The following is a 72,089-nucleotide window of genomic DNA, read 5'->3' on the forward strand; positions in this document are numbered from 1 at the left end:
GCGCACACCTGTGGAGGGACATCACATAGAAGACCCTACGGATGTGAGTAATTTTACTCTTGCACACCTTTTCATTTGTCCACATCGATGCACATATGTCTGGACAATAGCCAGTGGGAGTTATCACTAATCTTAGTGGAACTCCATCCAGCTATTCGATTAACAGTGGATTTAGGTGTTTTTCATTATATGATCAATGGTCTGTCTATTCAAGTGATACTCCAAGGATTTATACAGTGATGGAATCATTTCACCAAGGCTTGCCTAAGCCACTCATCTGTGTTTGAGCACCATACAGCTTCTTTTTCCCATCCTTAACTCAACCTCTCCTCCTCTCTCCTCCCCTTCTACTCCCCCATCCTCTCCTCTCTCGCCCCTCCCCTTCTACTCCTCCCCATTCTCTCGCCTACTTCCCCCTTTCACTCCCCACTTTCCACCCCCTCTCCCCTCCTTCCCCCCACTCCACCCCCCCTCTCTCCTATACCCCCCTCCCAGGCTATTGCGACCCCCCTCCCCCAGATTCATAATTACCCCCTCAAGGTCCTTATCCCCTTCTTCCCCCAACAACCCCAGACCCATATCTCATTCTCCTATCCACAGGGAACTCCAGTGTGCTGTGAGGTGGGGTGATTAACAGAGGCGATGGATTAACTGCGGGGGGGGGGGGGCAACTCCTATTAATTTGTCCTATGTTTTAACATTTCTGTTGGCGACCCCTCCTATAAGCTATATTTGAGTGATTACACTGTTATGGTATATTTTAATAACCACAATAGGAACTTCTTTGTGAGTGCGAGATTTTTGGATCTGACTATCTTGCGGCTCATCATCATATGTATGCGTTGCCCCCAAATTTTAATTGCAACGTTAGTTATTCTTCTAAGTGAGGCTAATTTGTTTTAGAGCTTTAGGTTTGACTGCAATATAGGAACGGATCATCCTAAGGTTGGAACGCTACTGGGAAGGAAGGGCGTGAGGACATCATCCCGGGGAGATTTCCCGGGGCCCAGGACGAGAGTTTCACCCCCCTCCCACCGGCGGTCCCCCAGGTCCCCCCATTTCACACCTCATGAGCCCCCTCTATTTCCCACCTTCTACCCATGTATTTATTTCCCCTCCGTCTCACTCACTCTCCCCCCCTCCCGCCTCGTATGTATTTCTCTCCCCTGCGTCTCACTCTTACTCCCTCTTTTCCTCACTCACTCCCTCCCACCCTCTCTCCTCTCACTCACCCCTACCTACCATCAATTACCCCACTCTCACTCAATACCCCCCACAAAATACATACCAACAAACCCCACCCACTTAAATTCATATAACCCCACCCCGCCAATACATATTAAAAAGACCCCCGCCACACCAATACATTTTTAAAAGACCCCTGCCACCCCAATACATTTTAAAAAGACCCCCTAGGGCCTGTGTGACTTTGAGGGAGGGAAGACATGTGGTGGGGCCTGCAGGCTGCAGAACCACTACCCACAGCCGCCGACATTGACACGTGACTGGTCCCCTGACTCACCGGTCCCGGGACGCCAGCACCAGCTGACCCCCCTGTCAGCGGCACTGTATCCAAGTATACATTATTTGCAGTTGGGGTGTGTAACATTCTTAGTTATGTATACACAACCCGTTTTCTTCCCAATTTACTTTTGCTTTTCCATTTACCTCCAAATCACATACAGTTATTGCGAAGTTCTCCAATCATTTTCCATTTCACAAACAAATATTCATATAAAAAATAACCTCTTGAAGTACTTCTCTGGCAAGAATAATTTTTTTAATGGTTTTATAAATCAGGCATGATCAATGCAACTTTCCCTAACGTCTATTGTGCCTCACTTAGATTTGATTTCCTAAAAAGCCCAATATGTGTAATACTGTATATTCAGCTCGATTTGATTTGCTATTTTAGGTTAATGTTAAGGGTTTAGGTTTGAACGATAAACAATATCATAATTATCTTCTTCAATGATGCAAAGGAGTAGTACAATGTATTGGGAAAAGCATAGAAATAGTAGAGACTGATGTACCATTACCGAGGACCTTCTCCCTATATTATTATGAGTGTAGAGTATAACGATGCTCATATCCGATAATAAGCGGACCCGCAGAGCTGAGGTAGGGGTATATGATCACTGCCCAGAGCCAGGGGATGAGTCCTGTTAGAGTAGCCATAGTCAGGGTACAGGCAGAGGTAAAGGCAGGCGGCAAACATGCAAGGTCGGGGTCACAGGCTAGGGTCGGCAACAGTGAATACACAAGAACAGGGCATACACAAGAACAGGGCACAGAACACCATGCTCGAGCAGGGCAGGGTGTAACTGACTGCTATTTAAAGTCCTGGAACAGGTGCAGCCAATTACCAAGGTCAAGAAGAGGTTTGCCAGGAACTAAGATGGCCACAACATGTTCCAGCAAATTCCTTGACTGGAACCCTTACATATGAAAAGAAAAAACAAGCGCAAATAATATCACAACAAATCAAAGATAACACAGATGATATATTATCCTTAATGAGTGCAGCTCCTGATGTAGAATTCAAACCAATCAATCAGCAAACGAAGGAGAAACAGGTGCTCAAATCACATCAGGACATCAGGACATGGAAAAGAAAGTAGAAACACAATATAGTGCAATATTGTCTACTCCAACAAAATAGCTTCAATGCTGGAAGTTCTATAGAATTTGCACTCACATGTTTAACAACCACAATGCTTTCATTTCACGTTAAACACGTGAGTGCAAATTCTATAGAACTTCCAGCATTGAAGCTATTTTGTTGGAGTAGACAATATTACACTATTTTGTGTTTCTACTTTCTTTTCCATGTCCTGATGTGATTTGTGCACCTGTTTCTCCTTCATTTGCTGGAACCCTTACATAGAGGGATTCTTGGCTCTGAATTCTTTAATTTCTCTATTTCATCCAAATTTTGTGAAATGCCGGCAGAGCCAATACGATTTAATATTATTAGTTATTTGTAAGATTCCAACATTTCTGTGCCACAGTTAAACTGCATGTGTGAGATAAATGACAGTGGCAAACATCATGAAATTACTGTCATGACATGTAATTGAAGCAGCACTTCATATATGTGGAAACATATATTGATAATAAACCATACAGCAATGGTGACTGTGATACTGTGTATTTCTGTACACCACTGATCACACACAACACCCCTGTATGCTCATAACCCAGACCCACCACACCATACATCTTTATGTTGAACAAGAAGGTGTGAGCTGGATATACCAAAAAGATTAATTATAACATACTCACTTAAAATGCCTTATATAAATGTAACACCTACCCCCCCCCCCCACTTCCCCCAAGGGAGATTTGTATGCTACATGCTGTATCATGGTGCTGGGAAGCTCACCTATGGTCTTCCAGGAAGCCTGAGTCCCCAATTCACTTCTCAGTAGGCAGCGGTGGGCTTGCAATCGTGACCTGGATGCTTCCATTTACACCTCCTTAGAGAGTACCTCATCTTTTAAGCAGTGGGGAATATTTGTCTTGGATACAGTGACTGGCCATCACTTCTCCTTCAGCATATATCCCCATCTTTTGCTATCCCTATTGCCCCTCTCAGCAGCACCTCCAAATGTAACAACTTTCTCCCCCCCCCCAGGGAGATTTGTATGCTAAGTGTATGCTAAGTGTATGCTAAGTGCTGTATCATGGTTCTGGTTAGCTCACCTGCGGTCTTCCAATAAGCCCGAGTCTCCGCTGATGATAGTGGGAGTAGGACAGGGACAGGCTTATAGTTCTCCGGTAAAGCGTCTCCATCCTGTAGGGATCTGCTAGAAGCAGGGAATAGTCCCCCACTGGAACCACTTCTAGTAAGTCACACAGAGGTTCACCATTTATTGGCAGACCAGACCTGATTCCTTCCGTCTCTTGCAGGAAGATACTTTATACACCCGACAGTCATGGACCAATTCCCCCCACATCTTGCATGTACATCTTGACTAGACCCTCCAAGGACTTGAGGCCCCTGAGGTTTGTCACCACCCGCTTCCCCCCTGATGTTGCAAGGCAGAACAACACCTCACTCTCTGGGGAGCAGGTTACCTGTACATCTTGGAGTCCTTCTATATTTTGTTAGGAAGTATCTTATATAGGGGTTAGTAATCCTGCTTCAAAACTGGGCAGGTTTAGGTGATGGACAAACATCACACCATTGTGCATGTGACCCTGATAAAACCCCTCACCCCCCCCCCCTCCTCCCCAGGCATGATAATTCCAACGGCCACTAGCCTGTACCTGACTATGGCAACAAATTAAATGGTGTGCTAATGGACTCACATGCTGGTCCATGTGAAAGGGAATTAACCCTAACACTGCCTGCACTTACCAGGACATACAGTATGCTAGGGCCGGGAAACACATAGCTAGGGGCACTAGGCTACATAAATTATGTGAGTGCTTGAAATTTCCTAGTCCTACACATCACTGGGTAATCCAGAAGTGAGATTTTCAGGGAGGTGGATTTTCACAGTAGCGGGAACCCAGCTTTTGCCACTGGACAGCTGAGAATAAATGAAACCTATTACAATTTAATGGGGAACCAAATAAAATTAAAATACAACGAGTTGTTCCTTATCCTCATATCACACGTGCAAACATACATACAGATATTTCATGTATCTTGATGGAGTCCAGGCTTTTAAAGATGTATTTTGAGCTGCAGTGTTAATTAATCCTTCCAGAATTCCAGCCACAGCCATAAATGTCAGAAATCTGTCTCTCACAGCATGAGATGAGGGAAAGGAGTTTTGCTTTCATGTATTCTGAAAGAAAACATGGGTTTCAGGGGGAAATCACTGTTTCTCATGGCAAATATACATTTTCACATAAATATAATAAATACCTGTATTCCCAATACAGTGGATGAATCGCAGCCCTTTTAAGTGAAGTGAAGCTGCTCCAAGAAAAACTCATTGTGGGGACGTATCAAGGGACACCAATGCCCCTGTATGCTGCAAAACAAACTCTTTGGCCCCTATTCATTACATTGAGAAGAGGGTTGATGCAGTTAATGATGCAGTAATTTCTATTCAAGTGAAGTTGCCATGGACTAAATATTACCCTCTGGGTGGGGAGGAGCGTCGTTTCAGGGGCATTTTCATCTGGCGTTGTCTGCTTCCTACACGCAATGTGGTTCACTTATCAAAGTCTCCCATCTACAAAAGTGGGGCAACATGGGGCAAAAAACTAACGCACCGCATTTACCAAACAAGAACATCCAACTGGTTTCCATGTAAAAGCTTTTCATTGAGAAATCTGAGAAAAGCCTCCAGTGGGATTATTTAATTATTTACTAAAGTTCCCTGGCTGCAAAATCGGGGTGAAACCATGCAAATGAATTGCACCCCATCTAGCAAAGAAATGCGTGGGGCTGGTTTTGGTCCACTCTGGCACCTGGAAGACTTAAGAAAATGGACTCCATTACAGATGCAGCGGTCGTTATCCGAACATTTCACAGAGCCGTTTTGGGGAACTCTGCTGTATTTCACGCGGCATTCACTCGTTATTCTTACGTGAACGCCGCCAATCACACCCGTAATCTTCTGCAGTTAGAGGATTTGCGTATGGCTAAGGAGCCTCAGAAAGGACTTCTCTCCCATGTACAGTATACAGTATGAACTCGTAACGTTCATCTTCAAATTACTTACATTTTTAGATTTTAATACAACAACACCTGATAAAAACACTAGTATACAGGCTTAATGTGGGAAAGTTTAAAGAAATCATGTGGCACGACCTGGGTATACCCAGGAATACAAATCGTGACATGTTCGGATAACGGCCGCTGCATCTGTATTTGGTGCTTAATGCATAGCCTTGCTACTGTATGGGCTGATTTTCTGTGTGCCACATAGAACCAAAGGGAACTAAAGCTAGTTGTAATAGCCATGTGTTTAAGAAGTTAAATGTAAGTAATTGACAAAAATATTTTTTACATTACTTCTTAGACTGTTGATGCTTTCATGGTAACCACATGCTATGAAAGGTTTGATGGTCTTTATCAAAACACACAACCACAGAAAGCTCTTTTTGGGAACCCCTGAGCCCCCACAAAATATATATATGTATATAAGTGTCAAAAGGAGAGCTATTGAACGTGGCATATGTATACAACAAACGACAGAGAATTCTATTAATCCTAATAGAGATATATATTAGTATTTTATCTGGTAGTGTTAGGACTTGCGAACAGGTGTCTGCCATGTCGTGGCTCGCAAGCTTACAACTCTTTGGCCAAAGGGTTAAACTAAATTACCCTTTTTCAAGAGAATATATGAGTATTTTACTGTGTATTTTTGTCATATTGAATGTAGCATTGGGCTTCTCTGTCGTTTGTTGTATACATATGCCATGCTCAATAGCTCTCCTTTTTGACACTTATATATATATATATATATTGTGTGGGCTCAGGGGTTCCCAAAAAGAGCTTGCTGGAGTTTTGTGTGTTTTGTTCATTTATTTTCAGCTGTCTCAGCTGTTGGAGGTTAGTGGCTCCTCCTTCCCAGGTTTTAAGCCAGCCCCTCCTCACTTCCCAAGTGAGTAGGTCCTTTCATTCTACTGGATACAGATCCAATGGTGGTCTTTCTCCCTCCTAATAGAGGTAAATGAGAATTTTAATCCTAATAGAGATATATATTAGTTTTTTATCTGGTAGTGTTAGGACTTGTGAACAGGTGTCTGCCTTGTCGTGGCTCGCAAGCTTACAACGTTTTGGCCAAAGGGGTAAACTAAATGACCCTTTTTCAAGAGAATATACTGTATAATTATTTTACTGTGTATTTTTGTCATATTGGATGTAGCATTGGGCTTCTCTGTCGTTTGTTGATGGTCTTTATCCAATCCCTTTGCTGATAAGTGTCTGTTCCATTTGTTTATGAAAAGTAATTAGAGTAGGGAGTCAACATTGGCCAGACAACTAAAGATGGAAGAGACTACATATCTTAATGAATACCCACTATAAAATTGTCTGAATTATTTTAAAGGCTTCATTCCCCTGGATTCAATGCATTTCACATATCACTCCTATCCATATTACATAGTGGCATTATTGGCTACTTTGCTGATATAAAACTACCTTGGGAGTGTTACCAAGCTACACAAGTTCAATTAGCACAAGTAACGCTGCTAACATGGTTTAATAAATCTGGGGATTGTCTCTAATGAAATTGGAAGACTAAAAACAATATATTCAGGATGGAATATGTCATTGAACATTAAAACATGTTTTTGTTCAACTCTGCCAGTCTAGTATTTTTCAAGCACTTATTGCTAAGGGAATCTGACAGGGCACACATTTTGTAAGCACAATTACAGTATTAATGTTGCCCGCTGCCACTTTTAGCTGTTGACCTCTAATGCCAGAACCTGGAGCCCTTTAACCTCACTGCACAAATTCACTAACACAAAATGATGCGCACACAGTTCACACATTAACCCACTGATACACCTACAGACAGACTGATGCACATACTTCAACACACTGATGAACCCAGACAATAAATTGTCCACAAAGGTGCCTCAGAGTCAATGTAGTACTCACTGCAATGAGTATGTATGAAGTAGCCTGTGTATTGTAAAAAGCAACTGGCCCAGCTAAGGGCACCAAGTGTTGCAAACACTCACGGTTGGGGGGAAAATGATGTCATCATCCGGTAAACGGTATCTGAAGCGTTGCACCGCCAACCCTCTTGTGACTGAAATATCACCTGGGGTGGTCAAGCGACCAGCGGTGTTCTCCTCCTTTGCGGGTAGCTGTGGACCGATGAGCTCCGCATCTCAGCTGGGCTCCTGGTCTCTTTAGTAAGGCGCTGTCTCTGGCGTGTCTACAGCGTGTGACGGGATGATCACGTGACCGGCGGGGCCCCCCCTCTCCTGTGCGTGTGCAGTGAGTACTCGGCGTGCGATCCAGCATGCAACAGCATATGAAACCTTCCAGCAACGGCGGGAAGAAAAGCGGAGCACTGTCCGAAAAATAAAGCATGTGGAAAACGTAGGTGGTGACTACAAAATGTTTATTGAAACAGACGAGTGTGGCTGATGGATCCTCTAACGCGTTTCAGCCCTAAAGCCTTTGTCAAAGAGTGATCCATCAGCATACGGGAGACATAGATATAGGCAAAGTGAACCCAAAACACCTGTACCAATTAGGAATCAGGTGAAGTGGATCCCTGCCTGATAATCATGTGTGAACACATAAAAAAACGTTTAAAAACAATGCTCACAATACATCACAAAATCACAATACATGTAAATAAATTAATAATCATCAAGTGGTTGGAATAAACAATATAAGTTCATAAACATAACATTTGAATAAACATAACATATGAATGAACATAGATGATATCAACAGTATGAGGATCCATCAGCCACACTCATCTGTTTCAATAAACATTTTGTAGTCACCACCTACGTTTTCATCCTGCTTTATTTTTCGGACAGTGCTCCGCTTTTCTTCCCGCCGTTGCTGGAAGGTTTCATATTCAACACACTGATACACAGAAACACATACACACGCAAAGGCTATAATACATATAGTCTAAACACTGATACACTGAAGTACACAATGATATACACAAATTTGAAAAAAAAAGGTTATTACTAGGCATGGGCAGAACTGTCACAGAAACGATTTTTCCAGTTTCAATCCATACGGATTATTCCAAAACCGCCATTGGATGCAATTCGTCTCGATCGTTAAAATTCACACCTGGATTAGTCCGTGGAGAGGGAGATCTTCATCTGCCCCTTTCCCCCCACACATGGATTTAATCTGAGTGCGGATTTTTAACAATCCGACCACTAGTTATTAATCCGCCATGTGGATTGTCAGTGATAGCAAGGAAAAGGAACGAAAATGGCAGATCGCGCTTTTTTGAGATGGATCCACAGAAATACGCGGACCAAACGAACCGGATCCAAATCCACAAAACCAATTCATCTCTCATCTCTAGTTATTACTACTTTGCAAGTAAACGGTAAAAAAAAAAAAAAAAGTGGCTATCGTGGAAGGGAACACGTATGCAGATAGTTCCCTGCTTATGGGCAGAAATGGAAAAAAAATTGACAGAAACACAATCATTTTGCCAAACTAGTCTAAAGTCAGAAAAAGATGGGAATGCCCCAGCCATTGTCACTTGTTCCAGGGAAAGGGATCTGTTTGTTGGTACAGTACATTGGCAGTAATGGCACACAAATCCTATACACGCTAGAAACTGGAGCTGAAATCAATCTCCTGCCAGACAAATTGTGGCAAGTATTAAGATGCAACCCACCTATGCAGCAGCAGGCATCTGTACTGAAAGCAGACAGGGGTACATATGTAATATCTGTGTAGCGCTTCTTCCCCCCTCTGGGAGATCTTGCTAAAGCTACAGGTGTAATGGTGCTTAATACCTGTGAGGGTCCATGAGAGATGAGCGTCCGCGATGGTAAGGGGAAACAGGACAGGCTTTTGGTTGTCATCAGGCTCCTCTCATGGTGTGGTGCAACTCCTCAACCCACAGCGGGCCCAGGTGTGCTGGAGACAATCCCCACTGTGAAAGTCATACTGCATACCCCTACCCATTAGAATGTAGAGATGGTCTAGAGATGGAGATGGTCAGACAGCTTAAAAGCATCAAGACAAAGAAGACATTTGGTGGTCTAGAGATGTAGAGACTTACAGTAGGCAGGGGTGTATAAAACATGATCCTTTATTGCATCCACTGCAGGTGTTATTACAGCAACTACACCTCTGGATGGTGCATGGCCTTCTCCCAATGTAGGCCTTGCAGTCTGGTAGATCTATTCACCTCAACCTCCTAAGGGGCTGAGAGCACGTCTCACTCCCAGCTGGGAGGGACTCAGACTCCACTCCACTGCCTGTAGCACTAGGACTTACGTGACAGGGGGGCAGAAAGTATAACCTGATCCAGCCATGGCTATATCAACAATAAGAAAAGCAGAGCAAGCATGTTTTTGCCATTGTGCCAGGCAAAATAACATCAATTCTAGGGCTGCAATCAAGTCAGAAACCGGGACTCATAAATAAACTGTTTTCTCTCACACAAGACATCTCATTAGTTAGCAAATCTGTAACGACACAATTTGATGGCACCTTCAAAGGGAAAACTTCCAGATGTTTAAGAGAAGATGCACGTGCTGTAATAAGAGTAGGCCGCAAAAGGAACTGAAATGTTTAATTACTATTTATCTAATTGCATGGGTTGAGGAGCAAACAGACTGGGTGCACTCTCTTGTAATTGTGGAGAAAACAGATTGATCCCGTTTTTTGTGTTTGGACACACAATAATCTAATGTAAGCATTAAAAGAGAGCATCACCATATTCTAACAAGGCCTGACATCCTACTGTACGTGAAAAAGCAGGTTCAAAATTGTTCTCAATCCTTGATGCATTTAATGTATTCTGGGAGAAGTATATATTCCCCTGAAGAAGTAGCATTACCGCTACGAAACGCGTAGGATTATCACTTTGTATTATTTTTCTTAGTCTGTGATCCTCTTGTAGCCCACTGTGTGCTTGTATACTGAGTAAGGCACCTTGCTTACGCGACGCACCATCGAGGAGCGGTCGCGACTAGAAGTGATGTCACAGCACACTAGGTATCTACTCGGGATATATGAGAACCTGTGATACACGGAGAATCACTACATGTGGACTTCTTAACCCTGTGGTCATCACCGTGACGTGATTATCGCATCAAGGGAGAGAAAGTCTTCTAAAATTCGTAACAGATTTAAAACCTTGCCAAAAAGAAATCATCCTGATAGAAGGGACACCTGCTCCGAGACGGATTTATAGTGCCACTGACGAGAGAGGCCACCGCCACTGACGAGCTGAGACGACCCCCTGACACCACAGAGACCCGATGATCCTCTTTAATGTGCAGTTCCGTTGATTGGTAACCTCTGTGTTAATCACAGTCAATGCTTTAACCCTACTGATTTTATGTACGCAGAATACTTACCTTTTTATATAACATTTATCTTCACTAGAATGTCTAGAAACTTTAACCCAGAACAATTTCTGGATGATCTTTCAAACTGCCCTTGGTACAGAATCAGCTTGTTACCTGACCCTGATTCTGTGTTTGATTATTTCCAAACAGAGTTCTTAAAACTCTTTGACACCCATGCTCCCCTAGGCCGAATAAGAGTACGGGGGGACCACCTTCTGTGTGTTACAACCAACCTTATTGCGCTTTACCATTTTAGGGATGAATTCTGGAAACATACAAAGTAATTGGCACTACCAAGGATCTTAATAACCACAGATGCCTGCGGAATACATGCACAAGGCAAAAAAGACTAGAAAATGCCCAATATTACACGGACAATCTTTATCAAAATATATTAAATCCAGCAAACTTCTGGAAGGTCATGAACCATATATTTCAGCCTTCTACCCATCAACAACCATCTATTATCACATGCATTCAATTAGTACTTTGTGGGGCGTGCTAGTTCCTTACAGCACAATGCAACTCTAACTACATTCATGAATCCCAACCTGTGAGAACCTCTACATTTTCACCCCATCCCAACAGTGCTTATAACGTTAAAACTAAACAGCCATTGTTAGCCTGACCTACTGCATTCAAAGTTCCTACAGAACGACTCAGTGCCCCAGCCATTGTCAATCCACTTGCCTCCATAATCAACTCTATTTTGTCTTCGGGCCATATCCCACAGACCTGGAAAACTGCTAGATTTGTCCCAGCCTACAAAAGTGGGGACATAAATATTGTCTCGAACTGCAGGCCAATCTCTCTTCTCCAAATACTATCCGAAGTCATGGAAAAAATGTGTCCACTCCCAATTAAGCGATTACTATAACAAGACAAATGTAATCTGCCAAATCCAATCCAGCATTTGCCCACACCACTGGACAGTAACTACTCTCTTAAAAGTTTGCAATGAGATACAGTGTGGAACGGAACTGGGACAACTTACTGATACAATATTCCTAGATTTTGCAAAGGTTTTTGACACTGTTGATTATGTTATCCTGTTAAATAAGCTTCAGTGTTTTGGAATAGGGGAACATGCTTTAAACTGATTTCACTCCTATCTATCGGGTAGAACCCAATATGTGTCTATCTCGGATTCTAACTATAATAACCCCTTGGAAATTACCAGTGGGTTCCCGCAAGGCTCTGTTCAGGGGCCCCTACTCTTTTCAGTCTACACTCATGATCTACAGATGCAGCAGCCGTTATTCGAACACTTCACGTGGTGTATACCCATGTCATGGAGTGTGATTTATTCCAACCGTACCGCCTTTAGACACGAGTACGGCGAGTGCAGAAAATGGCATTTTAGTGTTCTAGTTTTTAAACACCTGAAATTGACGCAGTAGCACAGTACTGTACACATTACAATTCATTCATTTCATTGCATTTCATTCATTCATTTCATTCTGCACACAAAGAAACAGAATCCATGAAATTCAAACAAAGCAACCACGATAAACACGTGTGCCTGGGGCGATCGGTCGTGTTCATGCCGCGTAGAGTACAGCAGAGCACATGAAAACGGCTCCGTGATTTGTTCGAATAACGGCCACTGCATCTGTACCTACAGCTTGTAAGGCCACTTCAATGCACATATATCCTGATGACACAATCTTAAATGCACACAGCCCTAGCCTTTCTGACCTTGGACCTTCAATCTGATCTTTCAAGACTTGAATACTGGATTTCCCTAAACAAACTCTTTTTAAACACTGATAAAACTGTAACTGTTATTTGGGACAGCATTTCTAAAGCTACCAATGACAGAGCTCCAGATCAGAACAAACTCTAACCACATTCTAGACCCAGTAACTAGTTTTAAATATCTGGGCATATGACTTGACTCCTATTTAACATTTAGGTTGCATATTGATACTCTGACTTTCAAAACCTATGCCAACTAGGTGTACTTTTTTATTAACAAATTCTCCCTAAGCCCGCTGGTCAGAATGTGCATTGCACAGCAGATGCTAATGCCAATTATAGACTATGGGGACATAGTATATGGTACAGCAAACCCAAACTCACCTTAGCAAAATAGACATCCTCTACAACTCAATATGCCACTTTGTACTACAATGTAACTACAACACACACCACTGTGAAATGCCCAAAGAACTAGATTGGCTACTTCTTGAATACAGACACAATGTAAATTTTTCCTGTTGTGCCTTCAAATATTTTCTGCACAAGCTACCCGCCTATCTGAACAAACTCCTCACCACTACAACACACAGCATTTATAACCTGAGATCTGACTCCAAAAACTATTTGCGGTCCAAGGTTAAACAAAGAACCCGGCCGCTCCTCCTTCTCTTACCGTGCCCCCCACAACTGGAACAACCTACCAGAGACTCTCACATCCACCACCAGTCTCAGTTCTTTCAAGACTTCAGCTATCTCACATTTTAATAGTGTCTGTAACTGCTACATACGTCCAAAACATATATTGTCCCTAACTGTCCATGAAAAGTCTGTAAATATAACATGTAACGATATATTGTCATTATACATCTTTGACCTGGGCATACTTAAAATGGAGAGATAACTCTCAATTTATCTTTTCCTTGTGTAGCCAGGTCCCCCCCTTTTGCTCCGCGACCCCCATTACCTCCGCTGATGGTGGGGGCTGCCGGAGCCGAGTGGCAGCCCCGCCGGCGTTCCTGGAGGGTGGGGGCCGAGCAGGGAGCACTCCGGTGCTCCGGAGGTCCCCGCCGGCTCGCGCATTGGGCACCACCATTTTACTTGAAGTTGCGCATGCGCAATGGGTCGCGGCAGCCGGTGGCCACTGCGGAGGTTGGCGCATGCGCAAAGGAAGTGCGCACGGGGCGGTCACAGGGGAGAATAGCTCCCAAGAAGATACAGCCCCCAGGGTGCACAGGGGCAGAGTCAGGTGATGCCAGGTAGCCAATAGGGCTGTAGGATCTCCCTGCAGGGGAGATTGGATACATTTGGCACGCTGAGCCCACGCTAGTCGACGTCAAGAACAGCTAGGGGAAGGAGGTAGTGTGCAGGAGTCAGTGACTCTCTGCACTAGGCCAGCAGCCCCCTAGGCTCCAGATAGCCCTGAGTCACCAGTAGCTGAGTGTTATAAGGACAGGCCCCAGGTTAGCGACCCTGCCCCTTACTACATAGAGTCAGTTAGGGACACAGCGGACGCTAAACGTCCATCCAGAGGTTTGGGTTCAGACCTCCGCTGCCGCTACCCGGATGGTAGTTCCTGGATTCATCAGCCTTTGAATCCTTTGTGAAGCTCTTTGGCAGGCCTGGGCACAGGAGTGCTCGGCAGGTAACCATCAACAAGTGCACCAACGATCCTACATATATTATTAATACGGGACTAGTGGCTGCGCAGTCACACATATCCTCTCCCATTAAGGGTGCGGGACATATTGTGTGTGGGGTTATTAGACATGGGGTTGGATCACCCGGTGTAGGTGGGAGCATCCTGCGAGACGCAGTAGTCAGTGTCTCCTCTAGAGAGGGACACCTGTTGATTTATGAATACGTACATGCTATGCAGTAAAGCAAGTTCTGTTTTACATCTGTTTGCTTAATGTGATTGTTTCCTGTGAGGGCCTCCTCCCACTCCGTTGGGATCCCTCCCAGGTGGAGGCGTTGCACCACGAGATCGTATTATACTGTATGTATGTACCCAGGCTCCCCAAGCGGAGGCTTAGGCTCCTGAGAGCCCCACAGGTTACACAGCAGGTAGTAGCATCTGTATTCACAGGGAATACCCGTTACACTTGTAAAACATTTGATAAATAAATGTATGACACTGTTTTAAGAGGATGCCAATGCAGAAACTCCTGGTAGGAGTGGAAGAATTAGTGTTTACATTGATGATATCCTCATGTGGGACTCTACACTAACAGAACACAATAAGACTTGCAAAAGTTTGGCAAATACACAGAGACAAATGACATAAGCTCAACAATTCAAAGTGTCAAATTCTGAAGAAAGATATCTTATACTTGTGATAAATACTGTACTGTCAAAAACAAGGGTCAAGTCTAATCTTGCAAAAGTGCCCCGTCTATGTACTGTATATCACCAACCTGTCTGAAAATGTGCGTATGTTGCTTCTAAGAAATATAGAATAAAGCTAGACTAGCAAGGCACTGTAAGAAACAGAAAAACATCAATAACAGAAGGAAGAGGCAAACAAACACATGAAAGGATAGCACTATGATATACTGTAACAGAAAAACCTCTCAGACAAAACACGTCAAGAGCAACAGTGAACATATGGAATGATGACATTTCAGATAAGAGGGCAGAAGTTATCGCAGTTCCAAGATCTAATAGTGTAAATATTTTAAGGGACTGGCTATTTTTCACAACCCACATATGGAGTGTGTCACGACTTTCTGTAAGGCCAAAGGCGGTACAACCCCCAAGTGAAAGAGTAAATGACTTAAATGGGAACTTCCCCCTACTAATTATTTTTGCCCCAGGTTGTCTCTGCAGCTGAACCGTGTTAAATTCAGATACCTACCAGGGAAGGTGCCACCGGTACTGTGCCCTGCAGGGGAAACAAAATGGAGGTTTAAATCTCCTGGGTCACACAGGCAAACAGGAAGCCCCAACATCATTCAACACTGCTTTCAATTGGCTCATATGATGCAGGGGATTTCAACCTCTATAAAGTACTAGTGGGACCTTCTCCGGTAAGGTTCAGCTTTGGGGTCTCCCTGCTTCCTAAGACCCAAGAATGGACAGTATAAATGGTGGGGGATCCATTAAGGGATAGCCCATGTCCAAACACAAAATCCCAGATAATGAGCTGGTGCTCAAAAGCCAGGATGGGCAGCACAGGGAAGCCTGCCCATGCACGTGGAGGCTAGGCTTTCGCCATAGGTGCCCTTGGTTTCATACAAAGTAGTTTAGAAATCTCCTATTTTCCTGGACTACAGCATTACTACATATCTACAGGGCCACCAACAGCTTTCTAGAATCTCCACCTGGACCCCCTTGTCAGTGACCATGCACGTTCCCCTCTCTTTCTCTTACACTCCCCTCACTCACTTCCTTCTCCCAGTCACTCCCCTTCTCTCACTCACTCACTTTATCCTATCTCACACCCCTCCTCTTTCTGCCTTAACCCACTCACTCCCCTCTCTCACCCTTTCTCACCCCTCCCTCTCACCCATCTCTCCCACCCTCTCTCTCACCCCCTCTCCCTCACATTTCTCTCTATCACTAACCCCTTAATCTCTATCCCCTCTCTCACACCCCTTCTCTCATTCTGTCACTCAATCATCTTACTCTCTCTCCTTCTATTCTCTCTCTCGCCCCCCCCCCCCCTTTTTCAGTTTTTTTTATTGTATTTATTTTTATGTTTTTGCTTGCCCATTGACTGCCAATGTATTTATCTGTGCCCCATTAGGGTACAGATAAATGCAGTCTCAGACAGTGCATTTTTTGGCAAATGCTTCTTTTGAATTGATTGTTATTTTTTCTATTTATGTTTATTGTTTTCACTAAATTGTTGGCTTGTTTTTATTACATTTTATGATTGTTAGGGGGTTAATTAATTGTTTTGTTGGCTAGCGTTTTAATTTCTTTTCTTGTTATGTTGTTTCTTTAATTGTATTCTAGTATTTTGGGATAACATAATTTTGATTCTTTTGCTGTTTTGGTGTTAGATTCATTTTATTGATGTGTAGTTGAGGCTTTTTAGTTCTTTTGGTGTATAGGTGCATGTGTATTTCTTTAATTGTTGTGTAGGGTTGTTGTGTTTATTTTTATTTATTGGGGGTAGAGGGATTGGGTGAGGGGGGTAGTTGCCCCAAGGATGGATGTTTTGTCCTACTGGGTGGGTAGCGGTACTGGTTAACCCCTTCCTTGCCATAGTGGTTTCCATGTAGTCCTGCCCAAAGTCTGCTGCCTACACCCACAAGTCAACAAATAAACAACAAAAGTGGAGTTGAAATTTATGGACGTGTGGATGTTATGGGTATCTCGTGTAAAAGTGGATGTAAAGGTAGGCAAAGTTTTCATTCTATGACATATTTTGCTGCCATTGCATTTGAATGAATCCTTAGGTAAATCATGCCCAGCATCCATTTTAAGTCTAAAAAGACTGGTCGATGAGTTTGCTATAGTTTTAGTCCTTCTAAAGACCTGCTGGGATATAGGGTATGAAGACTGGGTCTAGAGTCAAAACTCTCCAATGTGTTTTAAATATGGTTATCTGCTCAGCTTGTGAGCAATATGATGTAATAAATGATGGGGTTTCTTGGGGTTTCTTCAATTAGGGGTTTCTTGGGGAACGCTTCAGAAGTGAAGATCTATTCATAGCCGAGACGTTTGAATCTCCACTTTTGTTGCTTATTTTTTGACGTGTGGGTAGCAGTATGTGGGCAGGACCACAAGGTGCTTAAAAATTAGAATAATGGAGCACCTTCCATTGATTATGAAAAAAAGATCAGAATCATCCTGTCCCCAAACACTTGTCCAACTGTCCTAGGGGTAGTATTGGCTACTTCAATTTTCAGGGTATTTAACATATACCTGCTGTGGCAGGATGGTCGTGGTAAGTGAGGAGACAACACGACTTTTCTGGGGAAATAGTGCTGGTGGATTTATGTGTCCAAAAAAGGTAACTAAAACAATGGGTACACTGTCCCTTTAAATTGAAACGTAAACAAAAGCCTAACCCCGGTCGGGGCACTGACTAAACAAAAGTGCAGGCTAACTACCTGGCTGGCTAGCTAACCTAGTCCAGGCCAACAAGGTTCAGCAATAGCAGTTGGCTCCTTACCTGGGAGCTTTATTCTCCCCCCCTTGGGACAGGATCAATCTGAGCAGCTTGTGTCTGTCTGTCAACACTCCTCTGTCTTCTCTCTGCACCTCAGAGAGAGAGACTGCCGCCCCAGAGGCATTTCCTCTTCCTGTTTTAAAGCAGGTGAACTAGCTTAATTTGAATCACCTGTGGACTGCTTAACAAGCTGGGTTAACCCCTCGTCTACTGGAAAGCATGCATACTGCCATCTCCTAATAACATATACTGAGTCAATGACCCTGTCACATATCCCCCTTCCCAGCGTAACGTTACCGAGTGGAGCGGCCCGTGCACCGAGACTGTGCACCCTAGAGAGTGCATCAGCATTACCGTGCAGTATGCCTAGCCGATGTTGGACCGTGAAGTTGAAAGGTTGCAACGACAAAAACCAACGGGTAACTCTCGAGTTCTTTTCTTTATTTCTATGCATCCACTGTAGGGGTGCGTGATCTGTAATGAGCGTAAAAGACCTGCCTAACAGGTAATACTTCAATGTGTCTGTTGCCCACTTTACGGCCAAACACTCTTTTTCTACTGTGGCATATCTTTGTTCGCGGGGACACAATTTGCGACTTAAATAGAGGACCGGGTGTTCCTCTTCTCCTACAAACTGGGACAGTACTTCTCCGAGACCTACTTCGAAGGCGTCCGTTTGCAGAAAAAACTCCTTAGTAAAATCCGGGGCTACCAAGACTGGGTGACTACAGAGCCTACAGAGTAGGTCTAAAAATGCGGTCCCCGCATTACTGGTCCATTTTACAACATCAGGTGCCTTTGCTTTTACTAGATCTGAAAGCTGTGCTGCCCGGGTTGCAAAATGGGGTATAAATCGCCTGTAGTAACCTACAATGCCTAGAAATGTCCTAACCTGTTTTTTTTTTTAAGGGGACGGGGCCAACTCTCAATGGCTTCAACTTTATTGAGCTGGGGTTTTACTGACCCCCTTCCCACAACATAGCCAAGATATTTTGCTTCTGCTAGACCGACTGAACATTTAGCTGGGTTGGCTGTAAGACCCGCCTCCCGAAAGGTTCTCAACACTGCCTCAACCTTTTGTATATGTGAGTCCCAATCTAGACTATGAATTACCACATCGTCTAAGTACGCTGAGGCGTAGTTCGAGTGTGGGTGTAACAATTTATTCATCAACCTTTGGAAGGTTGCAGGCGCCCCATGAAGCCCAAAGGGTAAGACAGTATACTGAAAAAGACCATCCGGTGTGGAGAAGGCCGTTTTCTCTTTTGCTGAACTTGTTAAGGGGATTTGCCAATAACCCTTTGTAAGATCTAAAGTGGTTAGAAAATGAGCCCTCGCCAACCTCTCAATTAACTCGTCTACCCGTGGCATAGGATAGGCATCAAACTTCGAGACTTCATTTACTTTTCTAATGTCATTACAGAACCGTTATGACCCATCTGGCTTAGGTACAAAGACAATAGGGCTGGACCATTGACTATGGGACTCCTCAATTATGCCTAAATCTAGCATCTTCTTTACCTCTGACTGAATAGCCCCTCTTCTGGCTTCTGGGATTCTATAGGGTCTTATCTTAATGGCTACGCCTGGCTTGGTGACGATATCATGGGAAATCACCCTAGTTTTCCCTGGTACACTGGAAAATACATCCCTGTTCCTTTTTACCAAGTCCACAGCTTCTCTGTATTGTTCAGGGGTGAGTTCTGCCGATATTCGAACAAGTGGTTCCTCCCCTTTCCCGGATTTATTAGCTACTACCGTCAGACATACCTCTCTATACTTCCAGGATTTTAATAGATTTATGTGATAGATTTGCTCTACCTTCCTCCGATCTGGCTGTCGAATTTTATAATTCACCGGGCCGACCTGTTCTAGAACCTCATATGGCCCCTGCCAATGTGATAACAGCTTGCTTTCGGCCGTGGGAACAAGGACCATTACTCGGTCCCCTGGTCGGAAGTTGCGAACCGTAGCCTGTCTGTTGTAAAGGTTCTGTTGGGCCCTCTGTGCCTCTTCTAAATGTTGTCTGACTATGGGGGTAATATGCACAATACGTTCTTTCAAATCTTCCACAAATTGGACGACATTATTCCATGGAACAGCTTGTTGCTCCCACTCTTCTTTGAGGCTATCCAGAATCCCTCTTGGGCGTCTCCCATACAGGAGTTCAAATGGGGAAAACCCTGTAGAGGCCTGTGGCACCTCTCGGATAGCAAACAAGAGATAAGGCAACAAGGTGTCCCAGTTTTTCCCATCACTAGCAACCACCTTTCTCAACATCATCTTCAGAGTTTTATTAAATCGTTCTACCAGTCCGTCCGTTTGCGGATGGTAAACAGAGGTTCTTAGGGACTGTATTTTTAGCTCTACACATAAATCTCGCATAAGTTTAGATGTAAATGGGGTACCCTGATCTGTCAGAATTTCCTTCGGTATCCCGAGTCGGGAGAATACCTGTAACAATTCCTTAGCTATAGCTTTGGAGGAAGTATTACGTAAAGGCAACGCCTCTGGATAGCGAGTGGCATAGTCTAGGATCACTAGGATGTATTGATGACCCTTGGCAGATTTCTCCAAGAGACCCACTATATCCATGGCGATCCTCTCAAATGGGATCTCAATAATAGGCATAGGGATCAATGGGGCCCTCAAACTTGGTCGGGGGGCTGTCAACTGACACTCTGGACAAGAGGCACAGAATCTCTTTACTGCATTATATATCCCTGGCCAGTAAAATCTTTTTAGCATTCTTTGCTGTGTCTTCTCTACTTTCAGATGACCCCCCAATAAGTGAGAGTGTGCTAGCTCCAGGACCTTCCTTACTAATGAACTGGGTACTAGCAATTTTTCTATCTCTTGGCCCTCCTCTTGGCTCACATGGTATAACAAGTCATTTTTAATACAAAAATAGGGATAGGATTCCTTGGTTGTCCCTTCTACCGGGACTCCATTAACTTCTACTGCCTGGCTAAACCCATTTTTCAACTGGGGATCAATAGCCTGCTCCCTACCAAAGTTAGTCAGGGAAAGTTCTAGACTTTCAAAACCTTCCTCATCTGGAGTTTGGCCGGTTACCTCCACGGGTGACTCGGACACCTGAGCATCAACAGGTCCTGTCTCGGACAACTCTTTTCCCTCTGGTCCCTCTCCGTCAGGAGTAGTGGCCAGTGCTAACTGGTGTGGGGGTGTACCTCTTTTTTTTTCCTTCCTACATTCTCGTTTCGACTTAGGAGTTTTAGACACCTCGGAGACTAATTCGGGGTCTGTAAATGGAAAAAGCTCATCTGGAGTAGGATTGTTTAAGGTGAGCTGTCCTCTGATCAGGGTGTCAAAACCCGGGAAATTACAGCCTAACACTAGGGAATGGGGTAACTTTGGTACAATTGCTGCTGTAGTTTGGATGACTTGCCCCTCGATTTTTACTTTTATCAGAGTCATGGTGTACGGAAGCGTACACCCATGCACACATAATACCCGCAACTTCTCACCCTGGTGTAACCGGAGAGGCTTAACCAACTTCCCTGATACCAAGCTAATATTACTCCCTGAGTCCACAGGGCGGAGACTGGTTTACCATTTAAAATCACAGTGGTGAGGAAGTTGTGGGTATGTTTTCCCTCGCGGGTCATACCTACCACTCCACAAAATTCAGACTTCACAGAGCCATACGCACACTCCATTGGCTCAGACAACTGTGGGCAGTGAGCCTTAATATGTCCCGTCTCCCCACACTCAAAACAAACAATTGGCCCAGTTCGTTCTTGAAACCCTTTCTGAGATTTAGAGCTTCTGTCCCTATCCGGGTTTTCTTCCACCCGCTCAAATCGTGCAAACAGTCGTGGGTCCTGGCGCCAGCGCTGGCCTCTACTGTTCGAGTTGGTCTGTGGGTTGTGGTTCGTGCGAGTGGGGCGTGACAGTTCACGGGTAGCCAGAAACTGCTCCACTGCGCCTACCATGGCATCATAAGAGAGGGGATCTCCCTGCCCCACCCACTGTTGAAGGTCCTGGGGTAATGCTCGAATGAATCGGTCCAACACCACCATCTCAAGGATCCGTGTCAGGCTATATTCCTCTTGTTTCAGCCACTTGGACGCTATGTGAATCAAATCCCATAACTGGGATCTGGGTGGCTTCTGTTCCTGGTATCTCCACGTATGGAACCTCTGCGCACAAACTGCAGGAGTCACTCCAATCCTTGCAAGGATTTCACTTTTCAGTCAGTCCTAGTCTGCTGCGGCTTCTTCGTCAAGGTCACAATATGCTTTTTGGGCTTCCCCCAGTAAAATGGGTGCGATAATCCCAGCCCACTTGGAGCGGGCCCAACTTTCCCTGGAAGCAATTCACTCAAAGGACCTGAGGTATCCCTCGACGTCATCGTGCGGCATCATTTTCTGCAGGTACACATTCGCATGGACGGGCCGCGCCGGCGCCGTACTGGACGAGTCCATTTTAATCTGGGTCAGCTGCTCAATCAGCTGTTTCTGTGTGTCTGCAATAATGTCAAGCTGGGCTGCAAGTATCCGGTTCGTCTCGCGTTGTGCAGCCGTGCTTTCCTGCTGAACAGTGGTGCTGTGCACTAAGGCCTTTACAAAGTCCTCCAAACTGATAGTTACCGCGTGGACAGGTCCCACCAGTCGCAATCGGTAGCTCCGCCCCTTTTACAGGGTGCTCGACATCCCACTTCTGACACCACGTGTGGCAGGATGGTCGTGGTAAGTGAGGAGACAACACGACTTTTCTGGGGAAATAGTGCTGGTGGATTTATTTGTCAAAAAAAGGTAACTAAAACAATGGGTACACTGTCCCTTTAAATTGAAACGTAAACAAAAGCCTAACCCCGGTCGGGGCACTGACTAAACAAAAGTGCAGGCTAACTACCTGGCTGTCTAGCTAACCTAGTCCAGCCCAACAAGGTTCAGCAATAGCAGTTGGCTCCTTACCTGGGAGCTTTATTCTTCCCCCCTTTGGACAGGATCAATATGAGCAGCTTGTGTCTGTCTGTCAACACTCCTCTGTCTTCTCTCTGCACCTCAGAGAGAGAGAGACTGCCGCCCCAGAGGCATTTCCTCTTCCTGTTTTAAAGCAGGTCAACTAGCTTAATTTGAATCACCTGTGGACTGCTTAACAAGCTGGGAAAGCATGCATACTGCTATCTCCTACTAACATATACTGAGTCAATGATCCTGTCACACCCCCTACCCCGAGGAGGTGATAGAACCAAGGCCTTAGATAGACAAGAAGACTTTTGGATCTTCACCATGAGAACTAGATCTCCCCTATGGCTTAATATTGACTGGGATCTTTGTCATTTTCTTTAGACAGATTCTCTTAGAGCCACCATATATTGGTGTATCTACAATTACATTATATTCTTCACCTCTATATTATATACATCAGAAATTCATTTTTAATTTACTCTTTGTTAAATATGTATGGAGGTTAGGGATGTATTTTAGACACACAAACAGAAAGATTACTTCGTTTTAATATGATAATTGTTTCTGTTAATGCTTTCGTGCTGAGAATAGAGAGGATATTACATTATTTGGTGTATCATCTTTCTATCCACAACTCATATCTTGTCATCATTTGTCTCTTATTAATACAAAACAGTATATATATATTACAAATAGATTTAAGTATTAAGAATCTGAATTGATAATATGTGTCTTGTTACAACTTAGAAGTTCTTAGAGGGCATGATTCTCCTTTATACTGTTCTGTAAGAAAGATGAAATTAAGGTTTTATACATGCTCCTGTCCATACACCAGATTTCAATATGGAGTTCTCCTGCATTATTAATATTTGATCTTTAATAGAGCATTTACAGTATATAGGCTTTGATTTTCCTCATATACAGTACATTATTTGAGGAACGGATTTATATATATATATATATATATATATATATATGTATGTATGTATATACAGTATATGTATATATATATTGCAACTTGGAATTCCAAAAGTAGAAAGGATATTTTCTATATAATTTCTATATAATTACCAGCTTATATATCATTCTGATGTCTTGACAGGCACCCTTGTATTAATTTTATACAGTCTTATGCATGTTTTTACATGTTTTATTTATCTTTTTTCCAATTTTTGTTAATTTGATCGTTTTTTTTTAAACCTGATTAAAGTTTATTGTGTTGAATTATGCTATCACATGATCCATTCAGTCAATGAGGATAGACGTCGCGTCAGCGCGACTCGGGGCTGAGTCCCGCTTGCCGATGATGTCACTCTCATCACTGTAATGGCGTGAATCAGTATGTATATAAATGTGTGTGATTTCTGTTGTACCTTACACCTTGATAAAGTGCTTAAGCACAAAACGCATAGGTGCGTTTCATCTTGCTTCTTCATCTTGTTTGAGCTTGCAATAAATTGATCTTTATATTAGAGTTGCCCTGTATTTTTTATCATTTATTTTTTGCCACAAATGTCACAGTCTGACTGGGGGGACTGCTACCGACGGTGACCCACACAAGGTACTGATTCTGTGAAGAAAGTCTCCATTAAGTGTGCATGGAAAAAAAATTTTTTTAAATGACCACTCAGAAAACATAAAAAGTCTACAGAGACACCTGCGAATGACCATCAGCTTTGGTTTTAGCATATACAGAGAATATTGAAAATTGCAATAGCTTCTCCCATGATCAGAATAAAGTATACACCTGAAAGTGCAAGAATGAAGGGTAAAATATTAGTTTTTTCTGCAATTAACCCATTAACGTTAGAGTTCCTTCAGGCAGCCGGGGACTGAGAGCTCAGAAAGAGCTTCACACTTTCAACACAGAGATAGAAGTCTTGCACCAGGAGTTTTGAAGTCTCAGCACAGAAGTGTGTAAATGGAAGGATGACGGAGTGTTTTTGCACCTGTAAAAAGAAAGAATGGAACTGAAAAAGGATGTTTCAAACATGACTGATCAACTCAGTGAAGGAAATGAGAGACTTCACAAAGTAAGAAAGGTGAAGAAACAAATGGAACAAGAAAAGTTGACCATGCAGTTAGCACAGGAAGAAGCAGAGGGCGCCTTGAAACAGGAAAGCAGCAAATCCCTTTGTTTCCAGTTAGAACTTTCTCAGAGCAGAGTCTGAAAGAAAGAGAAGTGTATTCAGAAATACTAAGGATGGAGAGAGATAGTCATCTGCGCAATCGCTCTGCAACTGTCATCATACATACCTACTGTACAGAGGAATGATAGCTCGTTAGCTCGTTAGCTTTATCTCCATAATAAAGCAGCCTGCCTTCTTTAATATGGAGAATGCAACGACAAATAAAGAAGTATGAACATTTGAAGCAATGTGTGATTGTGGTCCATTCAAACGTTAGGAAGTATTCACAGCAAAGATGCTACAGGAAAGTGAAGGAAGTTGCTTGTGTGAATCAGTGCAGATATATATACTAGGTCACAAGCAAGCTGTGTGTTGCTGTAAGCGCACCCACAATGCTGTCTCAGTGCTACAGTCGGCTATCCACAAAATTCAGGAAAGAAGAACCGGATTACAACTGTGAAGCGCAACACAAATCCAGTCATATTACCTTACCGACATGGGCTGAACCTGATTCCTCACAATGAAAGCAGCCGCTATAAAGATTCAGTCTTTAGCTAGAATGAGACAGGTTCGTATCTGTGATCGCACCCCTAAAGATGCAACTCTGGTTGTCCACTCGTCTTTGCAAGGGAAAAAGGCACAAGACTACAAATTTGAGAACTACAGAAAAGAGCGGCCACGGGTAAAGGTTTGGCATGAGAATAACTGCAGCAAGATTGATGTAATGGAATTAACGGATCCTGAACCAGACGCAAATGTCCTCTCTACAGATAAGGGGGTTGTGCTTTTGTGGATAAGCCCATGATGGATAAAGAAGCTGTATACCGGGGTAACATGGTACTGAAGGTGCTTCAAGACAGTGCTACTGTAGTAGAGATACTTGCCAGACATTACTTTGGGCAGTCCCACACATTGGAGAAGTGGACAGGCTGGATAAATTAAGGAATCGAGAAAGAGAGGCCCAAGACTATAAATCTACTGACTGCCAAAGAGAGATGCCACGGGGGTCAATCATAATTGTTTAAAACCCCACCAAGGTTGACCTGTTCGAGATCAATGATGCTGAATCAGACGCAGGTGGTCACCCTAGTGACAGGGAAGAAAAGATCGCAAGACGTGTGAAACTTGTTACCAAGCAAGTAAAAAATGAGTTGGTGAAATGGAAAAAATTAGCTTGAGCGAGAAGTGCTTCGCAGGGTTGAGGAAGCTAAGCACATCGTGTAAAATTGTGTTTTGTAAAAGTTATCAATGAGTGACTAAAGAGTGCTGAATTCAAGTGTCTACTTGAAGAGACACTGATTGTATGCACAGGCTAGAAGGACTTTGTCACCAATGTCCTCTTCAATCACGACCACATGCCATGGCCACAAACTGATGGAGAGGCAGAAATCTGTGCGTCATCTCCTGAGTACTAGACAACTGCCCCACAGGCGATAACCAAGATTGCTGGTAGAAGTGAGGATAGCCTTTGGAAAATATGTTACTTTAAAGAGAATACTATGGAAATCTCCAACCCCAGACTAAGTATGTGGTCTCTCTCCCTCCATCTATTCTCTCTCGACCTAGGGTATGGCTCATGAGAGTGTGGAGGGATGAGCCTCCGCTGTGGCTAGCCCTAGCTACCCACAAACTGGTAGGAGTGCAGCACGGTGGATTACCTATGAGATAGACATGGAAAACCAGTTTACACAGCCTGATACAGCACTGAGGAGGTTAATGCTAAAATTTTAAAACTGTGCAGTAGTGACCGCAGGGGATTCTCTGATCCAGGACGCTGAGTTCACCTGGACCGAACAAGAGGGACCACTCTGCAAACCAGTCAGACCCCCTGGGCCGCCGTAAGGATACATGGACCTTGGACTTCCCAATCCTTATACCAGCTGGAGGAATCCAGGAGCCCCGAAGGTAAACCTTACCCCACACTGAACTCTGCTTTTTGTTGGTAAGTTGCTTAGTCCTCCGACTCACAAATAGTGACTAAAGGTCTGATGTTAGTCGGAGCTCCATGTTTGTTTATTTTTGTTTTCTCATATGCTGAACAGATGTAATATTTTATGTTAAAGCTTTGGGCAAAATAAAAGCCTACATTTGTTTTCCAAGAGCAGTCTCCTGTTTTAACGTCTGCACATATCTCCTATACCCCTTATATTAATTAGTAGTTTCCTAATTGTGGCTACATGTGTTTCCAAGGATGTCTGTTGTTATAATAAACATGCTGTGTCCGATGCCAATTTTGTCTGTCCCACAGACACGCACAGCTTGTGGGCTTAGGGGACCCTCAAATCGGTCCTCCACCCATGGTGGAGGGGCTCATACCTCATGGGCAGGTGTCTGCACCTCTTATTTTCCTCACGCACCCTCAGGCTGGGACCAGTGATAGCTCTTCAATAATGGTTTAATGCTATTTGCTCCACAGGATAGGTGGGGGGAACGTGATGTTTGCTGGAGGGGGTGGGGGTAAGGTAGGTGGATGTTGGTGGTAGAGGTTAACCGCTTGTTTGACTTAGCCGTTAGTAAAGTATTGCATGCAATGCCTTACTACTTACTCAGGTAGGTAGTGCCATTTTAATTAAAGAGTAACCCCTTTATAGCTCTTAGTGCTCAGCTAGTCATGGAAACTCATGGCCAGCTAATCAATTGAAAAACACAGATTAGGTAGCGCTAACTTGGAAGTTAAAACAATTTATATTGTGAAACCTTAGATGGGGATAATAATCCACATGCAAGGGGCTGCCGGAAATACAATTGCTGACCCCCTGGTTAGGATGATAACAGAGAAAAAAGGATATGTATAACAAGAGGCGCCTGTTGATAAAAAAAGGATATATATCCAACCAGTTGGATAGCCAGGGATAGGCTCCAGACGTAGTGCTGTGCTTAAAATAAAAGAGAAACACAATACATAGCGTGATACTGTATGACAAAAAAAGGGGGGCTACATCAAAACACACAACATGTATTACTAATAAGTATCAGCTGAGATACAAGGTAAATACTAATATAAAAACATTTAATAAACATATAATGGTAACAGGACATATAAAAAATAAATAAATAAAAAACGTGGTAAAAGGACAATGAAATGCCGATTGGACACACTGCTGCAATGGGTGAACTGCCCACTCACCGGACGGCAGATGTAAACAGGCGGTGGATAAATCTGAGAGTATCCCCTCTCTGCTGCTCAGACAGCTGCTGCAACCGATCCGGTCCGTAGATAGAGCGTTGCACACGCCCGCCGGCGTGTGTAAGTGAAACTTCTCTCAGCTGGCGGTGCAGGACGTGCAGATAGATTCAAAACGGCCACAGCAGATTCGCTTGGTGTAAATGAATAGACGTCTGCTTGAAACAGCTGATTCGTCACCGGATCCGCTCGAGAAAGTGGGAAGCAACCTGATGCGACAGTGGAAGTCCAAAAATGCCACACTACGCGTTTCGAAAGCGTGCTGCTTTCTTCCTCAGTGTGTGTTTGGTCGTTTGTGAGTGCCATTTTTTCTACATTTTAATGTTCTCAATAAAACAGTATTATGCTATGCCTCTCTCCACTTTTATCTTTTAAGGTAACAGCAAGAAGTATATAGAGGAGTGGACGCTACGGGAACAAAAATTCAGGCAAGTGTAAAGTTCCCCAATTACACTTCTCCACAGATATTATCAGCACTGTCGAAGTGTATTATACCACTGGTTTATGGTGTGTTTTCTGTTTCTCTTTTTACATATCATGGAGGAAAAAGCAATAAGACCATGCGCTGGAGGACTTTTATATTTTCTCAAGAATAAGAATTGTCTGTGTCTGCACAAGAGAAATAAATAATATTAAATGATTTACTCTAGCTATGTAGGCTGGTTTAAAGTATAAATTATAGGTATATTGAAAACTTGCTGAGCAGAGTTTGCCATCTACTATTTTGGTGTTGAAAGCCATGGAGATAAAATCACTTAACAAAGTGCACAATGAGTTTTGAACTTGGCTATTCCACTCCAAAAATTACTACGTTTATTTTTTATGTAACCCCTTCTTCAAAATATGATGTATTTCTTTACGTGCTATTATTGCATGTAGCAAGTTTGATTGAATGATCAAAATCAACTTTGCACTCCTTCTCCATCTAAACTGGTTTGTTGATTCAAAGGAAAGAAATTCAGAATTCGGGATTTTATATCACCTATTCTTCAACATAATTGTGTCAGCAGGGCCACTGATAGGGGGGGATATCCAGGACTACTGTCCCAGGTCTGGTGACTCGCCCCCTGCCGGCGACCCTACCATATTGGACCATCCTCTCTGCCAGCCACCGCCCTGCTCTCAGCCCGGGATACCCTTCTGTGGGCCTCCGCAGTCCTTTGCAGGCCGATCCATGGACCTGTAAGTCCCTTCCATCTGCCGGATGCTACCCCTCAGGCCAAGCCCTCCCATTCGTGGTCCTCTGGCAGGCCGATCTGCAGGTCAAAGATAAGTCCATGCACCACCCTCCTCCACACCAGAGCTCCTTCCTCTCTTTAACCTCCCTGCCTCCTGGTCCATACCTCCTCCAGATCCATATTGCCCCCCCCCCCAGGCCCAAACCTTCTTTCCCCTCACCCCCAAGCCTTTAACTTCTCTCACTTTCCCCCCACCCCCATCCCAGGGCCCAAACCTTCTCTCTCTCTCCCCCCACCCACCAAACCCATACCTCCCCAGGCTTGTACCTCCTTCCCCTCCTCCCCAAGCACATACATCCTTCCCTCCCCCAGGCCCATAGCTCCTCTCTCCCCCACAGGCCCTTTACCTTCTCTCTCCCTCACCATACTTCCTCCCCCAAGGCCCATACCTTCACTCCCCCGCACACTTCCATACCAGGCCCATACCGCGCCCCCATACATTCTCCCCCATTAGCCACCACAGTGCACCATGGGCTGGACTGCTGGTGGCGGAGGGAGGGAAGGCCAGTTTTTCAAATATTTGTCATGGGACCAAATACTGTATTTCTGTTGGCTGCCCTGTGATCATTAACGGCTTTTCCACTACCGTGAATAATCTTCTCAGAGTGTATCTTGTGAATCTTGTCATCACAACTCTGTGCCCAGGACATACATGAAAACGAGAGGCAACTCTCAATGTATTGCTTCCTGGTAAAACATTTTATAAATAAACTCAGCTGCTGAAAGGATGTTCAAATTAATCTTTTACTCTTTCAGTAAAAAAGTTCTACTAAGATGTAGTTTTCAGAGGATTGATACAGTTTTTATTGGTGTGTATTTCTGTCACCGCAATGAAGAATCTTTCTCAGGGTTTCCTTGTGTGTGTGACTCTTGTGTGTACTTGGAGTTATCCATCTGTGTATATCCTTAAAGAGACAGCAGCACTTAAAAAAAATTATAATCTTTTTTTGTTTGTTTTAATATATATGCAGCCTTTGATTACCTTTATTGAAAACGAATTATCTAAGCTGTAGATCAATTAATTCTCCTGTGATCAATCAGCAAAGATCCTGTTTCTCAGGGTTCACTAAATGGCTGCCTTTCAGTTTCAATCAGTCCTTCAGTGTAACTCAGAAGCTACAATGTATCCTGATATTACAATGGTAACACTATCGATTGTTGCAGTTTGCAGCTGAAACTGCTGGGAATATTGGCAACAAATGGTCACAAACAGGAAAGTGTTGCTAATATGTACTGCTGGTGAAGTGTGCAAATACCTGCTATAGTCAAAGGATGCTCAGTACTGTATATTAAAACTCATAAAAATGGCATTAGGTGTTGAATAAAAAAATATATATAGTAAGTGTTATCTAATAATACAGGACTGATATATATATATATATATATATATATATATATATATATATATATATATATATATATATATATATATATATATATATATATACACACACCACACCCACTCACACACACACACATATATAGGACATGCTTGGATTGCTCCTTTAAGAGCAGATAATTTTTTATAGGGAGAAGCTTCACATACCTACTTGTAACTACCCAAAAGGAACTTCTGACCTCCAGAAATGTATTGAATATTATCCCCGAAACTTCTTACTGAAGCTGCTGTCGCCACTACTTCTAAGTAGTATAAATAGATTCACAATTGTGCATTCTCCATAAATAGTACAATGTAAATCCCTGACATTTTTCTTGCGGTACCTGAGTGGTTGTGACAGCTTATATTTTTAGACCATTTCAGAAAAAATACCTCTTCTACCAAACCATCTTTATTCTTTTTTTTTTGTTGTTAATACAAACTTTTTTTTCATTGAGACTTGGACAGTTTTAAGACCATTGGTACTCTCTTTGTTTTAGAGACTCGAGTACATTGTTTGTTATGAAAACACCTTTAAACCAGGTTAATTAAAGCCCTGATTCAGCTTGTGTGGTATCCATCCACAGTAAGGAGCCTGTTCAGGATCAGATGCTAAAAGCTTTAGTGGAATTATAGCCGGCCATGCTTTAATCTCCTTTGAATCAGACAGCTTGGCTCCACGACCCCTGCGCTTATTGCCTGAGCACTCATAACTCATACGCCTTTGCATTATTTTTTTTGCATTGCTTAAAAATCTGTTCTTGCTCTGTGCTGTTCACTTTCATCACATTTGTGCCTTGGTTGGTACTACTTAAGCCCTTCTGTTGAAATTAAAAGACTTTTAATGTGTCCTTCCTTTCGTTAAATATCATCTCCCGTGAGTGGAGAATATAGGGCTAAAGACATTAAAAATGGCTTTTTAAAGGTGAAATCCATTATTCTTACGTTAAAAACAGACACACAGTTCAATCAATGTTTTCTGCAGTGATGCATACTTTGTTTTTTTGTTGCATAGAACAAAATGGAGATTTATGCATATATTTGTTAGTTTTTTGGGGGGGCGGTATGACGGGAGGGGGTGACCAGGCTGCATAATAATGGTCAAGCCCACCTGGTCACCCCTGGCCCGAGTATAAGGGTCCCATACAGGTCGCTTTTGGGCCCTATAACATTGTATTATTGCATTGTCCTGTATGTATTTGCAAACTGAAATAAAAATCTTTTTTGTATTTTTCCCTTTCCAGGCATGCAATCAAGCAGGGATTGCTAGTGTATGAGTTTCAAAGGAGGGTTTGCAGAGGAACCGTTGTCAGAATGTGCCTAGTGGATCGGGACCCAAATTTACTGGGTCCCCGACAAATGTGTCCGGGAATTCTGATTCTCGGATACATGTAATGTAGGCACATTGTCCTGGCAATACTTCCCCTTGAAAACGTTAGCGCGACTCACCACTAGGGCGCCCTGCTTCAGCACAATTCAGAAAGGAGAATGAAGCAAAGGGATCACTATGCATCCCTTTAGCTGAGGGAATCCCTGGGTTAAGAGGGGTATCTCAGCTAGTGCCAAGGTGACCCACAAACAGTATATGGTTGGTGGGTGCCCAACCATACATAAGGTTGGGGAGGACTCTGAGAGTCCAAACTGAGTTACAGGGAATGTGTGTGGGGAAATACGACAGAAAGAAATAAAGAGAGAACATTTTTCCCTTTCTGTTCCCTGTACCTAGAGCAGCGGTGTGCAACCTGGGGGGCGCGTCCCCCCAGGTGGGCGGGAAAATTTGCTGGGGGAGCGTAGGCTGTTACAGAGGCCCCACGCTCTTCCCCCAGGCATTTAATTTAATGCCGGGGGAGGCGTGAGGCCTCTGTAACCTCACTTACCTACTGGCAGCCAGGTCTTCGGTAATGCGTCACCATGGCAACGCGCGTCACATGACACGATGGGATCACGTGACGGGACCCGCGACATCATTTGAAGCCGTGCCTTCAGGGGAGGGGGGCATGAATGCTGCGGCTCCCACGAAGGGGGCCGCAGCTGAAAAAGTTTGCGCAGTGCTGCCCTAGAGACCCCAAACTTTGGGAGTCTAATTCTTAGGTGGGGTTTTGTGGTGAAAAGCAAGTCATTTTGATTGCAGGAGGTCTGGGGACAGAATTATTGGAGGCCATATAATTCTCCCCGGCTTACTCGCTCTATTTTCGGGAACCCGTGGTGAGTTGCAGTGGGGCCATTCAGTGTCTCCCACACTCCTAGTTTTTGAACCACAAGATCCTCACCTAAAGTCCCACATAGCTGGAGGGTTTCCCCGAGACTCAGAGACATTAAATTGTGTTCTTACATTTGGAAACCATGTCCAAACAGGCAGCCCGTGCAAGCTCAAAGGCGCCGGTATGTCTGGTGGACATCGGAGTTCAAAGCAGCCAGAGGATGACCAGAGGTGTGAACTGCATTTGGTTAGTGGGGAAAGGGAGATCAATGGCTATCCTTTGGGATGCAACTTGTTCTGCCAAACCAAGGGACGCCTGCCCAATGGGTGGCATTGGGATAGCTGGGGGGAGATGTGGCAGGCTTGTGCATGTCCCTTGGCTATTTCAAATTTCCCGCTAACCCGGCTTTTCGAACCGGCTTGGCTCTGATTGGCTGCTTGAGAAATTTCCCACGCGCTGATTGGTTGTTGAGTTCTGCCTCTATGTTTCAGCTAGAGCAGGGAAAGCTATAAGAAGCTATGAGCCAATCAGATTGTGTGTTCCCCTTGAGTCAGAGCCGAAAGAGCGTGTGCGGGTTTTTCAAAGTTGCTTTGTTCGAAATAGCAAGGCAACCGGCTTCGTTTTGAAGCCTGAAATGTCTGCCCGCAGAGACTAAGTCCCGATTTTTGTGACCACGTTCTGAAAAACTAACGTAGCGGTCACGGCTGGGATTTCATGCCGATTTGAGTTCCAGGAGATTCAGGCTGACTCGCGGTCAGGAGGGACCATGTTCTGTAGACAAGAACGTAGCGGTGGTGTCTGGAATTTCATGCCGATTTGAGTTCCAGGAGATCCCGGGCTAAGTCCCTGTCAGGGTAAAACTCTCCCAATAGAGTGCCCTGCACATAGGAAAGTCTAGTTTTCGACCCCAGACCCCCAGTAAGTGTGTCTTTTCATCTGTTTTTTGTCTTCCACTGTGTGTATGCGGATTTAAGCCGAATAAACTACAATTTATGTCTCTACCTTGTTTTGTTCAATGAATGATCCTGGTAAAAAGGTGTAAATAGCCTGGTCTCTCGTGACAGACGGTAATAGATAGTTGCCATTATCCTAACAGGAAATTATTTTGATACTTACTTAGGGAGTTATTCATTAAACTATTATAACGCCGATGGGGACACTATTGCATTGAAACTTCCATTGAAGTCAATAGGAGTTTCCATGCGAAAGTGCCTAGTTATCACAATCACAGTTGAATGAATAACCCCATTACATGGAGTTTTTAAGAGAAATTTAAAGTAGCTGTAGTCGAGTCCCCCTACCCTGCCTCCAGAGCGAGGGAGCTGCTCGGTAGTTGGCCGAAGCTCCATGCGATCGGGAGTGTGGGGGCGCCATTTTGGTAATCACGCATGCGCAGTGCAGTGAGGCACGCATGCGCAGTGTGAGGAGTGCGGCAGCCGTTTTAGGATTGTTCCGCATATGCAGCTGCGGGACTACAAGTACTAGAATTCTTAGAGGGAGGGCCCTATAGAACTTTACTAGCCAATTGGATGCGAGCAATTGGGGGAAACAGGATATCCTCCGCATGCGGGGAGCACGCCCTTCAGTCCGGATGGAGGAGGCAAAGAAGAAGGTAGTGTCCAGGGAGCAGTGCTTCCGGACATAGGCCTTGATCTTGCCCCTAGGCCCCAGTTAGGCCCTGAACCATAGTAGAGGAGTGTTGTAGGGAAGGCCCCAGATAGGGACTCTTCCCCTTATTGTTATTCCTGCACCGGTGATTGGACGGCCACGCGGTGCCCTGCGGCCTGAGACCAGGCCTCAGGACCCTGAGACATTGTGTGAGACCCTCCGGCTGGAGCTCACACTGAGAGGAGGATCAGGATCCTTAGGAGAGAGAGTAATTGTGTTGGAGGCCCCGCTACATGGGATCCAATCCAATTCACCACACCATGCAGCACCTGGATACTGGAGTACCCAGACAGGTATCCAACGTGCACCTACATCCACAGGGGGCAGCGCTACTTCACATTTGGGTGGGATTGCTGGGACAGGACACCAGAGTTTATTGGTGCCACAGCACCCTCAGTACTTTGGGGGAACCACCACGTGTTGTGTCACTGTTTATACTGTGGGTACAGTTATTGTATGTTATCTGTGTTAGTATGTGTGCACAGTAAACGTGAGTTATGTACATTGTGTGGTATATTACTTATTATTGTGTGCTGGTTCCTGTGAGGGGTTATCCCGCCAACGCTGGGATCCCTCATAGGTGGAGGCGCTGCATTGGAAGGAGAAAGAGCTCAACCCAGGCTCCCTGAGGCGAAGGCTTAGACCTCCTGTGAGCAGACAGGTACAGCAGCACGCGTACTTGCTCGCATAGTTCTCTTAGGCATAGGGAAAGGGGGCTACATAAATAAAATCAGAGTGCTAAATATTTTCAGCAGTGTTTTGGTTTCCTCTATTTCTTTTTCAGAAACCTTTTATGATGGATTGCACTTTTAAGTGTATTCACATTGCAATGTTTTTAGTCAAACTGCTGCTGGTTTTGATTACAGCAGAAATGTGGGCTATGTATGGACGTTCTTACTGGACCCATCTTTGTGGATACCAAGGGGTTTCTATTGGTAACCCCTGTAACAGAAATAATTCCACAGCAGAAAAGTAATTCCTGCACAATGTTCCTAACAAATGGTTTGATTTGAACTTCTAGTGATCTGCATGTCAGATTCATCATCATAACAAGGGATAAGACTGAGCCCATTACTGATGTGGAATGCCCTGACCTGGGATCAATCAGAACCCGTTGATGACAGGCGCACTACCCAGGTGTGAAGCAGAAAGGCCATTCTCATCCCCACCGGAGCCACCCAAGAAAATATCCATGCACAATATTTTAGAACGACCCTATTTTTCCATTGTCAGTAGAGATCATGACTGTCAATTACAGTACATTGAGGGACTCAAACTCCCATTCGTTCTCACTTTTATATTATTGAATAGGTGATGCAGGGCACTTATGGATAAGAGAGGCATGGAGGGATTCCTAAAACCTCTATTATTGGATGTACGTATGAGTTATTTTAATTTTTATCATTATCTTTAGCCCCACTGTGATGTCATTCGAATTCAAGCAACTGAATCCGGAAAATAAAACCTGATTTGTTCCTGGGAGTTAAGTCCCTTTATCAAACCCTGAAATAGGCAGGTTTTGCATTTAAAGGATATCCGCAGAGTTATTTACTTTGCCTTTTCTCTGATCGCATCAGTAAACATTGCAGGGAACGGTTATCTGGAGCTAAAGAGGACGTTAGGCAGAACCAGCCAACATTTGGCACAAAAAACTAGGTACACATTTTATTTGTTGCAGTATGCCTATGTCAAAAAGGAAATCGAATAACATGTTCAATTTTCTATTTTCAAAGATCATATTATCAATAATATATGTGTATTTCATGTTTTATTTGTATATACAGTACAATTTCGATAGTCCGATACCATTGGGACTTGAGTTGCACCAGATTGTTGGATATTCGTGACTATTGGGTGTTAAGACACTTTAACGTCATATTTTTAAATTTTATACAGTAACTGACGTAGCCTACCTAATAATAAACAGTAATTTTGTCAATAAACTACTGTAATACAGTACTAATAATCTAAACCATCAGGTGTTCATGGCGCAAATTGAATACAAATTGCAGTCAAATATATAAAATAACCCAGTGAACTCACACTTTCCCTGCTGGTAAAAAGTAGAGTGACTCTGGGTGCACTCCAACCCTTCTCCCAGATCGGCTTCCCAGCGTGCGCGTGCACACGTTCTCCCTATTCCGCGGCTCTCACTCGCGTCTGTGATCCCTCTACCAGTTTTACACGTCAGTCGCATCAGCCGCCTCAGCCAGTTGGAATCCTCACGGATTTAGTACAGAGTTGGTACGGTGGCCTCAGACGCACAAAAAGCCCAATGCGTTTCGTCTTCCAACGTCTTCTGGGGTCATGCTCAATACACTCTGCAGCCTGTCTATATACTAAGCATCATCACATAGAAAACAGACACAGCTGTCCTGCTCTAGCGATGGTCCAATAATGCTCCATCTTATGCTGATAGATTAAATGCTAGAATCAAAACACAGCTGTCTGTTAATTACATGACGCCGATATAAGTTATAAAATGTTATACAACGATTATAAAATTAAATAAGACTTTATTTAATACAACTCTTTAAAAATGCTGGACATAAATACATAAAACATATTCCTCATAGAATAATGGATCTCTACATTGGACTAACACCCTCTCTAAAAAATAAAAATAGCAACCTTCTCATATACATAATTTAAGCCTGCTGAAAAGTTAAAGAGAAATGTGATATTTAAATCAGTATCAGATCCACATAACACAACAACTCCACTCATCTCTTGGTGAATCAATGATTAGTTATGGAACCTTTTAAATGTAAATAACGGGGAAAATTAATCTAACAACAATGGTAATGGAAGTAATTTATATTGAACAGAGATATTGATAAATATATACTAAACAAAATACAGAAAATAAATAATATTGAATATATTATTATAATATATTTAAAAATATAAATTAGTTATGTCATACACTTTATAAAAATAGTTATAAAAATGGTTATAAAAATTATTATAAAAATATCAGTTTATAAAAAATAAATAAAAGGGACAGATAAATTATTGAGTCAGCATGTGAGAAAGGCATTAATATCAAATTCTACATGAATCCTAGAGGTCTCAAAGTTTTCAATTTATGAATCCAAAGGCTCTCTTTTTGGGAAATAGATTGTACTCTGTTTCCTCCCCGCCAATGTCTTGGAACATAATCTATTCCGACAAATTTGAGACCTCCTAATTTGATTCATGATAATTTTTTAAATGTAGTGAAACATTATGTGACTCTAAGCCCTTTATATTTCTCACATGTTCAAAAATCCTGGTTTTCAGTTTTCTTGTCGTGCGGCCCACATATTGTAGGCCGCACGGACATTCTAAAAGGAACACTACGAAATCAGTATTGCAGCTAATTAAACTTGACATTGTAAAAACCTCTCCAGTTTGTTTTGAGGAGAAGTTTTTGCATTTGTTAATGCCAATCTTACAGGCCGCACAGTCCACGTAAGTGTTGAATCCAACAGGATTACTCTCTAACCATGTAGCCTGTTTGTTTTTATCCCCTAAATTGAACTTCCTTTGTTTTGTTCTTAGAGTGCTAGGGGCCAGTTTATCTTTTAAATTTGGGGCTTTGGTAAAAACAATTTGCGGTTTATCAGGTAAAATCCCTTTAAGCATTTGGTCTTGTTTTAGAATAGGCCAGTGTCTTTTAATAATCCTCCTTAGCTCATATGATTTACTATTGTACTGAGGAATGAAGGGAATGACATTTTTCATATCTTTAACAACTTTCCTGGGCTGTAATAAATCTTTCCTGTCCATTTTTGTTACCTCCTCTATCACCTTATCTAATGTTTTAGAATTATATTCTTTTTCTAAGAATCTCTCTCTTAAAATGGTTGACTGTTCTTGATAAGTTCGGATGTAAATTCCTCCTGATTCTACTAATTTGTCCTTTAGGGATATTGTCCAACCATTTATTTAAATCACAACTGTTCCTGTGAATGTACGTACTGCAATCAACAGACTTAAAATGGCTTTTACAGTTGACTTTTCCTTCATGTATAAAAAGATTAAGATCTAAAAATGGAATCTCTTGTCTACTGATGTTATGAGTAAACCTGAGATTCATCTTATTATAGTTCAACTGTTCAATAAACTCCAAAGGTGCTGATTCCTTTCCAGACAAATATAATATTGTCGTTAAATCTGTACCAGGGGACCAGAACAACATCGAGCACACCGCCAACCCACACATGCTTCTGCTCCCATAAGCCCATGAATATGTGAGCGTAGCTTGGCGCAAATCTGGTCCCCATGGCCATACCACAGATCTGTAAATAATAGCGGTCATTAAACCAAAAATAATTATTGGTCACAGTAACTGACGTAGCCTACATAATAATAAATATTAATTTTGTCAATAAACTACTGTAATACAGTACTAATAAAGCAATAACTTCAAAATACAGCCATCAGATGCCGATCTATTAGGAGTACCGAACGTTAAGGTAGCGGACTATCGGAATTGTACTTTACTTATATATACACTTATATAAACACACAGACAGAAGTGATGTTATATTCCCCCTAACCAGCTGATCATTTGCAGATAAGTCATCAATCTCCCAGCTGTTTTAATTAGCTCAAGCTTCAGCTTCAGCCACTGGCAGAAAAAGGTGCAATACATACAGCTGAATTAAACAGGCACAGTAAATAATAATAATAGTTTGTTCTTGTATAGCGCCGCTAGTTTTACATAGCACTTTACAGAGACATTTTGCAGACACAGTCCATGCCCTGTAGAGCTTACAATCTATATTTATTGGTGCCTGAGGCACAGGGACATAAAGTGACTTGCCAAGGTCACAAGGAGCCGACACCGGGAATTGAACAAGGTTCTTCACTGAGCCACTCCTTCTCCTACTCAGGTACAGTTGGAGGGCATGGAGTTATGCGATGGCAAAAAAAGAAATATAAGGTTTTGTCGACCCCTTCTAGGCTCACACCCCTGTTTGGTAATCCAGGGTTTACCCTGGGTTTTCAGGGTCAGGGTTTTGAAATTTGGAGACACAGAGGAATTCTGGACGTAGAAGATTTATTCGACGAGGACAAACTAATGTCTTTTGAGGAATTGATGAGAAAGTATGGTCTGCCCCAAATCGAGCTGTTTAGGTATATGCAGATCCGACATTTTGTGTGTCAAGGCCTCCATGATGAGGAATTTCCTAGATAACCACGATTTGAAGATTTATGTAAAACAAAAAATACCAAAGAGGTTTGATATCATCTCTGTACTAGGGGCTAACTCTTAAAAAAGATACCCCAAACCATAAATATATGGACCAGTGGGCTCTGGATTTCCAGACTGAAATAACAATGGAGGACTGCGAAGATATTTGGGATAATGCGGGTAAACCTCCATATGTACGGTAATAAAAGAGAATATATATAACATTTTGTTACGTTGGTACTACACCCCCAAAATCTAAATCAGATGTTCCTGGGGACCTCAGACAGATGCTGGAGGGGTTGTGGACAATTAGAAGATTTGGCACATATCAGGAGGTATTGCCCAGATGTTTTGGAGGACAGTTTAGAAACTAATAAAAGATGTGACTGATATCAAAATCCCGCTAGACCCAACTATGATTATTCTGGATAAACCTATGGAAGTTGTGAATTATCATACAGGATTGATTCGGCATATTGTAACAGCAGCCAGATACGTTGTAGCAGCGGTGTGGAAAAAGACACCCCGCCCTCCAGAAGAGCAGTTATAAGAAAGGTCAATGATGTTCAATTAACGGATAAACTTACCTAATTAATGAACCACACCACTAGGAAGTATGATAGGGTCTGGGAGCCCTGGGATGCTGGATAGGGGGGCGCTCCATGAGGGAGAGAGAATATGGGAGAGCTGAATGTAAAACATGGTGTTTACCAAATGTTGTATGATATGTAATGTGACTGTTGTTATTTGTAAGAAATTTGATACAAAATGGTTGTTCCCACCACTTTTATTTTTGTACCCTTCCCCTTCCCATTTATGTGTGAAAAAAAGTAATGAAAATATAACTTAAAAAAAGACAAATCCTGTAACATGTTGAGTCATAAACTTAAAGAAGAGATTTGTAAGTTTTGAAAGCTATATCTACTTTATAATTTTATTTTGTCATGTTTTTGGAGCAAAACAGAGGTGCTAAAAAAAATATTTAAACTACAATAAATAATAATAATATGTCAGTGTCCTGTAGCATTCCTAATTTCCCCATCTTTACTAGAGATATGCCGAATGTTTGCAAGAGGTCGCTGATAGAGACGGGCGGAGAAAGAGAGAGAGAGAGAAAGACAGAGAGAGAAAGAAAGAGAGAGAGAGAAAGAAAGAGAGAGAAAGAGAGAGAGAAAGAAAGAGAGAGAGAGAAAGACAGAGAGAGAAAGAAAGAGAGAGAGAGAAAGAGAGAGAAAGAAAGAAAGAGAGAGAGAAAGAAAGAAAAAACGAGAGAGAGAGAAAGAAAGAAAGAAAGAAAGAAAGAGAGAGAGAGAGGAAGAAAGAAAGAAAGAGAGAGAAAGAAAGAGAGAGAGAGAAAGAAAGAGAGAGAAAGAAAGAGAGAGAGAGAGAGAGAGAGAGAGAGAGAGAGAGAGAGAGAGAGAGAGAGAGAAAGACAGAGAGAGAAAGAAAGAGAGAGAGGAAGAAAGAAAGAAAGAGAGAGAGAGAAAGAGAGAAAGAGAGAGAGAGAGAGAAAGAAAGAAAGAGAAAGAGAGAGAAAGAGAGAGAAAGAGAGAGAAAGAGAGAGAAAGAGATAGAAAGAAAGAGAAAAAGAAAAAAAGAGAGAGAGAGTTTTATACCTTCCAAAACACTCTTCTATTCATCATGTGGAGAGATACCTGTGCACACACCTCTCCTCCATAAGCCCAGTTTCAGAATCTGGCCATAAAAAGGCTTTGTACAACTGTCAATTCTTGTTGAAAATGTGCAAGTTTCAGGACATTTTAAGCTCTTTTGAGGCTTAGCTAAACCTTTTAGCATGGGACCAAAAACTGAAATAAAAACAATGCAAAAAATGCATTTTGTATAGTTTTGCACATCGCTAATTATTACTGTTGACCGCTAATTAAAGTTACTAGATCTCAAGCCCTACAAGTTCCCTCCCACAAAACAAGCACTTATTTCAAGTTAGAATTCTCAAGTAGTACTATTAATAGGTGTCACATGAACAACAAATGAACACTTCTCTGGCACCAATACATCACAAACAATAACTCTAACTATAAGATAGGCAATCATTTTAATGAAATTGTGTAACTTGGATAGCAAATATTCTACAGACTTTTGGGCAATGTAAAGGAAAGTCATTGACTATATTAAAAAAACAGCAGTCAAACTGGCACGAGTTAAAAAACGATAATCAAGAAGCAGTGACAACATTATTGTCTATTCACACTCCATTTAATATCTACAGCTTATCTTGAAAACCATATAATTAATGAATAAAATTAATGTTTGAAGCACTCAAGAATAATAATTACTTTATTGTTTTATTAAAAGTAATAAGGTGAATTGAATTTAATTTATATGGTGTGATGTGTCAAGGCAATTTTTCATATTATGCTTGTTTGCCTCAATGTGTGTAAGAGCATTTGTTTGAGATATGGGGAGAGTCAATAAGAGAAGTTAGAGGGGAATTACACAGCATGCAGCCAGTTATTATGTAATGTATAAAATGATGCATCCCTTTTTCAACATTTACTAGCATCAAAACTATCTGCTGGGTAAACCGGTGGATCTCCAGATCTCAACCATGTAGCAAACACATTGTTTGGGCAGATACCCAGGATCCTCCACTTCCGTTCCAATCGCGTTCACCTAGAAAACAAGTATTTAATGCATGATATACCCTGTACATAATAGAGCCCCTAAAATGCTGTCCTTTGTGATGTGCAGGGTACGTTTTATGGCACTCAGAAGGTTAAATATTGAAATGGTCAGAAATCCAATAATCTAGATTTCAACATAGGATTAAAAAGAAAAATGTGTTTGGATCCGAAATCCTTCTTTTGTTTAAACCTGTTTCCCATTACAATTTGTTATGCCCAATCGCCAACGATTATTCTTGATTTGGGTCCATTATTCTGGATGTTTCCAAAGCGTCTCTGACGGAGTCCTTGGAGTGTTGCAGGTATGACCCGTATGAAGAGCTGAAGTATAAAGACTGCCAAATTGTTGGATATCTCTAGGTGATACTTTGTTATGAATCACACATGTTAATGGCCAAGCACATTTTTCTGTTTTGGCTTGAGAAGTTTATGGAACACCATTACTGGGCCAAACTACAAGTTCCCGGACACTGTAGTGTCACAAAGAAAGTATTTTAAACTTCTTCTTTTATACGTGTGGTCAGGTCTCCCTCTGGGATCCCGTTACCTTCACTGCGGGAGGGGGACGGCAGCATTGTGGTGCGTGCGGGTGCCGTCGGAATGGCAGACGGACCTGCCGGGAGTGCAGGCAGCGCTGCAGTGGGGGGTTGCGCTTGAATGATGGGGAGCCTGGGTCGCCAGAGTCCCGTGGCGGAGGAAGGGACCGGCACTGCCATCTTGTGTATAGCTGCGGCAGCCATGACACAATGCCCACAAACGAGAGAAAGGGACTACAAGCCCAAGCAGCACTCGGGGCTGCAGCAACACATGATCAGGCTTAGCCAGTAGAGCTTCCTGATCCCTGGAGGACTAGAAAGAATACATTTAGCGCACTGCAAGCCATGCCAGTCGGAGCTGGGACAAGGTAGAGAGAGGGTGTATGTGCAGGGTGTCTGTGACCCCCGCACTAGGCCAAAGACCTCCCCTATTAGGCCCCAGTTAGACCATGACTCCCCCATAGGTTGTGGCTGCTACAGGGACAGGCACCTTAGATAGGGACACTGCCCCTTATCAGATTAAATGTCAGGGACACAGCAGAGACTCCGCGCAGCAGATGTGGCCTGTGGTCTGGGTCCAGACAACCACTGCATAAAGAGACAGTTAAGGTGGGTCCCTCCAGCTGGATACCACCCCATGTGGAGGCAGATGCCATTGTGGACAATGTTGCTGGATCAGCGGATCCCTGTTACCCTTCTCTCGGCGCTACCGGGTGTTGGAACACCCAGCAGGTATCACATCAATCTACAAGTCCGCCAACTGTAACACTTATTGTGGGCAGCCCTATCACACAATTCCTGGTGGCTTGGCTTCTGTGGACACCAGGTTGGATAGGTACACATCTGTACATTGGGGGACATTCTCACCGGGGTGTGGACTTGGTGGATGGACAGAGGTATAGGGTGTGTGGGTAAGGCCGTGCGAGGCCCGAGTTCTAAGTGTATTGTATTGCCCATTCCATGTTAAACTTGTTTTTATATACACGGTGTGATCTTATCGCATTGGATCCTGTGAATGGGGTTATCCAGCGCTGTCAGGATCCCTCACAGGTGGAGGCGCTGTCACCAGACAATCCAGGTACACCCCAGGCTCCCAGCAGCGGAGGTTCAGGCCTCCTGTGAGCCGCAGGTAAAGCACCACAGACTTAGTAGCTGCCATATCTTCCATAGGGTGGAGGAAACAGCACTACACACGTTTTTTTAATTGAGAAGTTTAGTACCCCATAAAATCGGCTTCACCCTGTCTGTATCAGCATTAGATTGATAGTTGCCCCAGGGTGGTTGGTTACTACCGCTAAGGTAATTAAGTTGTTAACCCATCTCACTACCCACCCAAGAGTCTTAACCACCCACCCCAGGGCAACTACCCCCTTTACCCACCCCCTTTACCCCCAACAACCCCCCCCTCCCACAAAGGAATTGTCCATGCCCTAGTAGCTGAATATGGCTACTAGCACTATTGCCTATTCAAATACAGTAAAATACATACAGTAAAATACATAACACATTAAATAATTAAATGTTTTACTTACCCCTACCAGCATGAAGGCAATGTCCTCCTCCTCTACTGCCCGAACATGTAAGGACCAATGCCCAACCATTAACACACCAGTAACCCCTTAATTGCATAGTGGTTACTACCGCTACGGTAAATAAGGGGTTACTGGTGTTTTAATGGGGTTGGTGAAGGGTGTACTGCAGTTGCCCATGGGAGTCCTATTATGTCGACAAAAAAAATGATATTATATATGTATGTATATATTCTATTTATATAGCGCAATCAATGTAATGTACAGTGTGCCGTGCTTTACAAAGGAGACAATACAATGCAGGGCATTTTAATACATTAAGTGCAACACAGAAAATCAGACAATAGGGAAGGAAATCTCTACCCTGGAGAAAGAGCTAAAAATCTAAGTCAGGGGTGGGCAACTCCAGTCCGCAAGGGCCACCAACAGGTCAGATTGTCAGGATATTCCTGCTTTAGCATAGGTGGCTCAATCATTGGCTCAGTCGAACACTTAAAGAGACAATAGGTGGAGGAGTGAGTGTAGTAGATGGCAGTGCTTTACCATGGTGGTTGGTATGTGCGACTGTAGGGGTGGGGTAGGAGACAGTCCAGGCTTTTGAAATGCTGCTATCAGAAACTGTGTTTTTTAGGTTTGACTTAAAGGTGGGTAGAGAAGGTGCTTGTTGTACACTGAGTGGAAGGAGTTCCACATATAAGGGGCATGACGGGAAAAAGGTTTAATGTGCAGTGGAGTAGAAGGGGTGGAAAGAAGACAATTATGCGCAGGTGACAGGTGAGTAGCAGGGGTTTAGCTGATGTAACCCCTATCTGCCAAGCAACGATAGAACATTGCCTCCTAGCAGACTCACCTCCAGGGACATATGACTCTGTAAAGCCAGTAAGAAGGCTGGTGAAGGTGGAGGGACTATGAGAGGGAGTAAACCTTAAGTGCTGCGGGTAGCCGTAACACAGCAGAGCTCCATGGAGATGAGGAGGTGAGGCTGTTTGCAGAGTCTCCTGCACAAAAGGACCTGCATGTGTCCCACAACAGAGCAGGAGAGCTGATGAGTGAGGAGCCTAGCTACAGAGAAGCAATGCAGGAGACAGATGGCTGATGGAGGGGATCCACCGCAGTCAAAGGAAAGTGGTACCACATTATATATCTTTGTGAAGTACAGGCCTGCAACTGACATTTCAACCTATGTGCTCTAACAAGATACTGGTATCACACAGCACGGCCTGATCAACCAGAATTGGGAGGCCTTATACTGTGACTAACCACACACACATGGGCAGCGCTTGGTTAGGCTGGGATGTTAGTAGTTGTGTTTATATTTGATATTAGTCATAAGGATCACGTGGTAACTGATAACCTGTGTATCCTATCTATTTTTTCTGTTCAAAAACTTGTTATATATATCCTGCTGTGGTATCCCCTTCTTACTGACCCCAGGCACAAGTGTGGGTTCCTAGCAAATAACTGGACAGCCTTTCAGGTATGAAGAAGAACTTTTCAGGTGATATACAGTCTTGAAAATGCAAAGCCAGCAGTACAACCAACTTCACACTGATGGTACCCATTAAGGTTGAAACATGTCTGTGAATGGTTTCCCTGGCTTTGTATCTGATTCCCATGCTGTGCTTTAAAGCTGTGTTAACAGCGAGCATTAGCTTATATGGGCTCCATGTAAGAATGGTTTTTCAGACAAAAAGTGACAGGTGTGCTCATTTGCATGTCATTTCCTAGAATCCCTTGCTGCAGTGGAAGCACTGTATGCTGGGGATAAGGATGAAAGGCAGGGTTGCAGACCTGCCAAAGACATGTGCATGTGCTCACAAATTATCTTTTTATTTTCTATATGCAATACGGTGGAGGTTTCTTGTTGCTTTTTTCACCCATCATAACTTAAAACGTGATGGTAAACCCTACAGTCTTGAAAATGCAAACTCAGCAATGATACCCATTAAGGTTGAAACAAGTCTGTGAATGGTTTCTCTGGCTTTGCATCAGATCCCCATGCGGTGCTTTTAAAGCTGTGTTAACAGTAAGCATTAGCTTCTACGGTGTAATATGTCATGTGTTGTTGTTCATCTGAGGTTGTGTTTACCTAATTTTAAGACCTGCTAAGGAACAGATGATTGTTATTATGTCCTGATATGTAAAACCATAGAATTCAAAGAGGGTGTACTTTCTTTTTCACACAACTGTATATTATATATCCATCAAGTTCCAGATCACCATATATATGTATCCTATTGCTCCTGGCTACTTATTTCTCTGGCCCCAACACTGTAGGTCCTGTAAAGGAGCAGGCAGTTTTGGGGTTAAGTCCCTCATAACATGAGTCAGCATGTGTGTTCACCATGAGATAGATCATTTGTTGCGGTCTCCAGGTGCTAGCTGGGGACCGTTGGAGCAATGGGGACCATGGGGATGGTTTTTTTTGGAGGGGTGCTGCCCTCTTACCGGGTCTAAGGAGTGGGACCCTCCCCTGTTGTATAAAACATGGCATCCATCTAAATGTAGTGGTTCTGTTCCAGACAGCCTCTCCTTAGGGATGTGGCTGGATTCCTTTACCCCAACAGGTGGTAAGGGAGCTGAGGATAGGTTCTTGGGGCCTCAAGCTCCTTGGGCTGAATCCAGGGAAGTGTCCTGCAAGCTATGCCCTGATCCAGAAAGATACATGCAAGCTGCGAGGGATAAGAGAGAGAACTGCCTATGATTGTACCTCTCTTGCATGGGAGATGAGCTGTGAACCCTGCAATAAAGAACCAAGTTGTACCATCACTGCTGTGTGTTCTATTGAGGAAGGAGTATTTGTGGGGGTCACCCCTGTTTCTAATAGGGTCCCTGCAGGATGGAGGCGCTGCACAAAGAGAGAGGAATGCTGAAACCCTGTCCTGTTGCTACTCCCAAATACCAACAGCGGAGACTCAGCCTTCTGTACACCACAGACACCAGGTACCTGCAAATCTCCCGTAGGGGGTGGGGGGTGGGGGAGAAAGGGTGTTACATCTATATTACATATACTCAGCTAATTGAGTTCGTGTATATATATATATATATATATATATATATATATATATATATATATATATATATATATATATATACACATACTCAAAACAAATAAAAAAAGTTGCATTTTTAAAATTGTTTCATTGTGTCACATTTTATAAAACGTACAGTACTGTAAGTACCGTATAACATTTCACATAATGCTTCCTTCAAGAAGGCTACAAGAATTTTAATGAATGGCTCGGGGGGAGGAGGGGGTGTTGATAAGCGGTTGCATTACCGTTGTCTTGTTACTGTAGTAAGACTTTGCGTGCGAGGTGGTTGGGGGATGGGGATGTGATGATACGCATATGCATTTCAACAAGGTACTTCCATGAGACATACACGCATGTGCTTAGCTGTCCACCAATTGTTAAGTATCTACTGTAGAAACTGCTCAGCCATTCATATTGCTGGACTACATTTTCTAGAATTGTGAATAAAATAATAGAACTAAATAACCATGAGCAAAGCAATTGATTACAAGAGAACGGACCGATCTGCAGTAACTAATCACTTGTCTGTGCGCATAATGTATTGATATTTAAAAAAAAGAATAAAATATGGCAGCTTGACCTGCAGCTAGTGTAAGTACCATAACCCACGTACTCTAGTGTACTGTAATACAGGTAGTGTACTGTAATACAGGTAGTTAATTTAATAAATTATACTGTATTTACCTTCATTATAGACTTTGCCAAATGGGTGGTGATGAGCCATGAGTGCTTTACAAGCTTGCTGGTACCTGTACGTGAAATCAGGCTCAGGCTGGAAGTTTTGCAGGTATCCTGGCGGGGACAGATAGCAAGAGTTGCCGGTCACTGGGTTTTCACTGATGGTTGGACCGTTATTGTAAGCTGCCTGGGATTGACAAATTTTATTTTGATTAAATCTGACCTTTCTCCTTTTGAAGTTTCCATGATCAAAGATACTGGAAATATCTGGCACCGCACACCGATACCCTCCTCTAACTCCGTGTGCAGGGGCAATATGAAAAAAACACGGATCACTACTTACCTTTTTCCTTATTGCACGCTTCCACCCACGAGCATCAGGTGAAAATTTGTAAAAGTTATAATTTGTGATAAAAAATTGATAAATTTCACCAACTGTTGCCATTTTATCTGCTGCGGCATTAATTTCAGAAAAAAATTATATATGAATAGGTACAGTCGGGTCTTTTGCACACATACTGCGGTGTACTGGTACTCATTGCTTTCCGTCCAGCGATTGTGCAGTGAGAAAATATGTGAGAAAGACACGGCGCATTTAGTTTTATCATGAAACGCCTAAATTGATACAGTAACGTCTTCAGTATGTAATATATCTGTGGTACTTCCCTAATTACCCCACCATCACTCAAATATATCTCAATGGAAACAGCCCAGGAAGAGCACAATATGCTAATACAAAAGAAAGGATGGTTCCAAGCACCTAAAGCCAGCCCTTTCTGAGGGATCACTGGCAAGCCACCTATTAACATAAACCAAACTATAGCTATTGAAAGCCCAAGCATCAGGCAGCTAGAGGTAGTGAGAGCCCAAACATCTGACAGCTAGAGGTAGTGAGAGCCCAAGCATCAGGCAGCTAGAGGTAGTGAAAGCCCAAGCATCAGGCAGCTAGAGTAGTGAAAGCCCAAGCGTCAGGCAGCTAGAGGTAGTGAGAGCCCAAGCATCAGGCAGCTAGAGGTAGTGAGAGCCCAAGCATCAGGCAGCTAGAGGTAGTGAGAGCCCAAGCATTAGACAGCTAGAGGTAGACAAAATGAAGAAAAACGGCAGTATACAAATCCTCTGCTGTATTACTGTAGGTGTCAGTGTGTCTCCTGGGGTGGTCTACAACAGTACCTTTTACAGTAATTAGGGAAGTACCACAGATATATTACATCTGTGGAAACGGGCTTGAAGAAGGGGCGTCTATGGACCCGAAACGTTAACTTTGCCCCCTATAATTTTATTACCCCCATCCATTACGTGTATTGTACGTATATATTGTTTTCTCCCTTTTGTGTTTTTATATTTTCCCCCTTGGTGTGGTTGTCTCTACAGGAGAGGTTGTCTCCATACCCTGCTATTGGGTTCCATATATAGCTGCTTAAATAATTTTTCAAATACACTTTTGACTTATTCCAATTGATTATTGTTCATTGCTTCTATTGTTGCGTGCTGGGGCGATACTGTATGTACTGTATATATATCCATAATAATATGAGGTTCTGCTCTAGATGGACCGTTCCACAGGGATAAGGAACACAGAATAGAACAGAACAGGAGCATACCCAGGTGACTTTAATACATACAGTATGGGCTTATGTGTCAATATAACACTAGCTAGAATGCACACCTTCGGCCGCGCTTATAGTGCCGGCGACAGCAACGCTGACGTCATGCTGTGGTCGCTGGAAAAATCAAATTGAAGTGACTTCCAGCGATCGCCACCAAGCCGTCGACCCGTCGCATCACTTCTACTATAAGCGCACGTGACGGCGTCAATACAAGTTTTTGCGCGACATCGCATCGCCGGCACAATAAGCGCAGCCGCTTCCTGTGGTAATACAGGAACATGTAGCTACAAAATGTATATGCTGTGTGCTCAATCAGAACAGCCGCTATGATATGTTGCACCAGTCTGGTAGATTGAAAAAAAAAAAACATTTCTTTACTAATCGATAAATAAAATGATGTGTTGAATCTACCAGACTGTTTTGCTACATCAAATCTCCTTGTCGGCTTATGTACCAATACACAAGTGGGCCTTTCTGAGGCAAAAACACTGTACCAGATGGAAGGGAAAAACAACTATTTTTCAACTAATAGGGCTTTTATTACTATAATATATCTGGTACACATTTTTCTCCTCCCAGAATCACAGTTGTTTCTCTTTAATACATGGATTTTGAAGTTTGAATGGTTTATTTTATCAACGTCTCAAGGCGGCAAAACTGGGGCAATTTTGTTGTACATACTGTATGGGACTAGCTTTATGAAAGGTCCTATTGTTTTCTTTCAGATTGTGTGTCTTTGGTAACCCTGGTGCTGTTGTTTTGTACTAGAACTGCAGCACAAGAACCTTGATCAACAGAGTCTCTCAGTGAAATCTGCCATTGGGCTGTTTGCAGTTAGATTTCTGTTTATAAATCTGGAAAGCCATCAAACGCGTTGTTATAAAAACATATTGCAAACAGAACATGTCTGACATGGTCCTGAAGAAGTGTGATTTTCTTGACATCGCTCACCTTTTTTGGGGACCACCTTGAAATGTCTCTATGATATGTGCTCATGATCTTTCAAGATTTTACAAACGTATTCTTTCGACATCTGGGCAGGGACTGGGTCTGTAAAAATCCTATGTACCATACTGCTTACCACGCACTACACTGTAATTGTGAAGCACTTTGAGTCCCATTGGGAGACAAGCGCTATATGAAATAAAAGTTATTATTATAAAAAGTTATTATTCATGAGCAGTGACCCTTCAGTTTTCCTCAAAAATAGAAACGGATGAAATGAAAGGGTTGGACGGTTATCTAACGCTGTTTTCTGTAATTGTTTTGTGCAGCTGATAAAAGGAACTCGCTTAATCCCTCATTTTAACTTTTTTGTTAAAAGAAATAAATGTCAGTTATGTAATTTCCTGGATTAAAGTACACCGCATACTGTTATCATTAAAAACTTTACCCGGTTAAGCATGTTATTTTCTTATTACAGGAATTTCATCCAACGTCGCCACAGATTTTGCACTTGCTGAAAGGATACTTGAGCGTATTAATGAAGAACATACGTTCAAAGGGCAGAAGAACATTAATTGTGAGCAACGAAAGGCACCCTGCTTAACCCCTCGAGTGCCAGAGAGGCCAGAAACAGATTGCAGAGCAGCGCCTCTGGCACTGAAGGGGTTACCACTGTAAATACTGAAGTGTTTAATCTTCTGAGTCCTACATACATTTTTATCTCTTGAGTCTGCAGGCATAGTTGGTGGGCTCAGATCTACTAAATAGTGCTAATCCTTAGCGCACTTCAAAACTAATAAATCTGGGCCAAATTAACATAGACCGCTTCACCAAGGTATGAACAAAATGGACAATTATGAATCTTAGGTCTATAGCACAGTCTATTTACTAAGGTAAAAATGTGCATAAACAGTTGTAATTAATCTCATAAGCATTGGAGTAGCGCCACATTACTTCAGGGTAATGCTGTATTATCTTTAAATAAAGTGACCTTTCTCCCACCTAGATGTTAAAGTTATTTCAATTATCTTTAATCATATAAAGAGTGAATTAAAAAAAAATCCAAATATTGGGTATCTTAAAGCCTAAGGTCCTTGGAGGACCTCATTGTGGATTGGGTAAGTGGTTTTATGTCATCATCAACCCCTTTGGTTTCAGTGCAGCTACCTACAGATGTAGCCAATGTTATTGCAACCTAACATGCTCATCTGCATGTTAAATAGTGCAATAGCCGCATCCCTTTCTCGCACACAGCTGAAAACAATAGCAGCTTCTCCCACTGGTGTGTTGTGTATGTACAACTGCAGCCCGCCACGGGTTATGGTGGCTACACCTGAGAGGTGAAAAGGAAAAGGGGAGCGCAGACTGATTAAATGACAAGTCAGTGCAATAGAAAAAAAATGCAAAGTAAAGATCTCTTCAGCAAGAGAATAGATCACTGGAACAGCAGTTACCTGTACAGATGCAGTGGCCATGGTTGGAACAAATTACGGCGCCGTTTTCGTGTGCGCAGCGGTTTTCCAGGTGGCATTAACGCCACCAATCGCCCCAGGCACACGTGTTTATCGCGGTTGCTTTGTTTGAATTTCATGGATTGTGTGCAATTAAATGCAATGAAATGAATGAATTGTAATTTGTACAGTACTGTCAATTTCAGGTGTTTAAAAGCCAGAACACTAAAATACCATTTTCTGCACTGGCCTGCATTCGTGTCCTAAGGCGGTATGGTTGGAAGAAATCCCGCGCCATGACATGGGTATTCCGTGGTATACACCGCGTGAAGTGTTTCAATAACGGCCGCTGTATCTGTATATACTCAATAAAAACAGTCGTTGTGAAACATAGGCAGCAAGCCTAAGAATCCTCTCTGATGTCCATCTGTATATCCAGCTGTATAACAGGAATCCACCCCAGAGGAAAGATAAGGCAAACGGATGGTGCAGATAGTATAGGCAAATGTATCTATTTGGACATAAATTGCACACACAAATGTGCACTCACAGTGTAACAGGTTAAAATTAGCATTGAGTTAAAGGTTTATATTCTCTTCAGAGTGCCAAAATCTCACCACCGCCCGACCCGCACAGTGTTTCCGTGACTCGCAACAGCTCGTGACGGTACATCCGGCAGGATACAGCTCTGATTCTGGGAGATGGGTGTAGCGGCGTCAACATGGAGCAGCAGGAAACAAGGTCTGGACTCCTCTCTGCACAGGACCAGCGTGCTAAGGGTACATTTGCTTGTACTATGTGGAACGTCAACCCCACCCACAGGAATGTATCTGTACATTCTTCCTACATACCAATTAGACTGTAACCTCTTCAGAGCAGAGACTCCTTTTCCTAAATTTTACTTTTATGTCTGCAATTTGTTGCATTATGTGTAATTTGTATTATTTGTTATTTTTATGATTGTCACGTGCATTACTGCTGTGAAGCACTATGTACATTAATATTGCTATATAAATACATAAATACATACAGTACATACATACATACACACATACAGTACATACAGTACATACATACATACATACATACATACATACATACATACATACATACATACATACATACATACATACATACATACATACATACATACAGCCAAGAGGACAAAGGACTTTGAATTCATAGCTGTATTCAATCTGAACCCCTTCAGATTTTGGAATTTATCAACTTTCACATGAATTCTCCTAAGCATTGGCAACTTATTACACAATAGAAATTTGCCCCCAGAAGGTGTGCTCTCTTAATGTGGGCTTGAATTTTACTTACTGCATACAATGATACTAAGCCAACTAGCTCTCTATGTATGGGCACTTAGCATAATTTAGCAAAAAAATGGGAGATGCTGTGGCTCAGTGAGTAAAGACACTGGCTGGCACTGAGTTTGAAGCAGGGGAACATGGTTCAATTCCCAGTGTTGGCTCCTTGTGAACTTGGGCAAGTCACTTCATCTCCCTGTGCTTCAGGCACCAAATAATAGATTGTAAGCTCCACGGGGCCAGGACCTGTGCCTGCAAAATGTCTCTGTAAAGCGGTACATAAAACTATCATCAGAACATGCTAAAATTAAAAAAAACCTGGGACTTGCCAAAATTTGACAAATATTTTGTGACTTTGGCAACTATCCATATACGAAAAACACCCAAAAATATTTGCAACCTATTTTCAAGACACTGGTTGGTACATCTCTAATCAAGACAACTTTTTATTGCATTATAAGTCTAACAAACAACTATTTGGTTCTACCTGTGAGCTTCACCTATACAATGTACTACCCGAGACACTGTGTATAACTATTGCTAATCCCTTTGAGTCCTTTACAAAATTATACATATGAAATATTGTCTTGTTTTACACATGAACTATCTAACTCATCACATTAGATTTATGCCCTTAACAGTGGAGAAATGCTCATGTGTAATAAGATCCACTATTTAAGAAGATATAAATCTTATTGCTTGAGATAACTCTGTGTAATTTATGTTATTTCTCTCAAACAGGATGTTAACAAGCCTAATAATGGTAGCACTTCAGAAAAAAAACCTCATCACATTTCTGAGATTTATACCCTTCGTATAGGCAAAGAGGCCATGTGCAGTGTGGTTCCAGTAACTTGTGGTCTTCAATCTTTGCCTTTTAATATTGGTCAGGAGCGGTTGCCTACTCCTTAAATTACCCATTACCCCTAATAAAGCTGTTATTGTATTTTTGATGAATCAGTTAAAGCGTCAGCTGGAGCCAGTTTTATGTTTCTTCTGATGGTCTTATATTGGCTCTTAAATCTACAAATGAGGGAAGTAGCAAGGTCACTGTTATCAACTCTGTAGGTTAACAGGATTTGAACTATTGATCTGCAGGAACAGTAGACCACACTTCTTTTATAGAGAACTCAGCATGCTTGCTTTCACCTACAGTACCTCAGTATAATCACCATTCATCTTGCTGTGTACGTTGAGGGACACATATACTCTAAGCACGAATATAATTTACCCAATTCATTATTTCCTAGTCTGTCTTAAAACATCTGTATGAAATGTAATTAAATAGAAATAGCAGTGTTAGTCCTGTTGTGATGAGTTAGAGCAGAGTAAATGTGTACTTCGGCATTAGATGATACCGTTTTTATTTGGACTAACAATTGATGTTATAAGACAAGCTTTCGAGAGTGCCATCTCTTCCTCAGGTCAATTAATACCGGTTTACATAATATTCCATGCTTTTAACAGAGGTGTAAAATCCAAGATAACAATCTAAGGCAGATGAGGCAGAGAAGGAATGGCAGAGGTGATAGCAAATAAACAGGCAGGGCAATAAATGGATGAAAGGGATGGTGAGACATGTGGAGGGCATGAAGAAGCAAACATCCATCAGCAGTCTGAAGGGAGTGGGGTGCAGAGGGAGAGAATGGGCTAAATTGTAAAATTAACAGAGGCAGGGAGAAATATTACAAAAAATTATAGCATATGGAAATATTACTGTATGCTCATCTGCATGTCTTAGACAGGTCTGCAACCCCACCTTTCACCATTATCACCCAGCACACAGCACTTCCACTGCAGCAAGGGATTCTAGGAAATGACATGCAAATGAGCACACAAAAAATGATGATAGTGTGCAAGAGACCCCATATTAGCATTAAATACTCTTTGTTAGTGTCAAAGAGCAGTATCATTTTGAGTTCAAATGTTTTCTGTTCTTGGGTGCTTCTAAACATTCCGTGGAGGATTTGGATTTTAAAATCATTTATAGCATGATCTGGCTGTGAGAAGTGGTTTCCCACTGAAGTGCAGTATCTATGACTTCATCGGTGCAGTATCTAATGTCTTCATGGTGTGTTATTGTGTGTCTGTGTAAGTTCATTGGAGTTTGATGTTTTGAGCTGTTTCACCAATGTGGCATCGTTCGTCACATTAACTGCATTGGGGCCAATTCACTAAGTTTTGATAAGTGACTTATCATGAATTTTGGGCACTTCTCGAACAAGTTTGCAAGTGCACAGTAGCTATTCAGAAAGCTTCGATAACTTTCCAAACTTACTCGAGAAGTGCTTCTTCCCGATCGGTAGCTCTCCCGGGAGCTCCAAAAATACACAAACTCAACTATTTTGAGATATCACACTATTCAGGTAGCTTCGATATTCACATGGTGGCTGCAACTCGCAATCACTCATCTCACCACCTTACGGGTGGCAAGATGGGAATCCGCGATGTGACTTAGAAGAAAAAAAATATTTTTACCGTATCGGATTGAAGCCTGGAGTCTCCGGAGCTGACCTGCATTAATACCAGCTCCGGAGACCCCGTACTTCCATCCTATGTAATAAAAATACATTTACAGGCAACTTCATCACCTTGGTGGCTAATCACTAAGGTAATGAAGAGGTTAAATACCTGTGCCCGGTTTATTGGGTATAGAGGGGGTGGGTGAAAGTGGTATTTGGCCTGTTGTGGGTGTTTATGCCTACCGGGAGGGCTACTACCTCTAAAGTAATGAAGGGGTTAATCCCTCCTGCTAGCCACAAGGCGGGTATAAACACCCACCACAAAAAGCACCTTCACCCACCCCCTCTACCTGCAATAAACATTAAAACATAATACAAACAGCAAATACTAGCCAATACACCCATTGATTACCACACCCATTGGTGTGGTTACCTACAGTATGTCCTCAATAGGAGCAATGATAACACCAATGGCAATGAATGGACACCCTACTACCCACCCCCTCTACCCCCAACAAACCTCCTGCCTACCAAATACAGTACATTAATGGGGGGGGGGGAATCCCTATTAGCCAAATCTGGATAATAGCTCATTTGCCCATTAAAAATAAAACATTATACAGCTATCATATATACAAAGAGTGACTGCAGTATCTAATGTCTTCATGGTGTGTTATTGTGTGTCTGTGTAAGTTCATTGGAGTTTGATGTTTTGAGCTGTTTCACCAATGTGGCATCGTTCGTCACATTAACTGCATTGGGGCCAATTCACTAAGTTTTGATAAGTGACTTATCATGAATTTTGGGCACTTCTCGAACAAGTTTGCAAGTGCACAGTAGCTATTCAGAAAGCTTCGATAACTTTCCAAACTTACTCGAGAAGTGCTTCTTCCCGATCGGTAGCTCTCCCGGGAGCTCCAAAAATACACAAACTCAACTATTTTGAGATATCACACTATTCAGGTAGCTTCGATATTCACATGGTGGCTGCAACTCGCAATCACTCATCTCACCACCTTACGGGTGGCAAGATGGGAATCCGCGATGTGACTTAGAAGAAAAAAAATATTTTTACTGCATCGGATTGAAGCCTGGAGTCTCCGGAGCTGACCTGCATTAATACCAGCTCCGGAGACCCCGTACTTCCATCCTATGTAATAAAAATACATTTACAGGCAACTTCATCACCTTGGTGGCTAATCACTAAGGTAATGAAGAGGTTAAATACCTGTGCCCGGTTTATTGGGTATAGAGGGGGTGGGTGAAAGTGGTATTTGGCCCGTTGTGGGTGTTTATGCCTACCGGGAGGGCTACTACCTCTAAAGTAATGAAGGGGTTAATCCCTCCTGCTAGCCACAAGGCGGGTATAAACACCCACCACAAAAAGCACCTTCACCCACCCCCTCTACCTGCAATAAACATTAAAACATAATACAAACAGCAAATACTAGCCAATACACCCATTGATTACCACACCCATTGGTGTGGTTACCTACAGTATGTCCTCAATAGGAGCAATGATAACACCAATGGCAATGAATGGACACCCTACTACCCACCCCCTCTACCCCCAACAAACCTCCTGCCTACCAAATACAGTACATTAATGGGGGGGGGGGAATCCCTATTAGCCAAATCTGGATAATAGCTCATTTGCCCATTAAAAATAAAACATTATACAGCTATCATATATACAAAGAGTGACTGCGTTTATATAAAACGTAGGAAGAACCCTGCTCTACACATGGAGGGAAAGAAACCAAACAGTGTTTAAAGGGCGGTGCTCACAGGGAAAAGGGGGCAAATGGTAAACTAGGACAGAAAAGAATCTCTATAATGTGGCACTAAGGCTGCGGCCCCACTGCCGCTGGGCTCGCTCATGCTTGGAGATCGGTGATGTCACCAGCTCTCAAGCATGAGCGATCGCTGTCCTGCAACATTTTTAGAGCAGGAGTGGGGGGGGGGCGTGGCTATTACTTGAGGGTGTGTAATTGGCTGTATAGGGGCTGTCTGTGTTTCTGTGTATCTCTCTCTCTCTCCCCTCATCTCTCTCCCCCCATTGCTCTCTCTCTCCCCCCCATTGCTCGCTCTCTCTCCCCCCCATTGCTCTCTTTCTCTCTCTCCCTCCCCCTTGCTTTCTCTCCCCTCTCTCACCCTTCCCCCCTCTCTCTCTCCCCCTTCTCTCCCCCTCTCTCCCCCTTCTCCCCCCCTCTCTGCCCCTTCTGCCCCCCTCTCTCCCCCTTCTCCCCCTCCCCCCCCTCTCTCTCTCTTCTCCCCTCTCTCTCTCCCCCTTCTCCCACCCTCTCTCTCTCTCTCTCTCCCCCTCCCTTCTCCCCCCTCTCTCTCCCTTAGAAGATGTAGATGGTTGTATACAGTGTAACCATCTAGTAGCCTGAAATGACAGGATGTAATATCGAATAACAAATAAAAGTGAAGCTTGTTGATCCACAATGTAAGGAGAGACCCTGTGGAGAGCCAACTTTCCACCAAACTACTGGCTGGTTAGGTTAGGACCTGCACACAGAGCACTGCCACAGAAGATATTACCGTGGCAGTCACTCAGGTGCTAATGAGACCAAATAGGTCAGATGATGTAAAGGCTAAACTAATCAGGTAATAGAGCAGGCTATACTGTAGCTGAGATATCTGATGACTAGTAATTACTCCTTGCTGATAGTAAGTATAGCCCTTAATGTAAGTAGGAGCCCTATGAAGGGACCCCTTAACACCAAAATGGTGGTTATGGTTATTAGATATGGTGTCCAAACAGTTATATTTTAACCTTCTTCAATAAAGATTACTTTTTAATTGGGGTGTTTTCTTAGTGCCTCATTATAGGGATTCTTTTCTGTCCTAGTTTACCATTATACAGCTATCATAAAGTAAATTAAAGTTCTACTTACCCCTGCCAGGAAGAAAGCTGTCCTCGTCCTCATCACCGTCCTCCTCCGTTGGCAGCAACATAAAATTTAAAAAACAAACTACTGGCAACATATCTTGGATTGGCAGGATTCAATCTCTAAAAATGAATCTCCTTCCCAGAATTCTGTACCTATTTCAGACTCTTCCGGTCCCTATAATCAGGGAAGAGATCTTTCGGTTACAGTCCGCAATGGTGAAGTTTGTCTGGGGTAATAAAACCCCCCGCATCAAAACTAGCACACTAATTCGGCCCACAACAAGAGGAGGATTAGCGGTACCTTGCCTGTTATCATACTTCAGAGCGGCCCAATTGACCCAAATTATCCAGTGGCACACCCACCCTAGTCGGAGGCGATGGGTGGAGCTGGAGGCGGCCTGCTGTGCCCCGGTGGCATTACAGGACCTGATCTGGCTCCCAAATAAGGTCCGCAAGGACTTCAAACACCCGCTCCCCGCGATTGTCAGCTCTTTGGCAGTATGGGACAAAAGCAAATATAAACACGTCTTAATGAGACAACACTCCTTGATGACCCCAATTTTGGGAAACCCTGATTTCGCTCCGGGCCTGCAGAAGAAAGATTTTATTATATGGACACAGAAGGGCTACACTCGCCTTTTACACCTGGAGGGTAGAATATCTATCAAACCGTTTGAGCAAATTAAGTCTGAAAAATCAGTTCCAAATTCAGAATTCTTTAGATACCTCCAGCTAAGAGCTTTCTATGATAAATTTCCCATTCGAGCTCAACACACTAATTTTGAACAGCTCTGTTCTACTGGAACAGGAACCAAGGGACTCATCTCTACGATGTACAAGGCGGTAGTCTGTCCGACTCCTGACGTCGACGTGACATTAAAATATAAGAATAGATGGGAAAGAGATCTAGGGGACACACTAGAGGACGAGGACTGGGACTATATTGTCATGGCGGCAGCTAAGAGCTCAATCTGCACGACATTGAAGGAGAACGCGTATAAGGTCCTGATGAGGTGGTATTTGACCCCATTACGATTATCAAAGTTTGTCAGGAGCTACCCTCCATTGTGCCCTAAACAATGTGGGGAGCAGGCAGACTTGCTGCACATGCTGTGGGGTTGCACCAAGATACTCCCAATCTGGGAAGATATCAGAAATTGGCTCCAGAAAATTCTCGATTGCGCGATCCCTTTGGACCCCTGGTTGTTTCTGCTGGCCAGACGCACCCCGGGGTTAAACAGGTCGGAGCACAAATTAATTGCACATTTTGCAACTGCCCTGAGGTGCGAAATCGCAGCATTGTGGAAGCAGCCCGAACTACCAAATATCCCAAAAATCAGAAATAGAATTTGGCATGTTTGCCGGATGGAACAGTTAACGAGTCTGGTTAACGACACCGGCACAAATTTTCTAAAAGTCTGGGCTCCATCGTTAGCCCTGAACGATATCCCAGGGATCAATGCCTCCAACATACTGCTTTAATAGCTCTAGACGCGTTCTCCTTGGATGAGTGTTGCTGACGGGGAGACATAGAATACAGTCAGCAAAGAGGGACAACTAAATTCGGCAGTAAAGTGAGTGAGCAGGGGCTAGTGTACACACTCGCGGACGTACGCAAACATTAAGATAGCAGCTAGCCCGAGATCTGACGGACCTGAAGTCTTCAAAGCCCAAATGATCCGGAGCCTTTCTGGAGCCGTAATCTCCAGGACGAGCCCAGCTGAGCCGGAGCCTTTCTGTGGCAGCCTCACCCCCCCCCCCCCTCCCTACCTCTTCCCTTGTGTAGTCTGGTTGTAAGTATGGTTGGTCTGTGCGTAACCCCGGTATGTCTTTTGTGAGTCCAATTACAAAATGAGTTGTCATGTGTACTGTTATATACGACAATGGGTTGGTAGAGTATGTGATGATTGTACCATACACTCAATAAAAACTTTTTTGGTTGAAAAAAAACAACTACTGGGTTAAATGAGCAGATAGAATTGGCCCCTTTACTAAAATAAATTTCTAAAATAACTTCCAAATAACTTCAAAAATGATATCAAATCCCCTTGGGGTAGTATGAGACTAGTCACTAAGTTCATTATTACTCCAGGGGGTTATTTTCCTAGGCTTTGTGCTAATGTGGTTATTTGTGAAATTTATTCACTTAATGATAATATGGAACAGATTTTGATATAAGGTTATTGAGTCCTGCGAGCATTGCTCTGACTCATCTAGTTATCCAGTAGACTGCGATGTATGTATAAACACATGTAATCTCTAACATCTCCTACTAAGGCTTTTATCACATTAGATAGTAACATATAATTAATTTTTATGGATTACATAAGTACTCAGTGTGTGATGAATGTAGATTTATGTGCATATGGTTCTAATTTTAATTTTAAAAAATTAATCTAGTTAAGGGGGGATTTATCTTTGTACCTTCTTAAAGGTGTCCTGCGAGGTTTTACTCTGACACTCATAGGTTAATCAGGACAAGCTGCGATAATGTTGTTTATATCTTGTTCTTTATGTAACGGGTATTCCCTGTGAATACAGATGCTACTTCCTGCTGTGTATACCTGTGTGGCTCTCAGGAGCCTAAGCCTCCACTCGGGGAGCCTGGGGTACATACATATAACACAATCTCGTGGTGCAACGCCTCCACCTGCGATGGCTCCCGCCAGAGGAGGAGTGGTTCCTCTCAGGACAAATATATATATATCACTCCACACACCGCATGTAAAATAACCAATGACTTTACTGTAGCAATACTTATTCATATATCAACAGGTGTCCCTCTCTAGAGGAGACACTAACTACTGCGTCTCACAGGACGCTCCCACCTACACCGGGTAATACCACCCCGTGTCCAGTAACCCCACACAATATGTCCCACACCCTTAAAGGGAGATGATATGTGTGACTGCGCAGCCACTAGTCCCGTATGAATATAATATATGTAGGATCGTTGGTGCACTTGGTGATGGTTACCTACAACACTCAATACTACTGGTGACTCAGGGCTATCTGGGGCCTAGGGGGCTGCTTCCCCTTCCCCTTGCTTTCCTGATGCCGACTAACGTGCTCCAAAACCCCGCGAAATGTATCTATCCCTGAGCAGGGAGATACTACAGCCCTATTGGCTCCCTGGCATCACTTGGGGTCCCCTAAGGCTCATGGGATCTGTAGTCCCTGCTTAGAGCCCTTGCTTCATCGGTGGCGTTCTCGTGCGCTTGTACTGCGCATGCGCGAGCTAACCAGAGCCTCCCGTCACCTCGGCAGTCTGCGCATGCGCAACGCAACTGCAATGGCGGTGCCCTGCACTGAGAGCCTCCGGGAGATCCGCAACGCGACCGCTGCCCTAGCAACGGGCCGCGCGCGTCCCCGGCAACTGGCCGCATACCAAGGAGAAGCGGCTGCTGTGAGTACCCGGAGGGGGGTGCGCACGGAAAGGGAGACCAGGCTACATCCTCCCCCTGGTAAAAACCCCAACGTCCTCGCTTGGGACACAACTCAACAATGTACAGAAATTATATAATAAAAATGCAGTTCAAAATATAACTTAGCACCTTCGCATTGACTTTATACGATGGTGCACAATTCTGTGAGCATCACAATCACAGATTGGATTTTGCTCCGAGACCACTGCTGAGCCTCATAATGGGGTGCCCCAATTTGATCATAGGTTACCCGAGTTGGAGGGTACCTGACTCTTTGGCTCCTACGGAGTTGTTCTTCAGCAACTCCCTCTGGGGAGTAATATGTACAGTCCTGAGGCTCAGCATCTTCCCTTAAGGGGAGAAATGTCTCTGAACAGTCTCTGTTGGGTACAAAGCTCGGGCTCTGTGGATCCAAAGGCTAACCTTAGTAGGCGTTGGCCTACGGGGCCCTTTACCGGTAGCTCCTCCGGGAGATGCCCCTTCTGTGGAATAGTCCCTTTGAGAGGGTCCTTCCATAGGGTCTTCAGGAGTTTCAGAGTGGGTTTCGTTATTTACTGTTTCTTGACCCATCTCTGATAAGTCGGACTCACCGTGGAGCGGTGTGGCCAGTATTTCTTCGTCTGCCACTTGGGGGATGGGGAGAAGGTGATTACGATGCCAAACCTTTACCCGGCCGTCAGTATCTTTGATGCGATAGACCGGGAGGCCGGGCATCTGTGACTCTACTTCATATACACCGTCTCTCCACCGGTCCGCCAGTTTATGTTTTCCGGGGACTCCCAGATTACGAAGCAACACAGCGTCTCCAGGACGTAGCTCCCGATACTTGACTTTATTGTCATATCGTCTCTTATTGCCAGCATTCAGTTTAGCTGTAGACTTCTCAGCCTGTTGATAAGCTTGCTGCAAACTGTCCTCTAGCCTTTGCACATACTTGAAATGGGTAGCATTGTGTATCCCATCCGTTGATACTCGAAGACGCACATCTACTGGGAGTCTTGCCTCCCACCCAAACATGAGGAAGTATGGGGAGAATCCAGTGGACTCATGGCGAGTACAGTTGTACGTGTGTACCAAAGCTTCTACGTGACGACTCCATTCCGTTTTCTGCGCACCCTTCAGTGTTCCGAGCATGTCCAACAAGGTCCTGTTGAATCGTTCAGGCAAAGCATCTCCTTCGGGGTGGTACGGAGTAGTCCGGGATTTGGCGATGTTCAGCAGTTTGAGTAATTCTTGGATCAGAGTGCTCTCAAAATCCCGCCCTTGGTTGGAGTGTAGTCGGTTTGGAAGACCGTAGTGAACGAAGAACTTCTCCTATAGTATTTTTGCGACTATGAAGGCCTTCTGGTCTTTTGTGGGGAAGGCCTGAGCATACCGGGTGTAATGGTCTGTGATGACCAGCACGTTACAGATTCCTCGGGTATCGGGTTCAATACACAAAAAGTCCATACACACCAGGTCCATTGGACCAGAACTCTTGAGATGGCCATGGGTGCTGCTCTGGTAGGCAAAGTCTTGCGTTGGACATACCGGGAACAACGGCGGCAGAGTTGTTCCACCGCTTCCTGCATCTTGGGCCAGAAGAACCGGTCTCGGACAAACCCAAAAGTCTTCTCTACACCGAGGTGCCCATGTTCATGATGTAGAGACTTCAACACCATACATCTCAAGTTTTGGGGTAGAACCAGTTGTCGCCTATCAGGGTGGTTGTGATATTGGACAACCCTATAGAGCAAGCAATTGTCTATCTCGAACTTGTCCACCTCACGCATCAGCAATGCGATTAGGTCTCGGGGAGCACTCTTCAGTAGAGCTGCATTCTTTCTTTGAACAGCTTGCCGAATGATGCTGATTACTGGATCTCTCATTTGATAGTCCACTAAGTCTTTCCATCTTATGACATGGGTTATATTCATTCCCTTGGGATCGCAGAAGGCGGCAGCAATAGCCTGCGACTGGCATCCTAACGAATCTGCAACTCGTAGTTCGGAGAAGGTCATCTGAGCATTGATGACGGCCGCTATGCTACACATTGCTCGCATCCCAGGCCCGGGGATCTCTTCCCATTCATCATCGGGAGTAGCACTTAATCCTGGTCGTCGTGATAGAGCGTCAGCTCCAATGTTCAAAGGCCCCGGCTTGTACTTCAGAGAGAATCTGCAGTTACATAGGGTTGCCAGCCATCGGTGCCCTGCTGCATCCAACTTGGCGGAAGTATTGATGTACGTGAGGGGATTTTTATCCGTCCTTACCTCAAACGTAACACCATAGAGGTAATCATGAAGTTTCTCTGTGATCGCCCATTTGAGAGCCAGGAACTCTAGCTTGTGTACAGGGTTCATTGGGTGTCAGACAGCAGCTGATGTAGGCTACAGGCCGAAGACCCTCTGGGTGCTTCTGATGTAAGACAGCGCCCAGTCCATTGAGACTGGCATCCACATGCAGAACGTATGGTTGTTCTGGATCGGCATACGCAAGCACTAGTGCTTCAGTCAGGCTTTTCTTCAAGTTCAGGAAGGCCCGCTTCCACTCAGACGTCCACTTATCGCCAAACGGTTGAAGGGCCGACGTGGCCTTCCTTCCGGTATCTTCAGGGTATATCTTCAACAGATTGTTCAGGGGTTTAGCTCGACTAGAGTACCCTTCCACGAAGCGACGGTAATACCCAAAGAAACCCAGGAATGATCGCAGTCCCGTGACATTCTCGGGATGTGGCCAGTTCACTACCGCTTCTACTTTGGCTGGATCGATAGCAATTCCTTGAGCAGACACGATGTGTCCCACGTAGGTCACCGAGGTGTGACAAAACCGACACTTGTCGAGGGATAACTTCAATCCTTCTTTTCCTTCAACAGCCTCTCTTCGTGCTCTTCCAGGGTCTTCCCGAAGACAATGATGTCGTCCAGGTAGACAAGACACTCCCGAGGGATCATGTCCCCGATTGTTTTCTCCATCAGTCGCTGAAGGTAGCAGGAGCTCCACATATACCTTGGGGCATACGCGTAAATTGGTAGAAGCCCAGGGGGCAGACGAAGGCTGTCTTTTCCTGGTCCTCTTCACTCATAGGTACCTGGTAGTACCCAGATCGTAAGTCGAGCACACTAAACCATTGGCTCCCGGTTACAGCATTCAGGATTTCTTCAATGCGAGGAAGGTTGTATTGATCGGGTACCGTACGATTATTCAGCGTTCGATAATTGACGCACAATCTCACAGATCCATTCTTCTTCCTTACCACCACTATGGGTGATGCATAAGGACTTCGAGACTCCGTCAATATCCCAGCGGTCTCCATTTCCTTCAGGATGTTACTTACATCGTCCACATCCCTGGGGGCGATGCGATGAGAGCGTTTACGGAACGGAGTGGCGTCACTCAACCTAATGGTGTGTTGGGCGCTGCGACTGCGGCCCACATCCATCTCGCTGGTGGAAAATACCGTCCTTCTTTCATTCAGCTTGGCTGTCAGTCGGTCCTTCCACTCAGTTGGCAGCGTCGAGTCTCCGAAGTTGAAGTCCAGATCGACTAACTGCTCACCCACTGCAGCGGCGTTCACCTGGGGCACGGTTTCTACCGGGCTGACGGATATATGCTGCCCAAACTTTGTCCTGCATCAATGTTCATCGGAAATTGAGAGATATTTTGAACATACATGTAGGTTCGTAGAGGAATTCTGGTCGTCCACTCTCTCACTTCGGGTATCACCCTATACCCTCTCTGGGTCTCTTCCTCAGGGGTACTCTCCAGAGAGAACAGATGATCGGTCTCATCGCGGTCCGGATAACAGCACCAGATGGCCATGCGTTGCACTCCCCCTGGTAAAATGGTCGTCAGTCCGCGTTGACGATTGTAGAGGTCCCCGTGACGCTCTAAGGCATATACTCTGTTGCACTCCTCTCTCAGTACAGGGTCAAGGAGTGGATTGGCCATTGGCAATTCATTGGTCTCTTTCAGGTAGGCTCTGATTACGGCTTGCACTATATCCGTATTTGTTCCCAAGATGACCGGGTACTGACACTGTCCTTGAGGCTTCGGGCATACCATTGCCTCCACATGCATGGGATGTTTCTTGCCGGTATTCAATTGAAGTATCTCCAGTTGAACTCTCACAATCCCATCGATGGGGTAATCTTCATTGCTCAACCCCCTCACCTTCATATGTTCTGCCAGCCACAGGGGACAGTGCTTAAGGTGTTGGTCGTAGAATTGTCGGTATATTATGGTCACTTGGGACCCGGTGTCCAGTAAAGCAGAGGCATAGACTCCTTCTACTACCACACGCATGATAGCAGAGGGGCCTACCTGACAGTAACCATCCCTGGCCGGAGTTCCATCGTCTGGGCTTAGGTCAGTAGGAGCTTCGGGAGGCGCAGGGGTGGCCTCGGATGTCTTGGCTTCTGTGGTCTGTATCCGACAGATCATGGACCTAGCTGGGCTTCCTTTACTGGGCATTTTCTTTTCTTGGGTGACTCCATCAGGGCACTCTCTGGAGTAATGGCCTTTCTGTCCACAGCCATAGCAGACGATATCTTTAAGATCCAGTCGTCTTGGGTAAGTGGGGGAGGATCTCCCCGAAGTCCGGCCTTTCGTTGAGGGTGACTTGGGTGGCTCCTCTTCCCCTTTGACAGGTTTCTTGATCCGGCGAGCGGAGACTCCTGCGATGTCACTCGCAGGGGGATCTTTGACCTTGGTGCCTGTATGCAGCTTGGTATAGGCTTCATGCCCTTTGACGACCCCCAAAATGTCCATGAAGGAAGGGGGAGGCAAGCCATTTTGGACTGAGAAAATAATAAAGAAAGTGATTAAGGCAGCTGTGGTCCAGTAGGGATGGACACCGCCTATTACAAAGAAGGAGCCTATCATATACTAAATGATAATAAAACATATAAGCCATTGGACTTCAATCCTTTGCTCAAGTTCGAAGAAGGACTCAACCGCATTTTGGTTAGAGGTCTAGAAAATCAGACCATTAGCGATAAAGAATTCCACTTTCTAAGTATTCATCACCCACGTACGCCAACGATATTCTATGCCATTCCCAAAATACACAAAAATATTCAGAAACTCCAGGAAGGCCGATTATGGGGCCTCATGCAGTAAAGTCTGATAGAAAATCTGATTGGTTGTAGTAGACCATGTGACTTCCTTTGGATGACATCACATCCTTTCCCCAAAATTACTCTGTCACATGGTCTACTATAACCAATCAGATTGGGGATATAGGGCCTCATGCAGTAAGCGTCGATTATGTGAAATCGGCAATCTTACCGATTAGTCATGTTATTGGCGATTTTTCCTCTCCGTATGCAGTAAGTGCCGAATACATTCCAAATAAAGCCGAAAACAAATCCGCCCACTCTCACGATGATTAGCCGATCACACACAGGTGTATCGGCGTGCGTGGCGCGGTGCTGTTAGGTTGCCCAATCACAAATCTTGCTGAATCAGGCGAAACAAGCATGTTTTGGATTGCGCGCCATATTTAAAGGCAACGTGTACTGCTAATCATTCTCTGTGTTGTTGGGAGTGAGAGAGAGAGAGACGCACAGAGCTGGCTGTTTGAACATTTGCATATTGACTGAGAGACTTGTTGTGTATTGGGTGAGCTTTGTCCATTGTTGTTTTGTTTACATCTTTGTCTTGTTTTATATGTGGAAGTGTTTCGTGTGATTGGCTGTACATTTCTTGTCTGTTTTTTGTGAGTGCTGGAAGTATGCCCGCAAAGCGTGGGAAGAGTGATGCTGGTGGGAGTGGGAGTGCTACTCGTGCGAGTATGCGTCGGAGTGAACGTACTGTTCAGGGGAGTGATGTTGCTGAGAGTGCGAGTGGTGTTGCAGGGAGTGGGAGTGCTGGTGCTGCGAGTAGGGTTGCTGGGAGTGTGAGTGCTGTTGCTGGGAGTGGGAGTGCTGTTGCTGGGAGTGGGAGTGCTGGTGCTGGGAGTGCTGTTGCTGGGAGTGCTGGTGCTAGGAGTGTGAGTGCTGGTGCTAGGAGTGGGAGTGCTGGTGCTGGGAGTGGGAGTGCTGTTGCTGGGAGTGGGAGTGCTGGTGCTGGGAGTGCTGTTGCTGGGAGTGCTGGTGCTAGGAGTGTGAGTGCTGGTGCTAGGAGTGTGAGTGCTGGTGCTAGGAGTGGGAGTGCTGGTGCTGGGAGTGCTGCTGGTGGCGCAGTTGCTGATGGGGTGGATGGTGGTGGCGTGCTTGCTGGTGGGCAGCTTTTGGAGGCTCTTCCATTGGAAGAAGGAGAGTCCAGTCAGCACCAGCCAAGCTCTGACCCTAAACCTGCTCGGAAGAAACGTGTGGAGAAGCCACGTAATCCTCGCTTCAATGACCAGGAAAATACAGCTCTTGTCACTGGCATTCTGGAGCACTATGACAGTATATATGGACATTTACTAGGTAAGTGTACCTTTACATTTATTATTCAAATACATGTGATCCTAGGTCATCTGAGTTTTGTTCATATGCAAATATGGGTTCACAATATCTTTCTATGTTAATTAGTGTGGAAACACAGCTTTTTATCATGCGTTACAAGGACAACTAAACACAGGCGGTCAATTTGCCATAACTGAATACAATATGAATGCAAGCTTGCTTACATGTGTAGGTTTAGTAGTGAATGCTCATGTGCTTCACATATTACACCTAAAACAGCATGTTTGCTATCTCTTGGAACAGCTAGCAGTGTAGGAAACTGGTGCTTCTATTATTATTAATTTACCTCATATATTTTATATGTTTTTCAAGGGCGGACAAGTTCAGCAAGCAGAAAAGAAATGTGGGACACAATAGTCATTGGTGTCAATGCGTGTGGGAATCATGTGAGGGACAAGCGGAGTTGTCACAAGAGATTTGATGATATTAGGTCCAAATTGAAAAAGAAAATACAACACCAACGCGTGCATGCTACTGGCACTGGAGGTGGGCCCACACCACAACGTCTCATATTAAGTCCATTGGAGGAGCTGCTTCGGGCAAAATTACTTCCCGTCGTCGTGGAAGGCTTACCTGGTGACCGTGATATTGGAATTTATCCCTCACAATTTCCACCAGGTGAGAAATATTAATGTACTAGGCGTATCGTTGCTTACAGTTATTTTTCATATTTACACTGCTTTTTATACTGTCTTCACAATATAAGCATACCTGCATCTATATATGTATATGTCTGATTCTGTATATATATATATATCTAAATAGACATATATGTTGTAGTCCTACTAAAAGCAGTAACTAATATAGCACGTGCCATTGCGTGCTCATTTACATGTGAATTCCCAAAATGCATTGCTGCAGTGGAAGCAATTGATGGTGGGCGAAGATGAGGAACAACAGGGTAGTACACATGTGTAACACATGTTAATGAGAAATTATTACTAGCTACAGGTACAGAACATAAATATGTAGAATATTATTGTGTATTTTATTTATTTTACTCCGACAAACATGACATTACTGCCTATTTTAAGCATGCATCAAATATATTGCATGCAACGGCCTACAAACATCACTTGCACTAACACATCTATAGTTGTTAATGAAAAGGTCCATTTTTGATTTAAGTCATATACAGACAGCATCATGAGGCACACGTATCATATGTTATGTCATTGTTTTCATAACTTAAAAACTGCACACGACTATTTAGCTCATCTACCATTGTGTTAAAGCAGCTGCAATTAATATCTCATCACAGCATACACTTCAACAGAGGGGGTGGGGTTCAGCACACACACTAATTACAGCCTCATTTTAGGGTCAACTTAGTTCACACCATTTTCACCTGTTTCAAGTAATTGAAAGGTGTGGCTGATTAGGCTTTTTGGGGAAGGGAATACCGTTCTTACAACCTCACTAGCACAACTGAAGTTAATCACACTCATTTGAAAGCTTCACTTTAGCTACTAAATGCCCCAAGAACTCATTACTTATCAAAGCGTACGTCCCACATTAGTTCACTCATATCTATAGTTGAACTACTATCAACGACACATTATCACACACTGCATGTCTTGTCTTGTTGAGTCACAGCCACATTCAGGTGTGCCACATCTTATATTAATGTACCACACATATCCTCTACCAAAAACAAAACTTTTTCCAATATGACCACCTTCATGATAACCATTGTGAATGGTCATTTCATGATAGTTATGTACATTATGATACTGATATCACTACACAACATATGATTTTTATGTACAAATTTAATCTATTTATCCTCACGCATTACTGCAGAAACATAGTATGTTGTATGTTAGGGAACTCAAAACTTCTAACTACACAGGCATGTACATTGTTATTACAACTATTTATGTTCACTTTCACACACACATTTTGGGTAAAGGAACTGATGCTGTTAGGTACTCATAAATACAGAACATACAATAACTGTTTGTTCAATATTTACACATGTACTGTAATTGTAAAGCTAATGTTATTGTTAAATATAGTTTCCCCTGGAGGACATGTGTCACCTGAGACGGAACAAGTGTCTTCACCTGGGTCAGCCAGCTCAACACACCTAGAAGGTGAGTGTATCAGTTGGTGGCCATATAATATGTGCTCTTCTATATGTTATGTTGTCATGTTCATTATTTGTTTAGCACATCTTTTTTAAATAGGATTACTTAGTGTATGTGAAAATGAAGTGTAAGGCAACATGTATTGTGTTACTGATGTTAACTACCGTGTAGGAGTTGTGAGTTTAGAGCAAGTTTTCATTCATTCATATTTCATACTGAGTCCAAACATTATTCTTAAGTCAAGGTAGTTTTTAATGTGAGGTTATAAAACTTATGGAAACATGTTAGTTGTTACTTATGACACAGTAGAATTACATAGTAACACAGCAGAGATTAACATTACATTTAATAATGTGTACATTTATTTGTAGAACATGATGAAGAGGATTATGATGATGATGATGATGATGATGACGCCACCGCCATAGACACACAAATAGAAGCAAGTGACCATGAAGACGTTCCAATTGAAACTGTTTTACCGCCAAATCGTCAAGCAAATACGACATACGATGCAATTGTAGCTTCTGAGGGAAAAATTGTGGAAGCAGAAAATCGTCGCCATTCTGACCTCATGACAGTGCTGGAAAGGATGATTGCACTGCAGGAAGAAACAGTTTCACAATTGGCACATCTCCACAGAGTCTTCATTGAAGTGCCGAAACAGTTGCAAAAAATCAACACCTCATTCGAAGCATTAGTAGTTCAGCAAACACAAGCTAATTACTTGAGAATGACGAATGTAGCACAATTCAACTTGAACAGCTCACAGGCAGGATCTGTTCATGCTGGTCAGTTTTCACCACATGCTTCTGATCTTCATTCACCAGGTCCAAATGTTACCGGTCAAGTAGCAGACATTGCTGTGCAGGTTCCTGATGACATACTACCGCTGCCATCTGTACAAAATCAGCAGCTGACACCTACAAAGGAGCCCACAAAAACAAAATACAAGCAGTTACTACTGACCAGTTTTTGGTCAAAAACAACAAAAGACACACATGAAACAGACCAACCATCACTTGTGCAGTGTCTACCAACTTGCTCACATGTGTCAGTGGGCACAAGCCCTGTCGGTGAGTCACTGGCCACAAGCCCTGTAGGTGAATCACTGCCCAAAAGCCCTGTAGGTGAATCACTGCCCAAAAGCCCTGTAGGGGAATCACTGCCCAAAAGCCCTGTAGGTGAATCACTGCCCAAAAGCCCTGTAGGTGAATCACTGCCCAAAAGCCCTGTAGGTGAGTCACTGGCCACAAGCCCTGCCCGAGAAGTGCCAGAGGCCACTCAAAGTGGCTCTGTTGTAGC

This window comes from Ascaphus truei, chromosome 3 (assembly GCF_040206685.1).
Source record: "Ascaphus truei isolate aAscTru1 chromosome 3, aAscTru1.hap1, whole genome shotgun sequence".
NCBI classification, from domain to species: Eukaryota; Metazoa; Chordata; class Amphibia; order Anura; family Ascaphidae; genus Ascaphus; species Ascaphus truei.